The sequence below is a fragment of the Hevea brasiliensis genome, chromosome 10 (assembly GCF_030052815.1).
Source record: "Hevea brasiliensis isolate MT/VB/25A 57/8 chromosome 10, ASM3005281v1, whole genome shotgun sequence".
In the NCBI taxonomy this organism is placed as follows: Eukaryota; Viridiplantae; Streptophyta; class Magnoliopsida; order Malpighiales; family Euphorbiaceae; genus Hevea; species Hevea brasiliensis.
Window position 1 is genome coordinate 100,785,619 of NC_079502.1, and position 72,089 is coordinate 100,857,707.

Genomic DNA, 72,089 nt, shown 5'->3' on the forward strand with positions numbered 1-72,089 from the left:
TCCAAGATACAAAGGATTTTAAAACATTCACCTATGATAAACTCATTGGATCTCTCATTGTACATGAGATGGTATATAAGAAAGATGAAGTTGAAAATGAGCAAAAGAAGAAGAAAAGCATTGCTCTCAAGTCAAATAATGATGAAGATAAGAAGAAAGGAGTTGTACTTAAAGTTGACTCAAGTGACAACTCAAGTGCTTCAAGTGATGATGATGATTAAATGGCTATGCTTGCAAGGAAATTCAAAAGAGCTTTCAAGAAGGGAGGAAGTAAATACAAGAAATTCTTGAAAAAGTATACTCCCAAGGACAAACATTTCAAGAATTCAAAAGAAGAAATTATATGTTATGAGTGTCACAAACTATGACATATCAAGCCCAAATGTCCATTGCTCAAGAAGAAGAAAGGAAAAGAAGACAGGAGCAAGAAAGCTATGAAAGTAGTATGGAGCAACAGTGAAGAATTTTCAAATGATGAATCAAGTGACAAGGAGACTGCTCACCTTTGTATGATGGCATTTGAAGAGAAAGTCGAAAGTTCATAAAAGGAAGAAGAAAGTGATAATGAGGTAAACTCTCTTGAACCTCCTAATGTAGAGGAACTTGAACTTACATTTGCTAAAGTATATGATGAGTATAGAAATTATAAGAGAAAGTGCACTAAAATGAATTTAGAAATTGAATAATTGAGATCACAAAATAATGCCATGTCCAATGTGATTTGATTGAGTGCATTTGTGATTTTGCCTGTAAATTGGTGATTTTTAACTTGTAATTACGAATTATTTAAGCTTTTAATTTTATTTTTACATTTTATTTCAAATTATTGATTAAGAATTTTAATGTTTAAAGTTGCCATTATTATTATTATTATTATTATTATTATTATTATTATTATTATTATTATTATTATTGATGATGAAAATTCTTATCTAAACATGATTTATTATTAATTCAATATAAAAATATATGAGATCTATGTATTTAATAAATGAGTTTTATTATATATTATGTATTTTAGATTCATGATGGATGACAAGAAAAATCTTAGTTATGATATGGTAAAAAATGTTAAACGTTAAATCATTCGCTATAAATTGTTTGTATTTTGCCAGAAGAGAAAAAAACGGCTTCCATTTCGTGCAATAGTATTACAAAGATTACAAAAATAAATTTTTGGAGTTAGTTTTACTCCTAAAATAAAAATTTTCGTATTTAAATTAAAGCATTAAATTAATGAAAATTTATTTTTTGTAATTTATATGGTAATTGAGATTTGGTTAAATCTGATTTAAAATTGAACTATTTTATTGAGTGAATTAAATTGAGAGAAAAAAAATTAAATAACTCTTGAAATTGAGGGATGATTTTACTTGAGAAAGAGCTTTCAATTTTTCCTTTTGAAAGCTTCAAATATTTTTATTTGGGAAAATCTATAATTTAGTCATTGAATTTTATCTTATATTATACTTTAGTATCCAATTTTGGGAAATTAATTATTTAATCCTTAGATTTTATACTACATTACACTTTAATCCATAGATTTTGAAAAATGAATTATTTAATCCCTCTAATTTTTATATATAAAACAATTTAATCAGTGTAATTTTAATATTTATAATAATTTCATCTATCGACAAAAAGACTAAATTGTTATATATATTAAAATTATAAATATTAAAGTGTGATATAGTGCACAATTCAAGAACTAAAGTATAATAAATATAAAATTTAGATATTAAATAATTAATTTTTCAAAATTCAAAAATAAAGAGCAATATAAGCAAAACTTAGGGATCAAATTATAAAATTTCCTTTTATTTATTTAGTTTTCTCTCAACATCATCAATAAATTTATAATTTCTAAAAGTAGTAATTAATTTATAGATCCATAATCCAATTATAAACCAACAAAAATAATTATCGCAATTCAATATTTTGCTATCATATTATTCACAATATTTTAAATATAAATTTATAATTTAATAATCATATATGCTTATAATTAATAAAAAAAACACGGGTTAATATTTTCAAAAGCACATGCTATGAATGGCAGGACAACATTTGAATAAATAAATATTTATTATTTACAATAAAAAATATTATTTTACAAGAAAAATTAAAAAAAAAAACTAAAACGTATCTCCTAGTCAACTAGGTTAGGTTTAGTCCTATTAGCGCCTGAGAGGTTTATTATAGGGCAAAGCATTCCAGTGGGGTTGTAAATTATTATTTGATATTTATATATAGTTATAAATAAATAGTGAATAATTAAAATATCTATCAGATGATGTAAAAATTAATTAATTTTTAGTAAATAAATGTAACAAGGGGCTACAAGTCAATTACAAATAGAGAACCTCTCATAGAATTAGAATGTGTCACTCTCCTATTAATGGGAATATATTCAAGTTAATTGGAATGATAATTTTATTAGTAGCCGGCTGGACCAAGTCCATAGAGTTTAGAGGCATTTCTTTGTTCTAGCATGTTTGGTTTGGCTTAAAATATTGCAAGCCTAATGATTATTTGAAATTTTTTCCATCAATTCTTTCATATTTTTTCCATCAATTTGAAATTTTTGTGACTCTATTCTTATAATATTATTGTTATTATTGTAATTTAATCATACTCATAATAAAAAAAGTTTTTTTATAAGTTAAAATCATATTATTTATTTTATTTAATCTATAATTTTGATTAAAATTTTTTCACAATGATTTAAAAATAATAGATTTGAAATAAATTAGATAAATTTTTTAATTTTAAACCATTAATATATTCAAAATTCATAATACTACTAAACATTCATTATATATTTATTTTAACAGTAATTCTATTTAATTTTTAGCAAGTTAATTTTATTTAAAAAAATTTTATTGTCTAATTTTATTTATTTTATGTATATTATTTTTATAAATTATATTTTTTTAATCTCTTTAAATTGAATTTCTGCGTCCCTCAACGTTATTAAGGGGTTATCTATCTTTCAATAAAAAAAATTTATGAAGTTGTCTCTTGTCAACATTTGATTCTTTAAACAAATGAATGATATGCAATTCTAAGGTACCTACCCCATGTATTCTCAAAACTCGAAAATACTATTGAATTCAAATACGTATGGATGAAAATAATTTTAAGAATAATTTAAAACCAGAGCACTTGATCTCTCTATATATATTTTTACACAACGAAGGCTAGTAATCAAGTAGCTTGTGTGCAAAATTTAGCCTTTAATTCCTTAATAGTCATAGATGGCTTCAGCTCCCATCAGTTCCTTGAACCATAAAGAGTTTGATGAGCTTCCTAAAGAAAATTTTTGGGATGTCGCTGATATTTTCAAATGGGAAGGATTTTGGTATGGTTTTCATCAAATAGAAAGCATAAAAGCCTTCCAATCCCACTTCCAAGCATGTGATGATGATGTCATTTTGGCTTCCTTCCTGAAAACTGGCACAACTTGGCTCAAGGCCCTTTGTGTCTCCATTATAGGACGCCAATCCTCCCACCACCAGCAGCTAGGTGGTGACGAGGAAGAGGAGGAGAAGGACCTTCTTGTTAGAAATATTTCTCATTTTTATGTACCTTGGAGGTCCAGGTTTACGAAGATGCTTCACATCCTGATCTGTCTGGTAGAGGCCTAGGCATGCCATCACCCAGACTCTTTCATACTCATCTTCCTTATAATACCCTTCCTGATTCCATTAAAAATTCCAAGTGCAAGATTGTTTATATAACTAGGAACTCCAAGGACACTCTAGTGTCTTTTTGGCACTTCTTCAATAAAATACTGAGGCCTGGGCAGGACCCATTTCCCTTCGAGAAGGCATTTGAAAGTTTCTGCAATGGGGTTCACGTCTATGGACCTTTCTTTGACCATATTTTGTCTTACTGCACAGAGAACTTGAAAATGCCTCATAAGATACTCTTCATCAAGTATGAAGATCTCAAGAGTAATCCTATGCTGCAGGTGAAGAAGCTAGCTTCATTTCTTGGAAAACCATTTGAGGAAGGTGATGAGGAGGAGATTGAGAAGGTGATACGGAGATGCAGTTTCGAGAGGCTCAAGAACTTGGATGTCAACCAAAACGGTGCCATTTGCAGGGTGCCAAATAGTTTCCTTTTCAGGATGGGAACTGTTGGAGATTGGAAGAACCATTTCACCCCCGAGATGAGCCAGAGACTTGATCAAATTGCACTCATGAAACTACAAAATGCAGGCCTTGATCTTGAGATGAATGTTTAGTACTATATGTCATGCATATGTCCTTATTTTCTTCTCTTCATGCAATTACAATTTCTTCCTTAGTATTTAGTATTTTGAGATAAATACTTAGTTGAGTTGAGTAGTTATGTAGAACAATGCTATGGCACCCTGGCCATAATTAAATTTCTTTCGTGCAATTTGTTTAATCATTTCTAAATTCCAAGTAATAACACTAAACTTTTTATTAGAAGTTGTCTACGATAAGCATAAAATTTTCTAATTAACGGAATCTTATCCCTATCAATAAGAAAGAAAATTACCACAGTCAAAGATTACAATTTTTCTATCATAACTACTTAAATTGTTTTGGTCTATTGATTCATTTTGATTTCAAGGTATATTTGCCTATGAATTTGTACTTGGCACTCACTTCACTTTTCTAACTCTTTTGCTTCTTTTCTTCCTCTGATAATGCTGTTCTTCCTTGCTAATGGCTGAATGACAATTCTTAGCTCATGAAATGGTATTTTAGAACGATTATAGCTAATTATCTGAAGGTAACAATGCTTTTTTTTTTTTTAATCTTTGCATTGTTCTTACGGATTTTTCCTTGTTTTTGACTTCATAGGCTTTGGTTGAAGCTTTACAGTCACTGTTGTAGGAAAATTCTTATATGCGTCTGGGTGTATACATCCAATCAATAAAAAGTTAATAAATTATAAATTTAAGTAGGTCTTATTATAATTCTAATAATATAATCATAATTTCACATAATGTGGCATGTGTGAATTAGTTGAATATATATATCTAAGTATAGATAAGACTCATTCACCAATTGTAATTGATCTTCATTTAATTGATCTTGGTGTATTAGTCATCAATCATCATCTTAGAGACTAATTCATTGTTCAGAATGGGTTGACTATGTAGTATAGATTTAATATTCACCGACTATTTTTGGTTTGATTGAGATTGGTAAATGGTAAATGATGCCTAGCTACATGGGGTCCAATTTTCATCTTTGAAATAATCAATAGTAAGCAAATTTGCATTAATATTTGGTCATTTTATTCAAATTAAGGAAATTTGTTACACATTAATAGGACATTATATTTAGTAAATTTAAGGTCTATTCAGCAATATTAACTATTTTAATAGTCGTTAATTGTTAAATATTAACCGTTAGAAATTAATTATTTATATAATAATTTAAAATAAAAGCATTTGATAAAAATAATTATTGACTTAATTATTAAATATAAAAATATTAATATTATCTTTTTAATCCTGTTAAAATACTCTCTCAATCTCGTTAAGAGGAATAACCTTTTATAAATTATTTTTTTAATTTTTAAATATTAATATAAATAATATTTCACCCAATAATATAAATAAGCGGTAATATTTTCATACACCTTAATAACACTAAAAAAAAAATTTCTTTCATACAAAAATATAAATTATTCTTAAAAAATAAATTTTATATAATTATGGAAGATAATATTTATATATTAAGTGCACCTAATAATTTTTCGTTTGCCTTGTTCTCTCCTTAGTCACCTAATATACTGCCACCTAGCTTTGCTTAAGCTTAAGGCTTTACTAAATTAAATTGAGGATTTTTTTTTTTTATTTATATGTGATCTATCATTTATATATTAAATATATAAATTTTATATATTTATTTCTTTAATTCATAATGTATTAAATTTGGACAAAAATTCACTAAAATGGATTTGGTTCAAAATTTGATTAGTTGAGTATGATGAACAAATTAGAGATTAAGTATTTGTTTGACATTAGGATTGAAGGGTCAAAATTAATTTTCATTAAAAAATATAATTTTAAATACTGTTAAAAAAATAATTTAAAAAAACTATTTGAAAATGTTATTTTATTATTTTAGTATTATAACTAAAATTTATTAAATTTAAATTTAAATTATTTTTTAATATATTTAAAAATATTTTTTAATAATAAATCGGATAATATTACGAAACAAGCCTTAAAATATAAAATTTAAGTTGTGGAGTATTAAAGGTTAGTGTAGGCTGAAGACTGAATCAATTGGGTAGGTTGGATTTTTATTATATTAAAAACTGTTAATAAAATGAGAAAAATGGTAGATGATGTAATTAAGAAGTTGATCAAATCATCAAACCATTGGGTCTCCACACACATACATACATATTAGTTTTCTGAAATTCCATAATGCTTTGGCCTTTGGGACTGAAATTCCAATGTAGTTCTATTTTATTTATTTTATTTGGTAATCTCAATAAATTTTTTAGATAAAAATTTAGTTAAATTTGGTTGAATTTAATTATATATGTCTTATTCTATGGGCAATTCAAAAGTAACAAAAAATAATTTATTTATAACAAATTAAAAAAACATTTGGAATATGCTTTTATATTTTTAAGTCAAATATTTTAACACCATTCATTTATGTTAATCTAGCATGAGATAAATAATAAAAATAATATTTTTAATACATTAAAAAAATAAATTTATCAATTATTAAATTAAATATTTATATTTAAATATATAATATATTTAAATATAAATATTTAATTTAATAATTAATAAATTTATTTTCATATAAGAATTTAATTTAAAAAAATTCACCATCGACTTCTCCATTTTATGTAAAAAATATTCATAGTACGGAAAACCAACTGCGACAGTAACACATTCCTATCTATCTAAAGTTGAAAACATAAATGGACAAAGCTATAATTTGCCATTGAGTTTCAGAATTTGAAATTATTTTTTTTAAAAAAATATTATTTTAAATAATATTAAGAAAAGCAGTTTACAAAAAATTATTTTGTTATTTTAGTATTCTTGTAACTAAAATTGATCAAATTTAATTTTTAATACTCTCCAACTAATATATTTAAAAGAGTAATTTTTTCAATAAAAATTTTAACAGCAATGCCAAATAGACCTTATAACCCATAAAATAACGCGTTTTTCTCCAATTTATTCATTTAATTGCAAAGAAAACAAACCCTACTCCTTCAATTTCATAAATCAGTGTAACAATAAGGAAGCATTCAAATGCATACTACTAGTGGAGTTTTTAGTACACTTGGCCATAAATCGTTTATGGGTTGGAATCGCTAATTTGATGGTTCGATTCAATTTAAGTTTGAAATAATTTTGATTATAAAAGTTCTAATTTAAAAAGTTTGATACAATTCCAATCTGATTAATGATTCGATTCAAATATAATGTAAAAAATTAAAGGGACTTAATATAATTAAAATTAATAATATAGACTAACAATGTTAAGGTATTTGGTTTAAAATTAATAATAAGTCGACCACAAGGCACGTTTTTGATAAAATTTAACTCATAAATCTTAAAATGTCAAAGCAAAAAATCAGGTGATAATTTTTATATGTTCCTCGCTATGTTATTTGTATAAAACATTGTTTTTTTCAATCAATTTATAATTGTAATATTAAAAAATTTAGAATTTTTGGGCTCTCTGAACCCCAAAACAAAACAAAGTCTCCTTCTATGTGCTTATTGGGTTATTGTTAGCTTAATTAATAATGGCTTATTGTAATTAACAATTAAAGCTCATTTTATTTCGTGAAATATAAATTATTTTTTATGAAAAATAAAAAAATATTTTTTATTATTTGATTGTAATATCAAATTAATAGTATATATTTATATCATATATGTATAAGTGTTTTCACGTTTTTATAAATTATCAAAGTTTATAAAATGGAGGATGACTATTTTTTAAAAATAATAAGTCATTTTCTTTGAAAAATACTTAATTTTTCCTTTGACATATAAAATATTTTTCATTCACGTATTTTCTTGAGTATTCCAATTGTTAAAAAATATAAAAAAATATTTTCTATAAAACAAACAAAACTTGAAATGACCTAAGTTTTTCACCTCACTCTAAGTTTTTGGTCCTGCCTCGCTTCGTCCCGATTAATTTTTTATAGTTCCACTCTAATTCTAATATTATGCAAAATGAAAATATGTTCTCTCTACCTCGAATCCCCATAATTCACCTTGATAATCATATATTATTATTTTTTATTAAAAAATTTATTTTTACATATTTAAATATGAAAATTTTAATAAAAAATAATGAAAATTAGTAAAATCATGCTTATAATTTATTTTTTTAATGAATAATTTTATATTTTATATTGATATATTCATATAAAATATAATAAAAAAAATTCTCATAAGGAAGTTCTCACCTCGACCTCGACCTTGATCTTTTATAAGGTGAAGACAAGAAAGTTGTCCAGTTGCCATACCTATCAATATGAGTATTTTTTTTTATTAAAATAAGATAGTACCTTTCTTTAATGAATTCGATTGAATTAATATTTTTGTAAAAGAAGAGGATTGTATTAATATTTAAATAAATTTTGGTTGCTATAATACATAATTATATACTTATGATATTGACCATCAAAATAATTCTAAATCATTGCATAAGCAGCCGAGTTTTCAATGAAAATAAATTAGAAAAAAAAAAATTATTCAGAAGGTGGCCCTGTAAACATCATGATCTCATCTTCTAAATCAGGTGGATAAAGCATTTCATTTACCCTTATGCAAAATGAATACTATCAATTTAATGAGACAATAAAGAGATGGTAGAATGATTTAATTTTTATGTGGATATTATTAAAATCTGCTTTGAAACATTCCTTGTTGATGATTTGATGGATATATTAAATAAAATTACATATGATTTTTTATATATTTAATTATATATATATATATATATATATATATATATATATATATATATATATGAATTGGGTTTTATTTAATTGATCTTGGTGTATTAGTCATCAATTATCATCTTAAGAGACTAATTCATTGTTCAGAATGGGTTGACTATGTAGTATAGATTTAATATTCACCGACTATTTTTGGTTTGATTGAGATTGGTAAATAGTAAATGATGCCTAGCTACATGGGGTCCAATTTCCATCTTTGAAATAATCAATAGTAAGCAAATTTGCATTAATATTTGGTCATTTTATTCAAATTAAGGAAATTTGTTACAAATTAATAGGATATTATATTTAGTAAATTTAAGGTCTATTTAGCAATATTAATTATTTTAATAATCGTTAACCGTTAAATATTAACCTTTAGTGATTAATTATTTATATAATAATTTAAAATAAAAATATTTGATAAAAATAGTTATTCACTTAGTTATTAAATATAAAAATATTGATATTATCTTTTTAATTCTATTAAAACACTCTCTCAATCTCATTAAAAGAAATAATTTTTTATAAATTAATTTTTTAATTTTTAAATATTAATATAAATAATATATCAATAAATAATATAAATAAGTGATAATATTTTCATACACCTTAAAAGCTGTTTAGGAATAAATTCTTAAAATATCATGGAATGTCTTCCAATTTTACAGGACTCTTTAGGTGGATTAATTATCTTACCATTTCAAGGAAGAATTGAACAGAAAAGATATATAATAATAGTAATAAACTAATTGGCTTTTTGCAGTCAATGATAGGTAGCCAAGAATTGCGTTTCTTTTTTAAGATAATGGAGACTTGTTTGGTTTAGGTATTCCGCATAGAAATAATACAAAAATGAAAAAGTAATATAAATGTTTGAATTGTAATATTAAAAATTAATTATTTTATTGTATAAAGTAATTTAATTAATTAATAAATTTATATTAAAATAAATTAAAATATAATTTATTTAGCACTCTAAATTTAATATCATATTAGTTTTTTTATCAAAAATAAATAAAAATTTGATTTGCTTAGTAATCTGAATTCAACATAGTACCAGAATTTAGATAGGCTATATAATTGGACCCTTGGATTGAATTTTGTATTTAATTACCCATAAGAATGTATAAATGGATTCAAGATTGGACAAGTTGTATAATTGAGCCCTTGAATTGGGTTATAGGTTTTGACTTGCCATAAAGCTAGTTGTAAATATTAGTAGACTGTATAATTGAGTTTGTATTAAATTAATAATGATTAATTTTTTAACTACAAACATGTTATTTTGCTCAAAATTGAGCCCTTAAATTGGATTTTGTTGTGGTTTCAGTAACCTAAAAGGCTTATAAATAAGCACATATTGAATTAATACTAACTAATTATCTAGTAATAACTATATAATCACACTTAAGGGGAATATTGAGATCACGCATACCGTATAAAAAATGAAACAATATTGATCTCCTTAATAAATGTATATGTATGCATATATATTTTGAAACAATATTGGCAAGAATGGATAAATTTTCATAATTTATAATTTTCAACATCAAGCCATTGAAATAATAAGCTAATATATAATTATCACGAATTTAGTAAAGATTTTAAATATCTTAAATCAGAAAACTTTCAAAATTATTGAATTCATACAAGGGATATAATAAATGTTAAATGTTGGCAAAGAATGATGGAGGATTGATTTGATGTTGCGGTGTTAATTATTTTAAAGAGACATTAGTACAATTCAAGGAAGGGTTAATTGATGTGATGAATCATTTAAAAAATTTACCATATTAGTGAAATTACATGGTATGATTGAATAAGTTAAATTTCAGTCACTTTCTTGTTTAAAATTCATATAATTTATACTTCATTTGTCATTTTCTTACCTACATTAAGTGTAAGATGATTATTGATCCAAATTTTAATTATAACATAATATTTAATTTATTTTAATTAAAATATTTTTACTTAATTGCAAGTTTAAAATATTATTTATAAAGGTCAAATAACAATCTTATTTGAAAAAAAAAATCAAAACAAAACAACTTCATTGAATTACCAACTTAAGGTCTATTTAACATTGTCATTGAAATTATTATTGAGAAAAATATATTTTTTAAATATACTAGATAGAACGCATTAAAAATAATTTAAAATTAAATTTTATAAATTTTAGTTATAAGAACACTAAAATAATAAAATAATTTTTTCAATAGCATTTAAAACAATATTTTTTTTGCTAAAAAGCAGTTTTGTAACTCAAACTTCAATGCTAAATAGGCACTTATAATAAATATAAGTAATGTTATTCTCCTCTCTTGGTGGGTTATGAATGTTGGATATAGGGATTGGATTTGCAAAGAAGACGAGCTGATGGGTTAGATGACCACCACTTCAATACTTAAGTCAATAATGAGAACTAGATAATAGAATGAATGAAAAAGTAGGTATTATACATACTCAATGACCCTTATATAAGCCTTTCAAATGACCTCCTATTAAGATTAGGAGTTATGTGATTGAGTGGAGTTAAAAGTCTATTTCATTAATTGAGTCCTTAAACGAATGCGATTTTGATCGTAGCGAATATCTCGAGATTCTTATCATTGAAAGTGATCCAATATCGCTAATATAATTAGACGAATAACTTTCTTCTCTGAGTGTTTAAGTATTAGGATTGCCACCATTACTTGATTACTTGTTACTCGTCTCTTATTATTATTATTTTAGTTATTGTAGTATCAGTAAGTAAGTAATATCTGAAGCAGAAAAATACTATTTGTTACTCCTTTAATCATTTTCTATCAACTTTTTAATTTAATATTTTTGATATATAGTTATTTTTCAATTAATTTATACATTTTAAAAAATAATTTTAACCCTCAAACTATAATACAAAAAAGGCATTTAGAATAAATATAAATAAGCTCTAAAGAAGATAAGTATTATTTATTATCCTTTAATCACTTTCCATGAACTTTTATTTTTTAATATTTTTGATATATAGTTATTTATATCGGAAAATATTGCATTATTATATAATTTGCCCAACCATACTGCTTTAGAAATAGAAATTCAAATGTTTGCTTGTAGCAACCCAGTTGATGTCATTCATTTCAAATACAATGGATGATAACACAGACAGATTTCTATTGTCAAATCAGTTCTAAGCGCCAGCTGATTAACTAATTAAAAAAAAAGTAAAAAATAAATTTAAAAAATTATTATTAGAATTCGGCAATGCTCTGTCACTTGCATAGTTATATAATTTACTCTTCATCATTTATAAAATCACTTATATAAATATAAAAAATATTAAAATTTAATATTTTAAATATTTGAAAAGTGGAAGAAAGCATTGAAAACTTATTTGGGTCTTATTATTATCGATAATTTTGGAGTATAAAGAAGAGGCTGGTTCAAAATCGAGCCGACTAGACTGTTATTTGAGTAATTTTTTTTTTTAATTTTAAATTAAAATTAAATTAATGAAAATATATTTTATTCTTGGTAATCTTATAATTAAGAAAAATAAATTGGATTTTCTTCTGTCTTCTTCTTAATTTAATGTCCGGCCTTTACTTTGAAAAAGTCACCCACGCGGCCACGCCCATCCAATAACTCAGTCTCTATATGGTCCATTAGCCTCAATACAAAAGCAAATCTCATAGTCTCTTTTTATCTTTGCCTATCACTATCAAAAATACAATACTAAACCTTCCAAAAGGATACCAATCAACTTAAACATTATATATATATATATATATAATGAAATTGTTAATTGTGATGGGTCTTACATAAATCTTATTATAATCAACGATTATAATAAAATCATTATATATACATCGGTTTTACTTAATAAAAATTCATTTTATAGTGATAATTGAGAGAGTGAGAATTTGAAATTGATATATATTATATGAGTATTATATTTTAGACGAAACTGGGTATTTAACTTTATCTCAATTTTTTTAAAATTTTTTAAAGTATTATTAAATATGCCCACCTATTTCTATCATAATTATATGATATCCATATTACTCACAAGTTTCATTATCTAAATTTCTTCTAAAGCATCTTCTCCAATCTTCTGAGTCATTTTGCTGGTTTGACATTAGTATATCAAATAGGCAAAGTAAGAAAACTATCTATAGAATTTCTTATGGCCACCAAGAAGCCTAGCAAGCAAAGCAAACTACGCAAGTTCATTAAGGCTCCCATTAGGATATTGATCAAGGCCAGGGACATTTACATCAAGAGCATGACTGAATGCTCCGATCGCCTTGGCTATGGTACTGTCATGGGTTGTCCTACAGGGCAAGTAGTGAATCACCTGCCAAAGAGTTTTAGTGTCAATTCAACAAAATCAAGCAACCATGATGATGACTATAGACAGCTTTTAAGGGCTGCTTCCACCAGGGGTTTAAGCAATAGGGTTCAATTGGATGTTCTTCAAAGACAGCAATCTCAATCTCCAAAATCTCCAAATACTTGCAGAGGAGCAAACCATATGCCTAGGAGTCATAGTGTTGGTATTGGAAGAATCGACGAAGAAAAGCCTTGTGATTTTGATGAAGATGATATCAAGGTCATAACTGATGTCTTTCCAAGAAGCAGAAGCTACGCTGTTTCTAAAACAAGGGCTGGAGTCTTCTGATTAAGCCAAGAAAAGATTTACAAGGGCAAGTAATTAATTTCCTCTGTTTTCTTCATCCATTTCTCTTCTTCTCTTGTTTTCTGTGTATCATTCTTCAAGGTTTTGTTCAATCTTTTTGACAAGTTGTGTTCTTGTTGATATCATGTATGCTACTTGGTTTCTTTGGCATATGATGAAGAACATGTAGAACAAAGAATTCAGAGTATGATTTCTTGTTTTAATCAAGAATTTCTTGAGTTCTAATTGCATTGAATACTTCTGTTAAAACATTTATTTTATAATAAATAAGATTAAAAATTTTGTTTAGAGGCTCTAAAATTTGAAAGAACTGGTGAATTTGATTCAAAATTTTCTGATTTGAATCCATTCATAATTTATTTTAATTTATATAAAATTTAAAGTAATTTAACTTCAAATGATTAATCAAACGATTCATATCATTATGCTTTAGAATGCAATAATTTAAAAAAAAAAGTGTTATCTTAAAATTTAAAATTATTCATTAATAATTATTATGTTTATAATATCATATATTTGATAAATATAAAGTTAATGGCAAAAAAATATTTTCAATGAATATAATAAATATATATTACATATATAAATTATTTAAATTTTTAAATAAATAATTTAAATATTCTTAATAAAAAAATATTTTTTTATATTTTTATGCGAGTTCTTGGGTCTGGGGACCGCCAATAACTCAAAGCAAAAGGCTCACTGATAACATTTTTTTTGGTAATTTTTATAACTCAGTCCCCCAACTTTGCTCCGTATTTCTCTTATATCCCTTAATTTTAATTTATTGTTAAAAAATTTTTAAATTTTAATTTTATTTCATAAAAATTCTTCTAACATATTATAACAAGATTTTAGATTAAAAAAAAATTACATTTATACCTTATTTACTCTTACACTAAAAAAATAGACATTCCAACTACCATATAAATCTATCACAAAAATACTGATGCCATTATAATAATCTACTTTCTAAAAAGAGTAAAATTTACCCTTTATCAAAAATATTAAAGCTATATTTATAGATGTCACATTAATTTAAAGGAAGTTTTTAATTTAAAAACATGTTATTGTAGCTTAAAGAGATTTTTTGCAAGTAAAATTAAAGTTTAGAAATTTTTTTTGTAATAAATGAAAGTTGAGGGATTGAAGTGAAACACATAGTAAAATTTATAGATGAGTTATAAAAATTATCTTTTTATAGTAAAATAATATAATTTAGAAACTGAGTTAATTATTATTATTAATTATATGAAATTTTAATTTTATTAAAAAATAATCTTATTATAAATATCATATAAGCGATCATTTAAAAGCTTTTTAAAAAATATTAGAGTGCTTTCAGTAGAATTGAATCTGATCCACAAGAAAGAAGAACTCCTATCATAATCAAAGGAATTAACTTTGTTCATTAAAATTTTAATTAGCAAAAAAGGTTTTAATTATAAGCACATAATCAATGTTTATGTTCTAATAAATAAAAGGTAAATGCATAAAAGGGACCATAGGAAAAAAAAAGGAAGGAAAAAATAGACTTTAGTTTTTTTTTTAAATAATTTTTAATTACATGATATAATATATAAAATTATTAATAAATATTAATTTTGTGGGTTAATGACAAATTAAAAAAATATTAAAGTTGAGACAAAAGCCATTTCTTTGTTTAATATTAGAATGATAATCTGTTCCATCAAGTATCAAATTATGATGATAGATTAGATCATTGGAATAATCTTATAAATTAAGTTGTAATCATCAAAATGGGGATTCAGAGGATTGCTTTCCAGTTATGTAATATCTTTTAATAATTATTTGAAAATCAAAATGGCATAAAATAGATGGTAAACATCTAATTATGGGTACTTGAGTGCTGGTGGTTAATTGGCAAAAAATAATTGTGGGGTGGGGGGATAAGCATTATTGAGTTTAAATTAAATAAATTGAATTAAATTTTTTTAATTTTATTTAATTTTTAAAATAATTTATTTTGATTTAATTTAATTTTATATTATAAAAATTTTGATTATTTTTGTTCAGTTTGGTTTTGAAGAAAAAAAATCAATTAAATGAATCGAACTGAATAGTTTTATTGATTTTTGAATTGATTTATTTTTATAGAGAATTTATGAAGGGTTGAGTATTTTTGAGTTTAAATCGAATAAATCGAATCAAATTTTTTTAATTTTGTTTGATTTTTAAAATAATTTGTTTCGATTTAGTTTAATTTTATATTATAAAAATTTTGATTATTTTTGTTCGGTTCAATTTTGAAGAAAAAAAATCAATTAAACGAATCGAACTGAACTGAATAGTTTTATTAATTTTTAAATTGATTTATTTTTATGGAGAATTTATGAATTATATGTAGTTTTATATATATAAAAATTATTTAATTTCATTAATTAATGGTTATTAGGTTCAAATCAAAATTAAAAAATAATTAAAAATTAAAATCAATTTATTTAAACCGAATCGAACCGAAATAAAACGATTCAGTTCAATTTTTAAAATATGTAATTAAATTTTCATGATTTAATTCGATTCGATTCTATTTGAATCGAATACTTACTCTCAATTAGTGTAAACTCAAATTTTAATGTGAACGAATTTAATATCTATTAAATCAAATATTTATATTTAAATTTATATATTTAATTAGTGTAAACTCAAATTTTAATAAATAGTTTTTATTGATTTTTGAATTGATTTATTTTTATAGAGAATTTATGAATTTTATGTAATTATATATATATATATATAAATTATTTAATTTCATTAATTAATGGTTATTAGATTCAAATCAAGATCAAAATTAAATTAAATAACTTAAAAATTAAGTCTAAATTAAAAATTAATTAAAAATTAAAATTAATTTATTTAAATCAAATCGAACCAAAATAAAACAATTCGATTCAATTTTAAAAATATATAATTAAATTTTAATAATTTAATTCGATTCAATTCAATTTGAATCGAATAATCACCTTCGATTAGCATAAGCTCGAATTTTAATGTAAATAAATTTAATATCTATTAAATATAAATATATAAATATAAATATAAATATTTAATTTAATAATTATAAATTTTATTTTTATATTATTAAATATATTTGAAAAAAAAAAGAGAGAATTTAAACATATCTAAGATGATTAGGTGGTGTAATCCTCCAATTGGGTGATGTAAATGGTGATGTGATTGGGGGAATAGGCAATAGCAACTAATGATTCTCTTAGTCACATCAATGAATAATTACGCGATATGGCAGCGATTCCATTCTAGATGAAATGAAAAATAAATAAAAAAATAAATATATATAGATAAACAGGCTCTGTAAAATAATAATTATTAAATAATTATTAAATAATTTTTTAAAATTTAATAACTAAATTTATATATATATATTGAAAATTTATCATTTCACATAAGCCCACATAAAATAACAGTTTTATACAGGGCAATTATTACTCATTTTATTTTTCAAGAGCTTTAGAAAAATTTGTTGTGATGAAAGTTAGCAACATCATAAAAAGATTTTGAAAATTAAGTATTAATTGATTAAGTGATTATGGTCAATTATGGGTTATCATGTATCCCGTTATTTTTTTAAATAATTGATTATGGACTTAAATTTAAGACTTATAATTTTGAAAATAACTTTAAAATTACAAAATTAAAATTATTGATTAATTATGTCCCATTATTAAATATTTAAAAAATTTTCAAAATATTGAGTTGGCCTTATAAATATGAGTTGATAATTATTAGATGAATTGTATTCTGCTTGATCGGATTGAAAAATTATTACACATGTACACATTAAGCGTTTGTTTAATTGAGTGGTTAAAATTTTATTTTTAGCTTTAAAACTTTTAATTAAATCACCTTACTCAAATTCAATTAATATTTTCAAAATTTGAATTTATTTTAAATTTGATTAAAAATTATTCTTAACTATCATATCTTATTATTAAAAAAAAACTCATTGAATTTTATATATTTTAATTAATAATCTATATAAAAATTTATTTATTAATAATCTAAATTTTAAATTTAATAATTTCATAAAATATTTAAATTCATTTTATTTAAAATAAAATATAAAAAATTTATAAATATTATATAAAATATATATATTTTTTTATATAACATTAAGTATTTATATAAACGGTTAGGATAATGAATACCTAACATATAAAATCTGAACCCGATACAGGTATTATTCTTCAAATCTGTATGTCACATGGGTAAGGCATAACATGATCCCGTAGAATACCTAATGAACTACCGAACTTCACCTACCGATAACTCATTAAGTACCCTAAAAGAGATTTTAAAACAATTTTCTTACTTTCATAAGTGGTGAGCATTTTCTACTAGGTATTAAAACATTTAATTAGAGTTTGAAAACTAGTTAAAATTTTTATTCCATTTTATTTTTTCTCAAATTTTATAAAAATTTCGGCAGAGTGCCGTCTGTACTTTGAGAAAACAGTTCTTCAAATACCTATAAAAAGCACTTCCAATGATTTATCTCATCAACTTCATCAAATCAACCTCCATCACAACCAATTTTAACATCATTTCTCAAATTCCAAAAATTCAAATCAGTAATTTCCAATTCAAATAACATCCAAAATAATATTAAGTAATTTCATTCAAATTAAAACAAAATATTTTCATTCATACTTCATTAAAATTAAAACAAATTACATTCATCCAAAATTTACATTAAAAAAATCCAAACTAATATTATTACAAACTTTATACAATTGCTCATTACCATTTCCTACATTTAAATACATTACATACATCAAAATAATTTTTACAATCATGGTATAAAATATACCCGATAAACTTCAGAGTAGATAGCTCCTCAATCCTCAGCAGCTCACTCTGCTACTCCTCTAGTCTCTATATCTGCGACAGCAATAACAGCCATCGCTGAGTACTAAGATTCAGTGGTGCACAACATACTAAAATAACCTTTATGCAGAATTTAAATTATATTTATTCAAAATTTAAACTGAATATGAGAAATAAATACAAAATATGATTTATATGCATTTAATCCAAACAATTTCATTTCGAAAGTCTCAAAATAAATTTCATAAAAACACACAGTTATATCATGCCATTCAAAATAAATATAATTTCAATAGCCAGTAGCTAAGGAGAAGTCACAACACAAGGCTAGCTAGCTCAAATATATGGGAACCCATTTTTTTTCTTCTTCTACTGGCACACACCCCAACACTTCAGCCAGAGAATGAATCAAAATTCAAAATTGATTTCCCCCACTAGTCATGTTAGTGAGGTATTCAAATATATGGTCAGGACACTGTGGTTTCAAAACTATCTTAACAATTTATTAAACATTTATTGCCATTCCAAATATATATACAAATAAACTTTCAACAATTTAAATCAAAAGCATAATAAGTATTTCAATTCATTCAAAATAATTGCAGAAGAAAATTTACAAAAATTCTATGTTGTGCACAAACCTTATACGAGTCGCCTCTTGGCCTTGACTCGATCTCTCGGGTTCTTTCCCGGTATTCTTTTCCACTGAAACACACAATTTCACAGTGTTTCAGTATCATAACTTATCATAAATCCAAAAATAATTTCAAATTTACTTTTATCTAGCTTTAATATGCTAAACTTGACGTTCTTTAAAATTTGTGTTTCGGAGTTACTATTCACTACACTATTTAAGTCAATTTGTTTACTTTCTAATGCTTAATAGGTATGAGAATTTCAATTTCACCCACATACCACAGTTTGGTTACTAACTTTATTGGTTTTGGTTGTTTACTCAATTTTAAAGTCTTTTAGGCAAATTTGTAAATTTTTAGTTTTAATGTCTTATGTTGCACTATTCCATTAGTCATGTTGCTATTAGAATTTGGCTAAATTTTCTTCATTGAAATTGTTTCTTATTGTCTTAACTTTATTCTTCTTTTTGAAACACTCCAATTAGAGTTTTGTAACTCAAGTTATAGCCATTTAAGCCATGGCTGCCGGATTGGCCTAACCCAGATTTGCTGGGCACCAAAACTAGTTCTAGCAGTTTTAGGTCACCAATTTTGAGTGGCTAAATGACTTGGTTAATGGCATAATTTAGATTTGTGTTCTTCATGAAAGTTTTAGGTCTATATCTCAGCTTTCTACTGGTAAAATTTCAGGTCATTTAGACCTGCATAGCCCAAGTTATGATGAAATGAACAGACAGAACACTCACATCCGGATTTGGCCAATTTGTTCACTATGCTATGGTCACTTTTTGGGCATGATTCCTAAATGAAAAATGCGCCATTTTGTGTCTAGTTTCATCCTCAATTGGCCTCACACCAATTGGGTTAGTAAATTTTTAGTTTTGGTCCCTGAAAGGGACCTTGGTCCTGCTGCCTGCATAATAGACCTAAGCAATCCGAATTTCCATTCAATTCCAACACTTTCAACATATTCCAATTGGTCACAAATGACCATTTTTCAGCTCAAACAAGGTCAACCACACCATTTGACTATTTCTTCAATTTTTGTCTTCCAAAACCCTAGGTCCAAACCCTAATTCATCAATTTGTTACATTTAATTGATTCCAAGCATACCAACATCATTCCTCAACTCAATTAAGCTCCCTAACATATTTAATTCAATCAAAACACATGCATTTCTATCACAAACCCTAGCCAGCCAAATTTCCACCTAGACCTCCAAAGATGTTTTCATTTCATTTTAAGCATATTTCTAAGTTCTTTATGCTATAAATACATTAATTAAACTAAAAGTTTGAAGTTTAGCTACTAACCTTGAATGCAGAATTTTCAATCTCCCTTTCCTTAAATTTTTCCTTCTTGCTTTCCCTTGAATCTTCTTTTCTAGTTGCCCAAACAAACTTTAACCATGGCAAGACAATTTTCTATGGTGGGATTTTTGGTTCTTCAAGCTCAAAGATGAGCTTTAATGGAGTTTTGTGGAGAGGGAGAGGTGAGAGAGAGCTCACGGAAATTTTGAAGAAGATGAAGACTTTTTGCTCCTTTTTTTTTTTTTTTCTTTCTTTCTTTCATGCATTTATCCTTATGGAAGACCACAAATTAGATTAAATAAAATTGTTAATTATAATGTTTATTGCATCATGCATGATGTCATGCATGATGTCATCACTTTTCACTTTTTTCTTTTTTTTTTCTATTTATTTTTCTATTAGTTCTTTAATTTAATTCCCGATTCTGAAATTTTCTTTTCTCTGATTTTATTTGACAGTTAAGTCAGGAGTCAGCTCTAAGGGTCAATTGACCAAATTGGCCCTCGCCGATTCGATCCGGTTTGTAAATAATTCAATATTTCTTCCGGATCCCTGACCTAATTATTTGACAGGCTTAACAATTCTTTTTCATGATTTTCTCTTTCCCACTGTGTTCGCAATAGTCCTAGGGACCGCAGCGTCACATTTTACGATTCAAAATTTGAGTTTAAATCGACCTCGCAGTCCTTCCCGATAAGGTCACCCATCGCTGTGACTCTCGGTTTATTTAACTTCTTATGTTCTATTTTTCTTATTTATACTTAACTAATTGACAATTACTAATTATTTGTATTTAGTGATTATCTAGTTGTCTTAAGTGTGGTTATAATCCCCTTAATTATTTGGACCGACACCAGTCACCGGAATAGTGAAATATACCAAGCTATGCAAATAGGGGTGTTACACCGAATTCGTCGCAAACCTGATTATGTACTACCTAAACCCGTCATATTAAGATTCGATTAGATCGAACACTCATAAAAATTCAATCAATTGTCATCCCTATTAATCACTAATACTAGATGTTTAGTAAATAGTCTATTGAATTAAATATTTTAAAAATTACCAGTAAATGATTTAAATTATAATTGTGGGGAATTTATAATTTAGTTTATGAGTTTTACACTATATTATACTTTAATCTTTAAATTTTAAAAAATTAATTATTTAATTCCTAAATTTTATACTATATTATATTTTATTCAATAATAAAAGTATTTAATTTCTAAATTTTATACTATATTATACTTTATTTAATAATAAAAGTATTAAAATATTCTATATATTAAAATTATAAGGATTAGAGTATAATATAGTATAAATGTCACGACCCAACCTATGGGCCGGACCGGCACTAGGACCTGGGCCAGCCTAAAGCCCCCGAGGCCCGTAGTAAGCCTAACTGTTCATTTACCCAATTCTAAGGCCCATTGGACCCAAATTCAAGAAAACAAACGGACAGAGTCCGGCCATAAAATGGACTTTCCAACGGGGAGTTTTCGACTCACCCGACCTGTAAACACAATAAACAATCCATTGGGGAGCTCAGCTCACCCTCCACATACTCATCAACATAATAATAAATGGGAGCTCAGCTCCCTCATCCAATCCATCAAACAGACTTAAAATATTAAGTTTACAGTCCAACATGATAATAATATTACGCATCAAATTCAAATAATTATCGCTAACACATGCGGAAATTCTAGGAGTAAATAAAATTACACAAATATTAATAAACAACTCGCTAAGTAGAAAAGGTGTTAACCTGCAATAAAATATCCTCCTGTGGCTGTAAAAATTTTTGAACAGAGTGAGCTGCTCGACTCAGAGAGTAAAATATCAATTTTAACCATAATCTCTATAACTATCTCAGAACTAATGCACTCGTAGAGTGAAATGCAACATCAACATCATATTCACATCATAGCATCAAAAAGGTAATTTGGAGCACTCACACACCTGTAGCATCAATCATAATATATTGGGAGCCGATCCTATACACTCTCTCTTAAATCCAACTCGTGCCAAGAACTCAAGCCTGACTTTCGCTTAATAAACCAAATCGAGGGTCCCAAATAAGAACTCAAGCCGTGACTACCCTCAAGGAACGGTCCCAAACAAGAACTCAAGCCGTGACTACCCCGCCCCATCCATAGTCCACACCACATCACACGCACGCCAACGCACGCACACCGCCTCCAAATTACCACAACAACACTCATGGCACATTAACGCTATGAATGCAACATAATTCGTGCCTAGAGTTTAACTACATAAATATATGCATATAAGTGATGCATGGGCATGCCGAACATATAATAATATCGAAATTACAATTAAAATTAATATTTTACTCACAAACTTGACGACAAATTACCGTGGCGGCGGAGGAAGAAGGTCATTCCGCCACCGACAATTACATTACATCTATTTAATAAATTTGACTCAATACAAACAAAGAAAAAGATCAAGTACGCCCTAAGTCGTGCTAAAATCCGCAGAGTCTCCCTATACCTAGACCTACCCAACCCGCAAAAGGGCTAAAAACGCACTTCTATATTCACAATCCATATATCAACAGCTCAATCATATCACACAGCCCCTCCCGCCCATCAAATCAATCATCCATCACAATACGCAAAATTTCAATTTAGTCCTTATTATTGATCATTTTTGCAAAAACCGCCCAAACAAGCTCTAAAAATTATAAAACTTTGCCGCGGTCCTTAGCAATATTACTAAGCTATTGCAAAAGAATCGTAATTTTCTAAGCTACCACGAATATTTTATGGATTTTTAATCCTATTTAAGCACTAGAAAATTACGAAAAACAAGGTTCGGTTTACCTTTGCCGATTCGACTTCGAACGCGCCGACGCCCGACAATGGGGCTAGCCAAAACCTCGGTCCCAATCCGAGACTTTTCCAGAACGGTCCGTTCGCCCAAATTTGCGCATCTTGGCCAATCGCCGAATTTCCGCGAATCGAGGATACCTACACGGCCCATAACACGGGGTTAGTACATAAATTTTTCAGAATTTTCTAAGCTCATTTAATGGTCGAAAATACACCGCGGTTCCGTGGGACCCACCAAAAACGGTGTCGAAAAATTTGAAATTTATGTCGCTGCGAAGCTCTCGACGAATGGAGCGTGCTGGTGGCCTCGCTTTCCTCGTGGATTCACTTTTGAGAAATCTAGCCCAAAAGTCGAAATGGGCTAAAATCTTCCCGAGCAAAAATCTGACAATCCGCTCGATGGATTTCTGCGTTTGGTGTCTATGGAAAGCTCTCACGAGTAGATGATTTTGGACACAAGACCGGCCCAATCGGTGGCCGGACGGCCGGATTTGGCCGGAGAAGTCGAAGCGGCTGCCAGCAGGGCGTTTTCACGCTGCTTTCCGCCTGGGTCGGGCGGCCTACCGGCATTGGTCAAGGCCGGCCACACAATGAGGAGGAGAGAGAAACGAGAGAGAAAAGGAGAGAGCCATCGCGCGGGAGAAGAAAAAGGAAGAAGGAAAAGGCTGGTCCGATTCGACCGGCCCGATCCGTCCTGGCTCGATTCGGCTGGCTCGATTCGAATACAAAATTTTGAATTTTTACTCGCCTGACCGAAAACGAGGTCCAAAATTTCAAAAATTCCATAAAACTCAAAAATACGTAGACTCCAAATATATTTTTAGTTTTGCCACGTGGTCTTTAAATTAATTTTTAAAAATCATCAAAGTTTATATTTTCTAAAATCGAACCCGATTTTTAAAATCCAAAAATCTCAGAAAAATTCCTAAAATTCAAATAAAATTAAAATACCAAAAATACTCATAAATAATAAAATTTTTGGGGTGTTACATTCTTCCTCTTACGTAAAAATTCGCCCTCGAATTTTTACACAAGGCGTAATAAAGCACATGATTATACATTGAACAAATAAGGGTACTTGCTACGCATGTCCCGCTCGACTCCCAGTGCACTCTTCCACCGATCGACTCTCCACAAAACCTTAACCATAGGGATCTGCTTTGATCTCACTGCCTCACTTGGTAGTCCACTATGGCTACAGTCGCTCCTCAAATGTCAAGTTCTCTTTAGCTCTATCACATCCTATCATAGACATGAGAAGGATCGGAATGTATTTCCCGAGCATGGAGATGTGAAACACGGATGAACGTGAGAAAGGTTGGGTGGTAGCTCCAACCTGTAGGCAATCGCCCAACTCTATCCGTAACCTCAAAAGGTCCAATATACCGAGGTGCCAACTTGCCCTTCTTTCCAAATCTCATGACTCCTTCATTGGAGATACCTTCAGAATACATAGTCGCCATCGCAAACTCCACATCCTCCGTCTGGGTCCGTATAACTCTTCTGCTTCATCAAAGCCGCCCTCGCCGTTTCTCGATTAAAGGAACTACCTCAAGTGTACCGCACTAGGTCTACATCATGCACCTTCGCTTCCCCATTTCTCGCCCAACACAGAGGAGACCTACACTTTCTTCCATATAGTGCCTCATAGGGTGCCATCCCTATGCCGGAGTGATAATCGTTGTTGTAGGCAAACTCCACCAAAGCTAGTCGCCATCCCATTGACCTCCAAAATCCAAGACACTCATGCGAAGCATGTCTTCCAGTTGTTTGGATTGTCCTTTCTGATCGTCCGTCTGCCCGAGGGTGGAAGGTCGCATCAAGTTCAATCAGGTGCCAAGTGCCTCCTCGCAACTTTCTCCAAAACCGAGAAGTGAATCAGCCCTCTCGCCGATATTATGGAAGCCTAACTCCATGCAATCGACTATTTCTCGAATGTAGAGCCGCATACCGTGCCACGTAGTATGTAGTCTTTAAGGTAAGAAGTGAGCCGATTTGGTCAAGCGTCTACAATTACCCATATCGAATCATATCCTCGCGTGGTACGAGGCAACCTACCACAAAATCCATAGTGATCATTTCCCACTTCCATTCGGGATAGGGAGCTCTGCAGCCTTCCCCGACGGCCTCTCGTGTTCAAACTTCACCTTCTCGACAAGTCAAGCACTTGGACACAAAGTCCGCTATGTCTCTCTTCATGCCATTCCACCAATAGCTATCTTTCACATCATGGTACATCTTGGTGGAACTCGTGGACACTGCATGCTGTGTAGTGTGCCTCTCGCATGATTTCATTCCCGAAATTGTCCACATCGGGCACACATATCCTAGAGCCTTGCACTAAGGCGTCGTCATTGGCAAATCCAAACTCACCACCTTCACCTTGTTGTACTCTTTCTATGATCTTCATCAATTGTTGGTCTCGTGGCCGGGAAACTCTAACTCGCCCTCAAGTCCGGCCTCACCGAAAAGTGAGCCAACAATACCCCTCATCCGAAAGATCTAGGATTAAACCTTGATCCATCAACTCATGTACCTCCCGAATCAATGGTCTCTTCTCTATCAAATGTGCGCCAAATCGCTGTAAGATTTTCTCGCCAAGGCATCTGCTACAACATTGGCCTTCCTCAGGTGGTACCGATGGTGCAATCATAGTCTTCGTAAGCTCCATCCATCTCCTCTGCCTCAAGTTTAAGTCCTCTGTTGGAAGATGTACTTTAAACTCTTGTGGTCGGTGTATATCTCGCACACTTCACCATACAGTAGTGTCTCCGCATTTTCAGTGCAAAGATTACACCGCCATTTCCAAATCATGGGTGGGGTAGTTCGCCATGCCTCTTCACCGCCTTGAAGCATAAGCCACTACCTTTCCATTCTCGCATCAAAACACACCCTAGGCCAACTCGAGGCGCTACAATACACGGTGTATCCTTCACCACTCACAGTAGTGTCAACACAGGCAGTGGTTAGACACTCCTTAAGCTTCGAAACTCACCTCACAAATATCCGTCCAAATGAATGGAACATTCTTCCCGGTCAACTTAGTTAAGGGAGCCGCTATCCTCGAGAAATCTTGTACAAAACGCCTATAGTAGCTACTAAACCTGTAAAACTTCGCACCTCGCTGATCGTTGTAGGCCTAAGCCAATCGCCATACTTCAATTTTCTTGGGATCCACTTGAATACCGCCTCTAGAAACCACGTGTCCCAAGAATGAGATGCTTTCTAGCCAAAATTCACATTTGAAAATTTGGCATATAGCCGGTGCTCCTCAAAGTCCGCAACACCATCCTCCAGTGCCACACGTGTTCTTCCTCGGTCCGAGAGTATACCTGAATGTCATCTATGAATACGATGACAAACGGTCCAAAAATGGCTTGAACACCCTGTTCATCAAGTCCATGAAGGCTGCTGGTGCATTAGTGAGTCCAAAAGACATCACCAAGAACTCATAATGACCATATCTTGTCCTCGAAGCCGCTTTTGGACACGCCCTCATTCCTGATTCTCAACTGATGGTAGCCTGATCGCAGGTCTATCTTGGAAAAGAATCTATCTCCTTGAGATGATCAAACAAATCATCGATCCGAGGAAGTGGATACTTGTTCTTCACATTGACCTTGTTCAGCTGTCTGTAGTCGATACACAACCTCAATGACCCATCCTTCTTTCTCACAAATAGAACAGAGCACCCTGTGGTGAAGTGCTCTGACGTATGAAACCCTTGTCCAAAAGCTCCTGTAGTTGCTCCTTCACTCTTTCAATTCTCACTGGTGCCATCCTCGTAAGGTGGCATCGATATGGGGTTTGTACCCAGACAACATCAATGCAAAACTCTATTTCCCTTCCCGTGGCAACCCCGAAGCTCCTCAGGGAAGACATCCATGAATTCTCTGACAACAGGAACATTTTCCATGTTGGCACCTTCTACAGATGTATCTCTCACCAATGCCAAATACCCTTGGCATCCACGCCTCAACATTTTTCTAGCACTAATTGCTGACACCAAATTATATGGAGCCACGCCCCGTCACCATCAAAGCTAAACTCTTCCACACCTGTATGTGGAAATACACCTTTTGTTCCTCGCAGCCTAAGGTGGCATAATGAGTTGCCAACCAATCCATCCCCGTGATTACATCAAATCCATTATCGTAGAGGAACCAAGTCTGCTGGGAGGATCTTTCCATCCACTACTACTGGGCTACCCGGAAAAACCATATCTACATCTATGTTGTCACTAAGTGGGGTAGCTACCGACAAAGGGCACTCTAAAGTTGTAGGGTTTCTACCCAACCTCATGGCAAATACAGGGGAGACAAATGAGTGTGTAGCACCCGGATCTATCAAAACACGAGCCTCATAAGAATGTACTGAAGAATACCGCCACAACCGCATTTGAAGCTTGAGCATCCCGTGGGTCGTGGTGAAAACCCGAGCTTGACTTCTACCCCGAGTGGCGTAACTCGACATCGACTTCTACCTCCGACCGCCTCCAAATCCACGCCCCTTGTCCTCGCCTCATGGCCATCGAATCGATCGCCGCCATGTTGGAAGCGCCCGGATACAACTGTCGAGGAACATTCGCAACAGAACCCTGTGACCCCATCTGTGGCTCGCCAACATGGGGCATTCTCAGCAAAGTGACCCGTTGGCTACACTCAAGCATACTCGATCCCATCAAACAAGGTCCTCAATGTCCTCTTCCACACTGTGCACAAGGTGCCAAGGAGGATCTCGAGCTGCACTCCAATCGCTGCACTTCGAATCGTGACCACCGCCGATCCGCACTCGGTTCAATCTCGTGGTTTGTGTCTAAAACCACTTTTCTTGTTCCTACTCTTTCCTCTCGTAATTACTCGCCACCACTATCCGGAGTACCCATGGAAGGGACACCGAGGAACCTCTCGCCTGCTTTTCTTTGCTCTTCCGCTGCCATCTACAAAGATAATCGATCTCAATCTGCCTAGCTCGGCCAACCACCACATCAAAAGACCGACGTACATCATGGCCAGTTTGCATATCTCCGCCAAGCCCCTTTAGGAATCTTTTTCACCTTCATAGTCTCTCGAGATACCGTAGGGGCATATCTGCCAATTCCGTAAATTCAGAGCATATTCATCTACTGCACTGCCATTCTCGCCTTAAGGCCTCAAAGGCCCATCGCTTCGATCTCTCAAACTTTCTCGCACAAACCGCTGATAAAAAGTTCCACAACCGAGCCCATGTCAAACCCTCCATCCGGTAACACGTAGTCATTCATCCATTGCCTAGGCATGGGCCCCATGACGCGGCCGCATACACTCTATCAATCTTCTATCACCAATCAGACTCGCTCCCGCCGTCGCAGAATCCAAAACCGATATGCATCGCTCGACACATCATAGGTACCGTGCACCAACTTCTTGAAATTTATGATCTGCTTGTAAGATTCTCTCTTGGTGCGTGGATCGCCGTGGAGGGTGGACTATATACCGCGCCATCATGTCGATGGTTCTCTCGCATCACCTAGAGTAGCGCCATGGGGTCCATAGGACTCGTGCCATGAAAGATCGTTTCGAATCGTGGGTAGTCGCTCTTCTACTTGAGCAGCTCTAGGCCTCCTACCCGCCTCCTGGCAAAGCGCTCATCCCGTGGCCGACACCTCGTCAGCACATCCGCTCGTGCAAGTGGCGCCTCCGCTTCTACGCATTTTCCGAAATTCAGCAAAGATTAGCCCACAAAATTCAAAATCGCACATTACACACTCTATAGACTCATATTTATACATAACATATGGAGTGTAAACTAGAAGCAAAGATGACAATGCAAGACGAATGTGGACCCTATATTTCCGCATGTGACTCCTAGTAGACTCTTCCCAACACTTTAGACAACATTCCCTAAGAACTGGAGCCTAAGCTCGATACCACATTTGTCACGACCCAACCTATGGGCCGACTCAAGACTAGGACTCGGCCACCTAAAGCCCCCGAGGCCCGTAGTAAGCCTAACTGAACATTTACCCAACTCAAACGCCCATTTAGGCCCAATTTCAAGAAAACAAACTGACAGAGTCCGCCATAAATGGACTTACCAACGGGAGTTTTCACTCACCCGACCTGTAAACACAATAAACAATCCATTTGGGAGCTCACCACCCTCCACATACTCATCAACATAAAATAAATGAGAGCTCAGCTCCCTCATCCAATCCATCAAACATGACTTAAAATATTAAGTTTACAGGTCCAACATGATAATAATATTACAGACCAAATTCAAATAATTACTGCTAACACATGCGGAAATTCTAGGAGTAAATAAAATTACACAAATATTAATAAACAACTCGCTAAGTAGAAAAGCAAAGTTAACCTGCAACAAAATATCCTCCCGTGGCTCAGTAAAATTTTTGAACAGAGTGAGCTGCTCGACTCAGAGAGTAAAATATCAATTTTAACCATAATCTCTATAACTATCTCAGAACTAATGCACTCGTAGAGTGAAATGCAACATCAACATCATATTCACATCATAGCATCAAAAAGGTAATTTGGAGCACTCACACACCCTGTAGCATCAATCATAATATATTGGGAGCTGATCCCCAATACACCTCTCTTAAATCCAACCAGGTGCCAGCTAATAACTCAAGCAGGACTTAAGCTTAATAAACCAAATCGAGGATCCCAATAAGAACTCAAGCCGTGACTACCTCAAGGAACGGGTCCCATAAGAACTCAAGCCGTGACTACCCCGCCCCATCCATAGTCCACACCACATCACACGCACGCCAACGCACGCACACCGCCTCCAAATTACCACAACAACACTCATGGCACATTAATGCTTATGAATGCAACATAATTCGTGCCTAGAGTTTAACTACATAAATATATGCATATAAGTGATGCATGGGCATGATGAACATATAATAATATCGAAATTACAATTAAAATTAATATTTTACTCACAAACTTGACGACAAATTACTGTTGCGGCCGGGCGGAGGAAGAAGGTCATTCCGCCACCCGACAATTACATTACATCTATTTAATAAATTTGACTCAATACAAACAAAGAAAAGATCAAGCACGCCCTAAGTCGTACTAAAATCCTGCAGAGTCTCCCTATACCTAGACCTACCCAACCCGCAAAAGGGCTAAAAACGCACTTCTATATTCACAATCCATATATCAACAGCTCAATCATATCACACAGCCCCTCCCGCCCATCAAATCAATCATCCATCTCAATACGCTTAATTTCAATTTAGTCCTTCTTTTTGATCATTTTTGCTATAACTGCCCAACCAAGCTCTAAAAATTATAAAACTTTGCCCTGCGGTCGTTAGAAATCTTACTAAGCTATTGCAACAAGAATCGTAATTTTCTAAGCTACCACGAATATTTTATGGATTTTTAATCCTATTTAAGCACTAGAAAATTACGAAAAACAAGGTTCGGTTTACCTTTGCCGATTCCGACTTCGAACGCGCCGAGACGCCCGACAATGGGGCTAGCCAAAACCTCGGTCCAATTCGAGACTTTTCCAGAACGGTCCGTTCGCCCAAATTTGCGCATCGGCCAATCGCCGAATTTCCGCGAATCGAGGATACCTACACGTAGCCCATAACACGGGGTTAGTACATAAATTTTTCAGAATTTTCTAAGCTCATTTAATGGTCGAAAATACACCGCGGTTCCGTGGGACCCACCGAAAACGGTGTCTAAAAATTCAAATTTATGTCGCTGCGGCTCTCGACGAATGGAGCGTGCCGGTGGCCTCGCTTTCCTCGTGGATTCACTGCCGAGAAATCTAGCCCAAAAGTCGAAATGGGCTAAAATCTTCCCGAGCAAAAATCTGACAATCCGCCGATGGATTTCGCGTTCTTGGTGTCTATGGAAAGCTCTCGCCGAGTAGATGATTTTGGACACAAGACCGGTCCAAATCGGTGGACGGCCGGATCGGCGAGCTGGCGGCTGCGCCGCGCGTTTCACGCGCACGCCGGCGCGGGCGCGCGGCCTGGTCACGCGCGCGCCGGGCCGGCTGGTTGCGTACCGGCCGGCACAAGCGAGGAGAGAGAAACGAGAGAGAAAAGGGAGAGAGCCATCGCGCGCGGGAGAAGAAAAAGGAAGAAGGAAAAGGGCCGGTCCGATTCGATCGGTCCGATCCGGTCCGGTCTGGTTCGATTCAGCCGGTTCGATTCAAAATACAAAATTTTGAATTTTTACTCTGCCTCAGGACCGAAAACGAGGTCCAAAAATTCCGAAAAAATTTCATAAAACTCAGAAAAATACGTAGACTCCAAATATATTTTTAGTTTTTCCACGTGGTCTTTAAATTAATTTTTAAAAATTATCAAAGTTTATATTTTCGGAAAATCGAACCCGATTTTTAAAATCCGAAAAATCTCAAAAAAATTCCTAAAATTCAAATAAAATTAAAATACCAAAAATACTCATAAATTTAAAATTTTTGGGGTGTTACAATAAAATTCAGAAATTATATAATTAATTTTTTAAAATTCAAGAATTAATATATAATATAGTGTAAAATTAAAAATAAATAAATAAATATTAAATTTAAAAATTAAAATATAATATATAATAAAATTTAAAAATAAAATTATAAATTTTTATCGTTGTGTTTTATAAAAGTTATAATTTATTTATTTATTCATGATGATCGTCATCTGAACGTTAAGCATTGATTGCCAAATGCCAATAGCTAATCACAATGCCAAAAGCATTTAGGTACAGAAAAAGGACAAAATAATACTTAATATTCATTATCATAATTAGTCTATCGTAAATAAATTAATGTGAATTATAAAATAAAATAAATTAATACAAATTTTATTAAAATTATCATAATTTTATTAGATATATTTTTATCAATAATTTGTATACTTGTGTCCTATCTGTTGAAAAAAAAAAAAAGGCCAATAGCTTATATTACATGTGCGTGTATGATGCCCAGAGTTCTACAGGGTATCACCTGAATCTCAACTCCAGATGTTATCAAGCTCTGACATACAGGTCTTGCAACCGTAATTACCTGTGTGTGTTGTATACTTGCATAGATTGCCTGCTAAGACATCATAATTAGGCCCCGTTTTGCAGTGCGGATGGAAACTGAAAATACTTCATTTTTCAAGTGTATTTAAAGAGTAATATATATTAGCAATGGCGATCATAACGTGATTGTTCCCTGCATATCAAGACTCTGAATCTCTCCATTGTTGAACGCTGGCTGCCATGGCTGGTTGATGGTCAAGTTGCAAGGTACATGCTTATGACTACATATATCAACTTCAGTTTGTTCTTGTGTTCAATTATGCCTTTGTTCATGCAAATACGCGATGGAATTTTCCAATCAACTGACATTTGAAACAGTGAAGGCAAGAGTTCTATGTAGTTCTTTTAGTGATTTGATAAAATTTTACAGGACCAAAATTCCCTGATACATAATAATTAGAATGCTGAAACGACAAGTCGTTGCTTTTGAACAATAGTGTTCAGTGACGGACAACAAAACCAGCAAGATGGGTTGATCTATAGAGAGCTCAAGGAGTCAAAACCATTCATCTAAGTGGCAATTATCACAATCCACAAGCCATAGTATATGCCCTTTCTCGCTAATGCGCCGCGAAGAGAAACGTCGTAAGTTCCATGAAGCCCTGCTCAACACTCTTTATCCACCAAAGCCAGAGCCCCAGGCGGAAGATGAAAAAGAAAAAGAGCCTTTGAGCACTCCTGGGGAAGACTTTGATGTGAATCTGATTCCAGGTATATCATTTATCAATTGATCCTACCCAATTTATATTCATATTTACTTTAGATTTTAAACGCAGATGATTATGGGCTGCGGCAAAGTAGTTCCTCAACTAGTGAGGATGATGGTGAGATTGACTGCGGGCAGCAGAAGTTAACCAGGGCTCAGAGGAAGAGGCTTCGTAAGAAGAAGCTTAAGGAAGAAAATTCTCGTCGAAGAGAAATTATTGGGCCATTGTTACCTCCATCAAACAACGATAGCGGTGGGGATGGTAGTGGAGCAGTCGATGAAGACACTCCAGGTGCTCGAGAAAATGCTGATGACAGTCGTGGTAACCAAAGCAGCGGAAGCAAGGTAAAGCAGAGGAGGATGGCGAAGAGGTTGGGAAGGGAAAGGTTGAAGTCTCAACGTGGTGATGTGTAGAGGGATTTTAGGATCATCAAATGCTGGAGAAAGCGATTGAATCTTATGTAACTCAACTGCTGGGAGATTCATTGGTTCCATGAAAGGAAAAGCTACATTGAGAGGGTGCTTTGTTTTTGTAAGTGCAGCAGATGGTTGGTAAACAGTTGATTGTCGATTTGATTTTATTTTTTATTTTAATTAAATTATTATTTTTTATTTAATTTAAAAATTAATATTTTTATATTTTTATTTATAATTTTAATATCTTTAATTAGTGTATTTTAATTTTTTTAAAATAATTTTTATTAATAATGTAAAGTATAAAATATTTATTTATATTTAAAAATTTAAAATTAATTATAATTTTTTTCTTTATCAATATTAATAATTATTTTATCTATATTTTTAATATTATTTAATTAATTTTAAAAAATTTAATTATATATTTATTTTAATAATATAATAAAATAACAACTAAATATAATTTTATTAAATACTTAATATAAATCAATTATTATCAGTTATCAATTGAATTTAACAATTAATTCCAATAAATCCTCAACAAATTTATTTTTTATATTTAAATATCTCGTTCTAATATCTAATCATTCATTTTGCCTGCATATTAAGTTACTTACTTATTTTTTTATTTTAATATTTATTTTTATAAAATTTTATATTTTAAAATTATACTATAAAATTTTATTTTTAATTAATTATATTTCATGCAATTAAAACTTTAAAGAATTATATTTCTATTAAAATTCATAAAACTGTAACAATGCAATATTTTTACAATATAATTATATTAAAAAAAGGTAATATATTATTAGAAATAGTTTATAAAATAAATATATTAAAAATAAAATCTTAAATACTATGATAATATTTAAATAATAATAATAAAATTATATCAAATAATTTCTGAATTTATGATTTATATTTTATTTTTTCTTTTTTTAAGTATTAAATTTATTCTTCTAAATTTAATTTTTTTATACTTCTAAACAATTGTAAATTTTTATTATTTTAATTTTCCTATAACATATTTTATATATTTTTTTAAGATTACATTTATTTTTTATATAAATCACTTAAAAGTTGGATATCTCTTTATTCTAGTCATTTAATTTTTAAACTCTATAGCTTTTATAAGAATATTTATTTTTTAAAGTATAGTCTATAATCATGCACACAATTACAAAAAATTAAAAAAACAATTTATTATTATAAACACAATAAATTTAAAAAATAAAATATAATAAATAATTAAAAAATAATTATACAAATTAAAAAATATAAAATAATTAAATTATTACTATAAATAAGTAAAAGGTGAGTATTTTAATAAGTTATACACTTAATATTTCAGATAAATAAGAAATAATTTATTTTTTAATATTAATAAATAAAATATTTAACAGAAATTGATATAAATATGATTTAATTTTAAATTTTGATAAATAATTTATATTATTTTTAAATTAATTCATAAATACCAATTAAAGGTTAAAAAAGTAAAAATAAAAATATTGTAACTTTAAAAGAAGTAAAAAAATAAAAAAAGAAAATAAAGATTTAAATTTTAAAATTAAAGAGGGTAAATTAAATTTTAGAGCAATTAATATTTATATAAAGTAAATATTCTTGATAAATTATTAAGTCTAATGGTTATAAAATGTGACATATATGATAATTTTATGAATCTATTTTTATGTTTTGACTTATATATATATATATATATATATATATATATATATATATATATATATATGTTTTAATAATAAATTTATAATTTTTTTTACTAACTTACCGTTTCTAATATAAATTATATTATCTTCTAAAAATTTATATTAAATTATATATAATTAAATTTACAAAATAAAAAAACATCTTACAGATACAAGAGATTTTAGATGACATGCATTATAATAAATTACCAAATGGTAATTCCGAACGATGACCGAATATCCTTAATAAAAATGATACTTTTTTTCCCTTAAAAAACAATTCTTTTGGCCTTCTCACAAAAGTTTTCAATCCTTAAGCCGCGCTCTAGCTTGTAGAAACCCTGACAAAACCTTAAACCCTAATTATCTCCGACTCGAAGGTCCCCTCCCCGATAACCATTAACATGGCGGAACTCAAGCTCTCCGAAAGCCGAGACTTGACCCGAATTGAGCGCATAGGCGCCCACTCCCACATACGTGGACTTGGTCTCGACTCCGCTCTGGAACCCCGCGCCGTCTCTGAGGGCATGGTAGGCCAGACTGCAGCCCGAAAGGCCGCCGGCGTCATCCTCCAAATGATAAAGGATGGGAAAATCGCTGGTCGAGCCGTACTTCTGGCGGGACAGCCGGGTACTGGAAAAACCGCAATTGCAATGGGCATGGCGAAATCGCTAGGACTCGAAACCCCATTTGCTATGGTCTCTGGCAGCGAAATCTTCTCGCTGGAGATGTCTAAAACCGAAGCCCTAATGCAAGCTTTTCGAAAAGCAATCGGCGTAAGAATTAAAGAAGAAACCGAGATAATCGAAGGTGAAGTCGTTGAAGTTCAAATCGATAGGCCAGCGGTAAGTGGTGCGGCCTCGAAGACAGGGAAATTGACACTAAAAACGACGGAAATGGAGACGGTTTATGATTTGGGGGCGAAGATGATAGAAGCACTGGGAAAGGAAAAAGTGCAAAGTGGGGATGTAATTGCGATAGATAAGGCGTCCGGAAAAATTACAAAGCTCGGGAGGTCATTTTCACGGTCAAGGGACTACGATGCCATGGGGCCACAGGTGAAGTTTGTTCAATGCCCCGACGGTGAGCTGCAGAAGAGGAAAGAGGTGGTGCATTGTGTGACGCTTCACGAGATTGATGTCATTAATAGCAGGTAATTTTGTGTTTGTTTGATGCTATTTTGATGATTTTGAAATGTAGTATGTAGATTATGAAGAATTAGACTTTAGAACCGTTTCAAGTGCACCAGAAAGAATAATCTGCATTTTGCACTGTTTATAGCTTTATACACATGATAATGTGATTCCTACAGCCGTATTCCATATGGGTGCTAATATTGATCTGTCGTATCGCATGAAGCAACATATCACTATTCTGACCCCTTCTTAAAAGAAATTTGTATGACAGAATAATAGACCCTTTTGGTGTTTTTAAAGTAGCGATGGCAATTTTAGACACCATCCGCGAACACGACACGAACACTGACATGAAAATAAATATAGGGTTTGTGTCAAGCTTATTGGTGTTCGTGTCAAATTCTTTTCGACGTGTCAAACCATGTTAAATGTGTTATTTCGTGTTAAATTGGTTCTGTAACCTGTATAATAGAATGTTTGTGTTCGTGTTTAAATTTTTGACACGATTTGTTAATCGTATCGTGTTCGTGTAAATCTTAATTGTATTTGTGTCGCGTGTTTACACTACACGAACACGACCTATCAACTCGAATTGTCACTCCTACATTAAAATGCAAGTATTGTTGAATTTCATCTTGATTACAATGCAAGAATTAAACCAATAAAAAAAATTCAAAGAATTAAAGCGATTCAACCTAGCAGTAGTACCAAATTGTTTATTGAGGCGTTTTCATTATGTCATAGGATTAGATTTAACTCAAGAATTTCCTCTATTGCGAGTTAATAAGATATTGACAGAAGTGCTGGCTGCTATTGAAAGTTCTGCACAAGAACAACTTATGCTTGCATTTGGTTTGGCCTTTGTCTTTTTGATATTCTTTCCTGTCAGTCTAAGCTTTTGTTGCTCAGGCTCTGCAATTTCCCCTGGAGTACCTATGTAAAACGACAACATGGGTGTGAGTATGGAATCTGGGTCTGAGACAGCAAAAGAAATTGGGTACAAGATATTTTTGGAAGACACCATTTTTCTTTCAATATGAAGGTTTGGGGTAATGGGTGGGTGAGGGACAGAGAGGTTCCAGATGGACAGAGGATTTCACTCGGCTGGATAGAGAAGCTGGTGGGAGAAGGTGGGAGAAGGGGCGAGAAGGAGCTTGCTTCTCGTCTTTTCTGCTTATAGACTCATCCATGTTTGCTGGCTCTTGTTTTGTCACCCCCAACCTTCAATTGAACTCTGCCAATGGAAATAATGTTTATAGTGTTAGCATTGACTAGAGACAGAAAGCTAATGTGTTTGGGTCTCTCTTTATAATCAATCGTCTTGAATGACTAGATCTTACCATTCTTCAAATTTCAAAGCTTAAGGAGATAATCATCACATTTTCATTATTTACAATTTCACACCTAACTGCAAATCAAGAATCACACATTCACACTCAGGTTATGTCTTAAGATTTCAAAATTAATTTTCACCCTTGAGACTCTAAGGCTAAACATTTTATGCCAGTCAACTTTTGAAGTATGTATTCAGTCAGTACATTTGCTATGTTATTTAACACATCTTACACTAGTTTAACATATGATGTTTCAGTACGCCCATGTTCAATTTTTGGACATGTTTTTGTTAAGTCTCCATAGATAACGTAGCAAATAGATTTGAGCTTGTAACAGCTGTTATAACTATAATTTTTTTTTCCTGTTCTTTGTACCAACTTTATCTTTCATTTTCTAGAACACAAGGGTTTCTGGCTCTCTTCACTGGTGATACTGGTGAAATCCGTGCAGAAGTGAGGGAACAAATTGACACCAAGGTGGCAGAATGGAGGGAGGAAGGCAAGGCAGATATTGTGCCAGGTGTTCTCTTCATTGATGAGGTGCACATGCTTGACATTGAATGCTTCTCTTTCCTGAATCGTGCTCTTGAGAATGAAATGGCTCCAATATTAGTTGTAGCAACCAACAGAGGGATCACCACAATTCGAGGCACAAATTACAAATCTCCACATGGGATTCCCATAGATCTGCTTGATCGCCTACTAATTATAACAACTCAGCCTTATACGAAGGATGAAATTCGCAAGATTGTGGACATTCGGTGTCAAGAAGAAGAGGTGGAAACGTCTGAAGAGGCAAAGGCTTTATTGACGCACATTGGGGTAGAAACATCCTTGAGATATGCCATTAATCTCATTACTGCTGCTGCATTGGCATGCCAGAGGCGCAAGGGAAAACTTGTAGAGAGCGAGGACATCACTCGAGCTTATAATCTGTTTTTGGATGTGAAGAGATCAACACAGTACTTGATCGAGTATCAGAACCAGTACATGTTTAATGAAGCACCATTAGGGGACGGTGACGAAGATGATGCCAGTGCTATGCTTTCTTGAAGGTAACTTTAGGAGATTGTGTTATTGTACTTGTTACCTTAGCGTCAACACATTGATCATGTTACCATGATTTCAGGTTTATTAAGAAGTGTGTCGATTGTTATTAGCTCTGTGATTTCATTGTGCAGTAACGAATTTTTGTATCTTTTCTTATCTGCTGTATCAATCATATATTTGTATGACAATTCTGCCGAAGTAGGAATCGTGTTATCGGCATTTTGGTTTCTAAGAACAAAGATGAACACTGACAAATCAAGCGCTCGTGCAAATGAAAGCATATCGCTCGTTTAACGTGTCCATGTTTAAGTCTACACTACTCTAATCTTCCACTTAAAAAGAAAATGCTATCATTTTCAATCAACAAATTAACTAGGTAAACCCTAAGGAAATTTCTATGTAGGAATAGTGGAAATCACTCTTTTTAAATCCGATTAATATTACTCAAAACATACTCGAATTTATTTAATTTTATATATTATAATTAATAATTTACATAAAAATTAATTTTTATTAATATTTTATATTTTAAAATTTAATAATTTTAAAAAATATTTAAATTTTATTTTATTTAAAATAAAATATATAAAATTTATAAATATTATTATAAAAAAAATATATATTATATTTAATTGAGTATTTATAAAAATAAATTTGAGTAATAAATATCTAATATACAAAATTTAAATCCAATTTGTATCTGTTACGACTATTATTATCTAAACCTAAATTCATCTGAATTTCAATTATATATTATTCAAATTTATCCTATTAAAATTTGATTAGATTAGATACTCATAGAAACCTGATTCATTGCCACCTTACGTCGTGGTATGATATAGAATAGTCATAAGCTTAGTCAAATGTGAATCACAAGTAGAAAACATAGTAATATGGAGTTTGATATAAAAATGTGGAATTCATCACGGAGTCATACGGTACATATAAAATGTCAAGGATACAATATGAAAATTTAATAATATAAATAAACAGTAAATTCATCAAATTATCTTCAATTGATTTTTTTATTATTATTAGCAGTTATTAAATAGTAACATTTTTTTACCTCTTTAATTATTAATTTAACATTTTGCAATTTTTCTTATTTAGAATATGGGTTGAAGAATTTAGGAAACTATAGGTTTAAAAGAATCAATCAATACATTAATTTTTTTTTCTTTTAAGAACTAAACAATTTCTTTTACTGCATAATAATCGGATTTTTTTTTTCATCAAAGCATTCATTAGCCTATAAAACAAAACACTATTTTTTTTATTTGCTTATGAAAATTTTCTAATTTGTCATTTTAAAGAAAATTTCAATTTTCGTTTTTCATGAAAAATAAGGAAAAAAAATATATATGAAAAACGAGCTTATCTATTAACAATAAACATTTTTAATGTGTTATTTATTTTATAATAATATTATTATTTTTATTATTTTAAATAAAATTATTCATAAATAATTATTCAATTTTATTATGAAACTTTCACGGTATAATTATGATTATAAAGAAAAATAATGAAAAATAACTTTAAGTTGTTTTTTAAATATTAGTTGAATTTTAAAAATTAAAAAAATTAATATTGAAAAATTGATACATATAAATATAAAATTCTTGTTTATTTGTTTTTCAAAAATTATTTTTTTCATAAGTAAAATTATCTTTTTCAAGACTTATATTTCTATTAAGACATATTCTATATCGAGATTTTTTTTTTATTCATTTAAATACAGTTTCCATTTTATTACTTATTATAAAAATTTGAGTTGGAGACATCCTAAATAAACTATATGTTATCATTATATATCTAATATTTTTTTTTTCATTTCTATTTAAACTTTGCAAAATTATGCACTACCATTTTTCTTTCACTAGTTTTTTTAGAACGTTCGTTATACGTCGTTTATATTTTTTGTTTATACTAATTATATATATTCGTGATTTAATTTTTTTATAAATAATTTTTATTATATATAATATAATAATATTATTGATATATTAATTTTTAATAACTAATTAAATTTATTTATTTATTGTCATAATACCAAATTATATTATTATATTTTATTATTAATTAAATTTATTTGTATTTTAAATTTTTTTATTTATTTAGTTTATTAGTCCTAAATATATTAGACTGTATATATATTTTTAAACTAGCCTATTTAGTTCTATTATTTATATAGTCTATGATTTATTTGGATCTATTATTTATATATATTTATATAGTAATTTAGGGTTAAACATTTTTTTATACTATTATTAGCAGCACACGTACTATGTTATTTTTATAAATAGCATTAATAATCTATTATTTATAGCAAATTAACTATAATAAAACTCTAACAACTTTATATATTTTCATATTTAAAAAAAAAAACACTAACATAATTTATTAAAGGATCAATACCAATTAATTTTTAATTTAAAAAAAAAAAAAAAAAAAAAAAAACACTAACATTAACACTAACAACTGCTAAATGGTATTGGCAGTGAAAATTTTCAAACTTAAATAATTGAAAGAGTTTAGCAATTCCAAATAAGAACAGAATTGAAATCCACTGTTTTGGATACCAACAATAATGGCAGTCTCATATCTTAATGATTTTAGTAGCTATCAAAAAGCACCCGAATTTATTCAGCAAAACAAGTCAATTGCCTAAAATTCCAATTCTTCGTAAGCTTTACCCACCCAAGGTCATCATTTTTCCATCATAAACAATCACTCAGATGTTGAGCATTATTCTTCAATCATGCATTTGTATGAAGCCCTAAAAGCCAAAAATATCAGGGCACTTGTTCACTATCATATACATTAAGTAAAGCATCTTTACTATCTTTACCTTGAACCACTTTATACATTGGCTTTTACCATGGTCCGTCGTCGGGGTAATCAAACGGCGTCTCCTGCACCGTTTTGGAATCGAGCAAATCAGGGTGCACAAACCCATACTTCCTCAGCACCTGATTATCAGCGAAATTCAAGGCTCTCACCATTCCCTTCCAGCAACTGTCTCCTTCGTACATCTTGTTGTGGTCTCCATTGCAGGGCTGGCACCCTGTGAAATGAGTGATAAATGGTCTCCTCCAGCTCCCTTTCCCGTTCCCTGCTTCCTTCAAGTGAACCTCCCTAAACGCACCGTATTGCTCGCTCACTTTCTCCGCGTGTCTCCTCTTCAATTTCTTGTCCCCTCTCTCTATCTCTGTGTACCTCTCGGTGATGTTATCGTATGTCGGCACTATCTCCAACCAATACCCTTCGAAGTAATACTCTCCCTCTAGATAAATCTTGTCCATTAAACTCTTATCTTCGTACAGCAGATAAATCAGAGCCGATTGATCGTCCGATTCTGGGAACAACTTGTCTTTGAATAAGGAACGTTGAATCTGGCCCCATCTCTCGTACTCTGGGCTCATAGGACCCATCTTGGCCCACTTATCTATGAAGTCCATGGACCATTGACAGTTTCTGATCAGGAAAACACCGGCGTTTAGCGCAGTCCAGCTCTTCTCCTCGTATATCAACTTCGGCCAGCCGTGGACAACCAGGTTGTGGTTCTTGTAATCGTAACGGCGTAATGGAAGTTTGTATTCCATGTCGGTGAACATCGCGTCTGAGTCCACCCACCAGATCCACTCCGCCTCTGGGTAAGCTAGCATCGCGGCCTTCACCATCGGCAGTTTCGCCCAGAAAGTGTGCATTTTGGGGTGGAGCAGCACGTTGTTGTAGAAGATATCGTAGCCGTGGACTCTGCAGTAGTCCACTTTATTCTTAAAGAATCTCAAGAGAAAATGGTCGCCAATTGGGTTCTTACACGGAGTCGACTGCGATCCAGTGACCATCACCACTCGATCACGAGCGCCGGGTGCGAAAGACGGGTGATGCCTCAGCCACTCATTTCTCTTCTGATCCCAATCTTTGACAGGCTGCTCGATGGAATATCTGAGCTCCGGATCGTCGTAGAAGGTTGTATCAGGAGGGTCATAGAGGAGGTTAATCGCCGGGTCTTCCTTTACGCAAGTTTTTGAATTAGAACCAACCTTGAGGTTGGAATCAGTGACCTTGGGTTCCGAAGTACCGGATATGTCAGGACCGGCATAAGACCAAAGAGACCATACGAGTAAAAAAGCAAACAAAGCACCACCAAGATAGAGAAAGACATCACTGAAACAGGAAGAAGCTTTATTATTTCTAAAAGTCGATTTGGCCATTGTAGAGTAGTGAGAGTTGGAGAGCTCAGCAGCGAGCATTTTAGGGAAGAGGATACAGGTAAGAGAGATATTTATATAAATTCGTTAATTTTAGTTATTTTATTGACTAGATTTAACCATGGAGATTGGAGTGTCGACTGGGCAAGAAAAATGTAATTCAGTCGCAAGAAATTTGGTGTTTTATTACAGAGCTCGCTCTGACAGGAGAGTGCTGTGGTGCTGTTTAATTTCTAAAACGACGAGAGTGAGGCCATGAGTAAATATTCTTTTTAGATGTCGTTTTAGGAGATTGACTCGTTGACTGTACATTTGAGAGAGTGTACCGACATAGACACTTTTCAATAAAAACTCGGTTATTTACGTTAATTATGTGGGATTTACTTGAAATTAACTTAAACTCCATGAGACTCTGTGAGTAGTCAATTTTTAATCATAGGACGAAAGCCAACTGTAGACGCTGTCATGGCTCAGAACAACGTTGGGCCCATCTCATGTGATCGTCTGACATTGCTCTGGGCCAGTTCATGATACTTGTTTTCATTTGACATTTACTATCGAAGCTTTCATAGCTCAGTTGGTTAGAGCACCCGTTTAGTAAGCGGGAGGTCTTGAGTTCGACTCTCAATGAAAGCAAATGTATATTTTTAATCTTGTTCACAGATTTCTGGGTACCATTTTGACCCTTTTAGAAGTTGAAAAGCTTCATCGATGAACCATTCTCATGATTCATGGGTTTTTCCTTTTCATTTTTCATAGGCTAGTCAAATTTACAACTGAGAATGTAGCACAACCAAACAAAAAGTTATCACCATAGACATGAAAAGACAATCTGAAAATGAATACAGCCCTTTTCCATGCTATGGAATCATACTGTGTTGCTCCAAATTTATCAGTGCAATCGTACTCATACAAAGAATTGAGGAAATGGCATACTGCTTTCCCACAGCGTTCTTACATCTAGATTCTAGATTTGCTTGACCTATTTATTTATACAGTGCAATTGCCTAGGATTTCATTCACTAAATTATTTTAAGATTCAGAGTATATTCTCTCTAGCAGCCTTCCAGGTCTCTCCACTTGAGGTAAACCAGCCCCGCATGATAATGAGTGTAAGCCCCAGCCACTACAAATATATGGAAAAGTTGGTGGCTGTGCCCTGCAATGTCAAATTTTCCAGGCATCCATCGTTCTGGAATCCTTGTAGCATAAACCAACGCTCCAATTCCATACAGAACACCCATCAAAACTTCATAGCCTGTTGTATGGAGTGCCTCAGGCTGGTTCCAGAACAAGATAAGCTTGTGCAGGATTGGTGCTATTCCAGACAAGCCCATGCCAGAGAAGAGAGCTGCTCGTATGGTGCGAAACTCTGGCGTTTGAAACATTGGCAGGAGAGAAACCAAGATTGTGGCAATTCCCAATATGGTTATGAATCCCAAATAGAGATTGCAGAAGAAAGGGTTACACATGAAGGAGTAATAAACAGGAGGGTAAAAGGAGGTACATATAAGGGCTGCAATTCCAGCATAGTCAAGTCTAAGCATAATGTATGACAAGCGTTCAGAATGGCAGGAGAGAAGGTGGCATGTGCTGCTAGCTAGCAAGCAAAACATGGCCCCGCCGAGGAAAGCAAAAAATGGCCATCGTGTGATTGGCCTCACCATCAGGGGGGCTATCATGTTTGCCACATCCTCCTTCACGCTAAGCTGCATTTAATAAGAGAACAGATCATTAGCTGCAAAAAATTTAAAGATGAAAGAAATTAGCCAACTGTTACCTACAAAATCAGAAAAGAGACCATCACCGCTAGGGGAGAGCAGTTTTCTGTTTAAACAAAAAAACTGAACTGAACCGATTCAATTCGGTTCAATCAGTTCGGTTTTAAAATTTAATTGGTTCGATTCGGTTTATAATTTTGATAATTTCGGTTAAATGGTTCGGTTTGGTTATTTTCATAAAAAATAAAATAAAATAAAATAAAAGAACCGAAATTATTAATATATATAGGAAATCAAAGAAAATCAAACCAAACCAAACCAAATCGAACCGAATCGACCTGAACCGAAATCAAAGAAAACCGAACCTAACCTTAAGATTTTTTAGTTTTGATTTCTAATTTTTTTTTTTGTTTTTATATTTTATTATTTAAATTTAATGTTAAAAATATGAAATTTTATAAATTTCAGTTTGATTGGTTTAAAACTGAACCGAACCGATATTTATCGGTTCGATTCGGTTCGATTTTCTCTTATTAATTGATTTGGTTTGGTTTTTAAAATTTTTATTTTTGATTTTCGGTTTTATCGGTTCGATTCAGTTCGAAACTGAACCGACCGTTTGCACACCCCTAATCACGGCATCACCCCACCAAGGCACCACTCTCACACAGAAGTAATCAACTCAAATTTTTGTAGTTACAGAATCATTAGAAATATTTTTCTCGCAGAATGTTCAAGAAGGGTAAAAATTTTCTGTACTGACACATCACAGCCATACATACATGAATCATGAACTATAGGATGCAGCAAATTAACATCAGCAAATAGCAGCCACAATAGATAATAACCATCTCACACCTTTATATTCAAACAAGTTTTCTTTCGCATTCTCGTCCTTTGAATCTACCTCATTAGAAAAAATCTATTATAAATACCAGATAACCATATCAAATTTAAAACCTTTCATTTTGAATCCCTATATATTCAAATGCAATTTCAGTGCTTTTCTCAACATTCAAATCTGCCATCTATTTTCAACTAGTATCAAATCAAATTATATGCATAACCAAATAACCCAAATATAAGCTCTCTAATTCTGACCATTAATTAACTCATGCATCTTAGCATCCCCATAATATCTGCATTCCAATAAATTTAGGTGCAAATGACTTGAATGCCCACCATCTTCCTTGAAAATGAAGATCTGACTTGAATGCACATTTATTTTCAACATGTCATTTTTCTCATTACTACATGTTTTATTCAACCCCCCACCAGAAAGACACAGACACGTGCATGCAACATAAGAATTGTTTTGAAAACTAATTAATCTTAATGGATAATGAATTTAGGATAAAGAGATAAACAATAAGAAAAGGGTCAAGGGAAACAGGAAACAAACAAGAATATAAACAATAATTCAGTAGAAAATACACATTAGCATTAGAAAATACAACCCTACAAAAGTTGAGCTAAAATATCTGTGGCATAGACAAATTTGGAAGTCATCCACAAGATAGCACCACCAACCACTTTGAACTTTTAAAATAATGAGTGAAATGACATACTAACAAAAATAAGGAATAGAAATTTCATAATCATATGGTAAGATACAAAATTACCAACAGCTCAAAAGCATTAAAGAAAAAGAGCATTACCAGAACACAGACATCTGTGTGGTTGCCACTGAAGAATCTCTCAGGCAAGCAATTGTATAGAAGTTCCATAATGTGCCATCCTGAGAGAGATGGGAGCAAATCCATTGAGGGCAATGTAGTCTTTATTTCCTCCCTAAGTTTGTGAATATTAGGCATGGTGGGTAAAGAAGGAAGGCATTCATGCAATTTGTGCAAATCAGCTTTCAACACATCTGGAAGTTGTAGAGAGTGAAGATCAACAACCTTTGGAACCTTCATGGCAGTGTATATGGTCAGGGAAAGGAAAAGGAAGAACCCAATCAAATGCCTGCAACGAACAACATTTTGCCATTAAAGATAGGTCATATGGGAGCAGAATGTTTATTTTTTGAAACAAGAATAAGGAAAAAAATTTCAAAAAATTGCATTACCAAATTGTAACCACTTATACCTATGCATGGAATTGATAGCCAAAATAAGGCAAATTTTCTAAAGAAATAACAGCTTGGAGGGGCTATGTAACATATTCTTACATGATTAGTCAGCAAAGACCCATACAAAAAGGTTAAGAAGGGAGAGCAAACAAATAAGCCATTAAATCTGCCAAAAAAGCTAGGGATGGTGGGGCGGGGGGAAGGGGGGATGCTAGGTTCAGTGATTGGGAGCAGCAATAAACTGCTCAAGCCCTGATAATTAAACAAGAGTATTTGGTTATAAAATGTAATCAATAGCTACTAATTTCAGAAGTTCTTTTTAAAGCTTTTTCTTACAAGCTAATAGCTGCATAGAATTTTTAAATAGTTAAACTAAATTGTTCCAGCCGATATTTACTAATTACAAGCTTACCATAAATATATTAAATTATCAAATTATTTATAACTGATGGAAACAATATATTATTATCAAAACATTAGGTATAATATAACACTTGATTTAACAATCCCATTTACTTTTTCATATAAAAATAACAATGAAGATCTATAGACAACTAATTTTGATTTCATTAATCAATACACACAAATGGTCAAATTTACTATGTGTAAGTTCAATAGTTTTTGCATGGTCCCATAACTTTTAATGGTTGGATGTACAACCCTGGCAATACAGATCAGAGCATGCAAAATTTCAAGTAAATCAAATAATTAAATATTGTCACAATGCATCTTAAAAATGTTAAATATAATTATAATTCAAAACCAAATTGTTGTATCATAGAAAAAATAATTTTCACATTTGATTGACTAGAAACTTGACATAAATGATCTACATGTGTAAAATACTAAATCCAACCATCAATTTGTAAATCAGACAACAAGCAATGGAGCCATCATATAAAAACACTATCAAATTGTGTTGCACAAAATAAAAATTAAAAAAAAAAAGAAACTTACGTCCAAACATTTAAAGTCTCATTGTGGATGCTGAAGATGCTTAGCAGAACCTGCTTCATAGGCCATTCAGATCGATAATGGCCCACGATGTATTCATTGTCCCTTAAATAACCAGGCAAAGAATGATATTCTACTAGCTGGTACTTCACTTTCTTCCACAATCTCTTCCCTTTCCCTTCCACTGAAGAGCTCACTTGGTGCTTCTCCATTGTTTCAGATATAACCTTTGATACCTCACTGCTTTGCTTTCCAATATCCATTATCTAAAAAAATATCAATACAAGTAACAAAGCAATTAGCAACAAGCAGAATATAAGTCTCTTCAATAGCTTCAAAAAAAAAAGGGCAAAGAAATGAAAACCCAAATTGTAGAATCATCCAAGGAATTCTAGAATTCAATTAGAAAATTAAAAAAAAAAAAAAAAAAAAAGTTCCGCACTTGACATGATACTGCCTTTTTTAACCTTGACATTTCCAATTGTTCTTGAATTTTCTTGTCCTTTCTTTTTTCCCCCAATTTTAGCCAACCAACAACTTCAATAAATGCTTAGCTGTAATTTTCCACGCATTCTAATCTCATGATTTGTAATAATGGGTCGAAAAGAAAGAAAAAGAAGGAAAGGCGACGGATAGACACCCAGAAGAGAAGAACAGAGAAACAATACCTGAAATTGAAGAAGCACCCACTGAGAGAGAAAAACCAGATGGGGGTTCTTCGGATAGAAAGATTTATATATAATATTCTGAGGCGGGTATAAACAGTGCTGATGTCAAACGCGACAAAAAGGCACCAAGTGAAACCAAGACGATTAAATTATATAAGAAACCAAGAAATGGGAAAAAAAAGAAAGGAGCATAAATCTAACCGCCAGACGATAAGAGATTCAATGTTTGAAATTCTTGTAGATTGCAAGAAAAAGAAGACAGAAACACACGAGAAAAACTTAGACCTCAACGTGAGGCATGAGACATCATCTTCTCGTTTTAAAGAAAGAGATAGAGATGCTTTGGGCTTTGAGGAGATGCGGAGAGAGAGAAGCAGGAGCAAGAGATGCCCTGAGGATGCGGAGATGCCGAAGATGGATTCGGCGAGCACTAAACTCTAATGGTTGCGGATTTGGCACGACTTTCATGAAGACAAAGTCCTTTATATATGATATTATGGGCGATATTTTATGTTGTAGTTAGGCATATTTTTCCCTTGTATTATATTTTTTATTTTTATATATAAATATACAAATATAAAAATGTACTATTTAGTTTATTTTCAGTTTAGAAACTATTTAATATTTTTTATTATTTTTTTTATTAATCAAATTAATTAAAATAGAAAATAATGATAGATAGAGATTGAATATTTGATAAATTTAAAATTATAAAAATTATATAATTATATTTTTTAAATTATAAATATTAAATAATTAAATTGAAAAAAAATTTATTTTAAAATAATGAAAAATATTAAATAATTTATATATTGAATATTTTTTTCAAAATGAAATTTAAGTAATTGATTTCGTTAAAATGTATTGATTAAATAATAATATTTTTTAAATAAATAATTATGATAATAATTTATTAAAAATTTATGTATTTTTATATTACATATATTATTCTTTCATTTATAAAAAAAAAAAAATCTCTAGTCTAACAATAAAGTGAAACCACTTCAAGAATTGACTTCAAAATTCAAAATCTCATCAATATAACTCATTTTCACAGTTAAAAAAAATCCATGATTATTAATACAAAGAAAAGTTTGTATTTAAGCATAACAAAGGAGTGATCTTAGTAACATTCTTCATTTCTTAGGATTTTTATGATTTTGTTTCTTAAGATTTTAATGCAAAATATGCATGAGATTCAATCCACAAATTAGTAATTTTATTATAAATAAATAAAATTTTTATTTTGTTTATATAAATGAAATGTAATTTAGGATGGAAAAAGTTATTTATATGTAGGAATGATTAACCCTTGTTTGAGAATTAAACAAGGTAAATAAAGAGAAAAGACAAGAAAAAGAAGCAAGTTGAATTTACTTCGTATTGTTGGGATAAATTATTAGAATATAATAGAAATATAATTTCTCCTTTTAAAGAAAAAAGGAAAAATAATAATAATTATTATATATATATATATATATATATATATATATATATATATATTTTATATCTATTATATAATAGGATATTTAAGTATTTAAATACCCATTTCTTTCTGTTTTCACCAATTTTAGTAAAAGATTTTGGATTAAATATAATTTCTTCTTTTTTCCCCTCATTTCTCTTTCTTTCCTCTATTTGATGTTTAAATAAGAAAATTTAAAAAAATAATAAATTTATTTTCTTTTCTCTTCTCTCCATTTCTTTTAATCCAAACAAAAGGCAAGTGTGTCAATTTTTTTAAATATTCCATATATGTATTATATTAATTACTCCTATAATTTCACTAAAATAATTTATTTTATTTTATGAAAATCTTTAAAATATTATTGTCATGATTCAACCTATGGATCGGACCGACGCTAGGACTTGGGCCAGCCTAAAGGTCTCGAGGCCCGTAATAAGCCTAACTATTCCTCAACCCAACTCTAAGGCCCATTTGGGCCCAATTTCAAGAATTCAACCGGACAGAGTCCGGCCATAAAATGAACTTTTTAACGGAGAGTTTTTGACTCGCCCGACCTGTAAACACAATATATAATAAATTGGGGAGCTCAGCTCACCCTCCTCATAATCAAATTATCATAAAAATAAATGGAAGCTCGGCTCCCACATCCAATCCAACCATACATGCATTTAATAAGTTTACAGGTCTAACATTACAACTATATTACAGACCCAATCAAATAAATATTTCTAACACATGCGAAAATTCTAGGAGTTAACAGAATTATATAAACATTAATAAACGACCTGCGAAGAAGAAAAGTACGTTAACCACAACAATAATCCTCCTATAGCCTGAAAAAATAATGAATAAGAGTGAGCGTTCGACTCAAAGAGTAAAATATCAATTTTAACCATAATCTCTATAGCTATCTAAAGCTAATGCACCCTGTAGAGTGAAATGCAACATCGTCATAAATTTCATACAAATCACATCAAAAAGGCAATTTGGAGCACTCACACACCCGAGAATGTCAAACAATACATATACATGGACTTTCGCTTAATCCAACATCTGTTGGGCTTTCACTTAATAAACCAAATATGGGGTCCCAGCGAAGAACTCAAGCCATGTCTACCCCAAAGGACCGAATCCCAGCAAAGATCTCAAGCCGTGTCTACCCATATCCAACACTATACCACACGCATGCCAACGCACGCATACTGCTCTAAATTACTACAACAACATTCATAGCACTTCAAAATTTGTGAATGCAATGTAAAACGTGCCTATTGCTTAACTACATAGATACATACATATAAGTAATGTATGGACATGCTTGAATATATAATAATATCGAAATTACAATTAAAATTAATATTTTACTCACAGACTCAACTGAAGTCACTGTGGCGTCTAGGAGGAGGAGGAAGGCTGTCCCGGCTCACCTAACAATTTTATTATAATTATTTAATACAATTGACTCAATACAAATCAAGAAAAGACCAAAGATGTCCTAAGTCGTGCCGAAAATCCAGTAGAATCTCTCATATACCTAAAACCTATCCAACCTGCAAAAGGGCTTAAAACGCACTTCTATATACACAAACTAAACACTCACAATTCAATCACATCACACAGCCCCTCCTGGGCCTATCCAAACAGTTATCAATCACAATAAGTAAAATTAAAGTTTAGTCCTTATAATTGATCATTTTTGCAAAAACAACCCAAATAAGCTCTAAAAATTCTAAAACTTTGCCTCGCTGTCCTTAGCAATATTACTAAGCTAATGCCAAATGAATCATAATTTTCTGAGCTACCATGAATATTTTACGGATTTCTAATCTAATTTAAGCACTAAACAATTAAGAAAAAGTAAGGTTCGGATTTACCTATGCCAATTCTGACCTTGGGAACGGGCTCGAAACGTCTGACAACGGTGGGGTAGCTAAAATCTTGACCCAATTCTGATACTTTTTCGGTAGCCTGTCTGTCTGGTGGGAAATTCACAGACCTGGGCAACTGTCGAATTTCCGTGAATTGAAGGTACCTACACGAAGCCTACAACACGAGGGTTAGTACAAAATTTTTACAAAAATTTTCTAAGCTCATTTAATGCTGGGAAAAACACTACGAAATTTCATGGGAACCACTCAAAAAACAGTGTCGAAAAATTTTGAAATTTATATTGTCGCGAAGCTCTCGACGAGTAGAGCACTCTGGTACTCTCAGTTTTCTCGTGGGATTCACAGTTTGTGAAAAATCTAGTTCAAAAGTTGAAATGGGCTAAAACTTTCCGGACAAAAATTAGACAAACCGCTCGATGGATTTTGGTGTTCTTGGCGTCTATAGAAAGCTCTCGAGGTGTAGATAGTGTTTGATACAAGACCCGGCCCAATCGGTGGCCGGATCGGCAGGATTTTGGCGGGGAAGCCAAAACGGCACGTTGCGCTGTGCGTCACGTCTCTTCGCACGTCGTTTTTGGCTGCATGGAAGGCCAGCCGACAGTGGGGGAAGGTTGCGGAGGTGCACCGGCGAGGTGGGGAGGGCTGGGTGGCGGCGGCGCGGCATGGGGAGGAGGGAGGAGAGAGAAAATGAGAGAGAGAGGAAAAGGGGTCGGGGACGCGCGCAGAGGAAGAAGAAAATGAGCTGGCCAGTTCGATTCAAAATGCAAAATTTTGAATTTTTACTCTGCCTTGGGATCGAAAACGAGGTCCAAAAATTTTGAAAAAATTCTAAAAAATTCAGAAAAATTCGTAGAGTCCAAATATATTTTTATTTTTACCACGTGGTCTTTAAATTAATTTTTAAAAATTATCAAAGTTTTATATTTTTAGAAAATCGAACCCGATTTCTAAAATCCCAAAAATTTCAAATAATTTCTTAAATTTTAAATAAAATAAAATATTAATATTTACCCACAAAATAATAAATTTAAAAATTAGGGTCGTTACAATTATTATATTTAATAATTTTTTATTTAATTTTAAAGAATATTATACCTATATAATTGGTATTTATATTAATAACTTATTGTTTGATCATTGACATGCAATATATGAAAAATTTGTTGTACCCTTTCGTTTGTTTGCTTGTGATTATTTATTATAATTGCAAGTGTTGAAATAATATTTTCTGCAATAAAATTATGAAGACTCAATTTTGGAGACAAATTAGAGATCAGTTGAATGACTATTTAATTGCATACATTAAACATATCTTTGATAACATTGATAATGAAGTGATAAAAACAAATGCTTTCACAAAATCAAAATTCATCAAGAAAAATTGTAAATTTAAGATTATATGGAGAATTTATTATTTTATGAAATTATTTTCTCTTTCTATTAAATTTTCCTTATATGTTAAAAATGTACATGTATTATTATTTTTGCTCTTATTAAATAATTTTTTATTGTGTATAATATTTTCTTTCCCTATAAATAAAATAAAATAATTTTTTAATCTCACTAACTCAATTTTTTGGCTCAGCCTCTGATAAAGGCTTAATGTGTTTTTTTTTTTATATATAATTAATTCTGATTGAAATTTGAATTTAAAATCTCATAATTCTTAAGATTACTCAATATTAATTTAAATCTCAATGATTAAAAGAGTAATAACTAGTTTGGCTAGCCAATCTAAAGTCATATTGCCCATGTTTAATACACATGCCTATTAAAAACATCATGAGATATAGCAATCATATAATGAGTCAAAAATGAAAATGAAACACAAAGACAAAAGGAAAACAAGCATCGTTGCCTCTAAATAATAGGCTACAATTATTTCAAAACGCTTAATCATGCCTATATTGTTAAGAAATATTAATTTTTTTAGTAGATCACATATGGGTAAGTGATTGTAATAGACCATTGTTAAAATCACGATGATTTTAATAAAATTTTTATTCTCATATAACCCATTTATATTCAGCTCCAAAGGAAGAAGAAAACCACGTCAAAGATGTCAAAGAAGCGGATAAAAGTTTAAGAAGTGAACTGAAAAGGGAAAGAAAAATTAAGTGCTAGGGAGGACTAATTTATAGGCAATTATGCTATGAGATTAAAATCAATCAATGGGCAAATTAATTTAAGTAGTTATGAAAACACACATTTCCAACCCAAAATAATTACGATCATGTTTCGTATGGCGTAATCAATATTATAATGTAACTATAATTATATTACATGTTTGATTACTTTATTTATTAAAATAAAAAAAATTAATGTAATAAAATGATAATCACATAACATAATCAATTATATTTAAAATAAGATAATGGTAATTATATACAAAAATAAAGGTAATCTTCATTACTTGTTTTTAAATTTTTTTTATTTATTGTCAATACTACTACCAACCATTACTACAATTACCACTACTCCTATTTTGTCACCACCACCATTACCATCCTGTTACAACTATCGCTATCACTACCGCTTAACTACAACTATCACCACTAAATCATTGTCACCTCTTATACTACCCTGCTGCTATCGACACCATTATCTCACATGGCCACCGCCATCACCATTTAACTATCTATGTCACCACCACTACTACTATTTAAATATCTATGTCACCGTCACCACCACCACTTTGCTGTCATTACTTTTCAACTATAAATCACTATAACTATTACTATTTATTATTAACATTATAAATAAATTAAATATTAAAATAAAAATTATCATTATATTACACTACTCATATTTTTATTTTGTAATCAAGTATAGAAATATAATAATAATTATATTAAAATTTTGATTACATTTTATAATCGCGATTACATTATAATTTTAATTACACCATATCAAACATGGCAGAAAGTAATAAGATTAATAATTATTTATTTTAATAAAAATAATTTTTTATTTATAAATGAGGAGAAAAAGCTCATATTTAAACTTTTATTATTAAATTAAAAGATACACTTATTATCAGATTATATAAAGGGTTAGGGTGCTATTTGAAAATTTTTGAAATATTAAAACAAATAAAGAATATACTTATTATCAAATTATGCTATGGGTGTATGCAGCATCCAAAAAACTGGAAGTCCAGAGTAACAATTATGGGAAAGAGTTGAATTGAGATATTGGAAATAATATAATTACTTAATAAGCAATTGAAAATAATATAATTTCTTAATAAGTAAAGATGAAGATGTAACGTGGCAGTTATGTTTAGTTTAACTGTTTAATATAGTTGATAACTGGTAGTTGATAGTTGTTATTATTACTGTTAGTTAATAGCTGATAGCTGGTAGTCGATGATAACTGATTTACGTTAAGTATTTGATAAAATTATATTTAGCTGTTATTATTGATATGTGAAATGATCAATAAGGATATGTATTATATAATTTATTTTATTATTGAAATAAATATAAAATTATAAATTTATTATATTATATTATTTATTTTATTATTAAAATAAGAAAATAATTAAATTTTTTAAAAAATAATTAAATAATTTAAAAAATATTAATTATACAATTATCAAATTAATATATTATATCATTTGTTATATTATTAAAATAAAAAAATAATTATTAATCTATTATGTTATATTATTTATTTTATTATTGAAATAAGAAAATAATTAAATTTTTTTAAAAATAATTAAATAATTTAAAAAATATAGATAAAATAATAAAATAATTATTATTGTTAATAAAGAAAAAACATGTAATTAATTTTAAGTTTTTAGATATAAATAAATATTTTACATTTTATGTTATTAATAAAAAAAATTTTAATATAGTTTGAAATGTATTAATTAAAATGTTAAAATTATAAATGAAAAATATAAAAGTATTAATAATATTAATTTTCCAGTTAAATAAAAAAGAATAATATGATCAAAATAAAAAATAAAATCAAATCAGTTATCAGATGAGAAACAACTTTAAAAATAAAGCTGATACAAATTGCAGCTGATGGGTACCATATCAGTTATCCATTAGTTATCAGCTTTATTTTTTAAAACTTACCAAACACTCTAGTTCACTTATTTGAGTGTCTATCAGCTATCAGCTGCACCCAACAAGTGAATCAAACACTCTCTAAATAAATCCTTTTACTTTTAATAGAGTTAAATAAATTTAAAATTAAATTTTTAGTTAAATAAATTTATATATATTTTTAATAATATCAAATAAGTTCACATCTAATAAAATATTTTTTAATAATAAAAAATATATATTTTTAATTTTAAATATTAAAAATTATTTATTAATTTTAATTATAATAAAATTTAAAAAATGAAAAAATTGAAAAACATGGTGAATAAAAATTTTTCATATTAAAATTATTATTTTAAATATATTATTATATTATTATGTAATATATCAGAAAAATAATATTTTATCATTAAAAAAATATTTTATTAGATATAAACTTATTTGACCTTAATTAAAAAATACAAAAATTTATTTGACATGAAAGTTAAATTTTAATTTATTTGAAATATAGGGACTTATTTGATCTTTTATCCAAAAATTGAAGCCTAAAAAAATTATCCAAGACCTAACAATATCTTTGAACAAAGCCTCATAGAGAAATAAATGAACTATTTTTTTTTTTAATAATTGATTTAGATTAAAATCCAAATTCGAGACATAAGATGATTTTAATACAATTGAATTAAAGCTCATAATAAGATTTTTATTACTAGTTAATAATTTTTCAATAATTAAATTATATTATAGTCAAAGATCATTTTTTTTAAATGATTGATGATCAAGTTAAAATATATTTCTAAAAAAGTAAAATAATAATTTAATAAATAATTAAAATATATTTTACTTCACGAATCGTTTTGTTTAATATTGGAATAGTATTTCTTAAGTAGTTGAATACTTATCTTATACTGCAAGAAATGAAGATTATATATAATCTTCATTTTCTTTAACATTTTTATGAAGGAATTGAAAAATGGAGGCAGGTTATGCATATCTGTAAACAAGGACATTGACAGCTGCATTACATGATCTACTTGTACAACTTACATTAAATTCTCATGAATGCAAGTTATTGCGAGCCCCAGAGGATAATTAATCTAGTTAGCTAATAGTTGATAAAAAAAATAATTTTTTTAATCTTCTCTTTTTCATCCAATATCTCTTCACTGGTGGATATCATAGCATGATGACAGAGGGCTGGTAATTATATGCAATATGTCATTATAGTTAACTATAATTACAATTTATTAAAGATAATTTAAAAATAAATTTGATATATTTTAATTAAAAAATCTTTAAAAATACTTAAATAGAGTTTAAATTATTTTTTCAATAATATTTAGAATAATATTTAATACTTTTCATGAATTATATATTTATTATTAGGTTGACAAACTACACGTTATTTTAGAGTGACATTGTATCAATATTTTTTTTAAAAAAAATTGAAGAAATTAGAAAGAAAAATGAGATTATTTTCGTTGCCTTAAAAAAATAAGAAAAAGGAAAAGATTATGTATAGAGAATATAAGAAAATTGTTTTTCAATAAAAATATAAAAATAATGCATAGAGAATTAAATAAAAATATTTAAATAATTTAAAATTAGAAATCAAAATCCACTTGGCCTTTTTCTGTTATTGTATAATCCAGGCTGCGCGTGAAAAACAATTTGGAGTTGGATGGTCCGCAACGTCACGTGTTCTATATTTTCTATGGTTCTAATGTCATGATCGGGGATTAATTATTAAGATAATTTTATTTAAAAAATTATTTATAAATATAATGTAATTTTGAAATTATTTATTAAAATAATATTTATTTAAAAAAATATTATTTAAAAAAATAATTTTAAATAACGTCATATCAATACTTAAGGAAATATTACATTATATTAAAAAATATAAAAATTATTTAAGAAAATTTCATTTGAAATAGCGTTTGTAAAATTATTAAAAAAATATCATTTTCAAATAGCTTTTGTTGAAATATTTAGGTAAGTTTATTTAGAATTTTGAAAATCGATGAAGATCAAAGAATTTATTTACTATCTATTATATTATTTACTTTATAATTTAATTTAATTTTTTTATTATTTGAGAAAAAATTTTAATTAGAATTTATTGTGTTATATTTATTAATTTAATAATTATTTATCATATTAAATAAACATAAAAATATTTTTTATGTTGTTATTCCTTAAAATGGAAATTAAAAAATAAAAGGAATAAATCCAAATAAATTTGTTTTATGTAAATTTTAGTTATGTTAAATTATATTTTAATAATAAAAATACTAATTATGTTAAAAGAAATACTAGGAAGTATTTTTGAAAGAAATCCACCACATAAAAATTATATATAAAAAATATTAGGTATATGTAAAATACATATATTAAAGTCTAAATTTTAACCTAACTAAAATTTACATAAAATGAATTTATTTAGAATTATTCCTTTATTTTTAATTTTCATTATAAGGAATAAAAAATATTTTCAAGCTTATTTAACAGGATAAATAATTATTAAATTAATAAATATAAAGTTATAATAAAAATATTTTCTTAAATAATTAAAAAAACATTTTATATTAACAATAAAATAAAAATTATTATTTTTATTTATATTATTAACATTTTTATCAAATACTAAAGAGATTATTACCTATAGTAAGTTTATTACAAAAATTAAATTGAATTGTAAAGTAGACAACACAATGAGTAGACAATAAATTCTTTGAATTTCACTCATTTCAAAAGCTATTTTCTTAGTTATTTTTATATTATTTAATGTGATGTGATACCGCTTCAGAAAATACCATTTCAAATAGCATTATCGTTTTTTAAAGTAATTTATGCATTCTCTGATATAATATTACACTGCTTTAGAAAATATCATTTGAAATGATATTTTTTTAACATGATATGACACCGCTTTAGAAAGAGAAGAGGCATAGCATGAGTGCATTATACGTATGATAAGGGGCTCCCAGCTTATCTTAGGTGATATAATTTAAAAATAATTATTTAAGTGACATTTTATTAAGAAAATATTATTTTAGTAAATAGTTTCATAATTACATTATGTTTGTAAATAATTTTTAAATTATATTATTTTAAAAATTAATCCCATTATCGGACTAGAATGGGTGGGTGAGTAAAAAAAAACAGAGTAATTTTTACATATGATAAAATATATTCGCTCAATCAATTAATAATTTTATGTTAATTAAAATTGCTTTAAATTTTATATGATATGTAATTTTTTATTAATTGAATAGTATTACACCTCATTATAAATAATTTTTTTTTAAATAAATACAAATAGAATACAAAGAAATTGATATAATTAAGCTAGTATTTATTCAATGCATAAAGTCACATCACTCAATCCGTAGGCGTTAGGTTTCAGTTTTCACTCAGTCTAATAAAAGCTTGCAAGAAGCAAATATTTTGGTCATGACCAAATTAAGCTGTAAGCAAATAGGTAATTACCATTAATTGTGAACACCATTTAATCCAAAGAAAATCTAGGCAAACGAGCCAAAGAGAAAGTTCATTTTTCACATCAATCCTTGTGAACTGATAATGCACTAGACCTTTGCACGATTGACTTTAATCAATCTGACAATAACAAAAGTGGCTTTTTGGTAGCTTTTTTGTGAGATTGATGGCCCCCCTTGCTAGCATTTCCAATCCTTCTTTATTTATTTCTGTCTTCTATGCATGTATGCAAAAGCATTTGTTTAAGTCAAACAATTCTGGAATCCCATTTCGAATTAGTCATTGGACGTATCTGACTACACTTGTAGGAAATTATTTTCAGAGAAAACAGCACAACATGGAAATCCCTTGCAATGGCCACAAATACACTCACGCACACGCACACACGCATAAAACCCTATATTACAAATTTTTGAGGAAAGAATTGGCCAATGTAAAAGCAAACTTTACCTTCTGATAGATATTGCAGCTAACAATTTCTAGCACTTGTTTGGAGGCGAGCTGTGGCTTGACTTAAATCTCTTGTTACAGAACTTCCTTGCATGGCATCTTGCAGGGATTGTTCCATTAAGCATTCCAATGTGTGACAATTTAGACATGTTCTTCTTAATAAGGTTGTAGCATCTTTTCACCAGATCCTGCACCCAATTTTTATTATTAAAAGGGCAGTCTTGTTATTTCTTATAGACTTTGCAAGAGCAATTCATTTTAGGTTCTTATTTGGAGCTAGCTCACATTGTTATTAACAAGCCCCATTGCTTCATATAGACTGAAGAACTTGGCACATTCTGAGTCAGACCTACAATAAAGAATTAAAAAGTCTATTCAAGTTTCCTTTTTTGCCATGAGAAGACAAAAGTAGTGCTTTATGATGCTTCCATTTTTCTGTCCTTTATCTCCACAATAAAATAGCAAAGAAGTGACAAGCATTGGAAGATAGCTAGCTGGTTTTTTCTTATTAGAACATAACAGTAATGACAAAACATCAGTTTGCTTAGGTTTCTATTAGTACAGTTCATTGTCTTGCATACATTGTTGGATGAAGATATAAATTTAAACAGGAAGCACTTGAGAAGACTTACTTTGTTCACCCTCTTGTGAAAGCACCCCAATTTTGGGTCATCAATAGTTTGATTAGTCACCCATAGCATCACAGCTGCTGCTATTGCAGATGGGGTATAATCCAAGAAATTGATCACTGTTGAAGAAGTCACAAAAGCTTTAAATTTTCCAGTCATGAAATGTAGATAATTAAAGAGAGTTATTCTGGGAATTATTACCTCTAGCTATGCTGATAATAAGATAAGAGGAGAGTGAAAGAACATAATTGATACTATTATTACAATTAGGACTGACACATGAAAGTTTCTTGATGAAATAATGCAGAAAATGGAAAGGTGTTATGATGTGTAATCGCCACTTGAGTCTGGCCATGACCAAGATTTCCATCTTTTGAACTGTGCTTGGCTTGAATAAAAATCTGGGTTCTAATATTTATAAGTCTAAAAGGAGCGGGACACTCGTTTCTTCTAATTTTGCTGCTACTGATAGGCATGCTACTGCTAACAGTTGCAGGGGCCATCCTTTCTCTTCCTGCATAAAGCAACATTAGAATTAAATTCTGTGTATGGACATCATAAGATACTTTAAACATTACAAGGCAATAGCAAATTAAGAAAACAGTACTGGAAGAATATGAAATGAGAGGAAACGATCCATATAGTTGACAGAGAGATATGCAGTTTCAGGTCTAAACTGGTAGTGAGCCTGCACCTGCAAGATAGATACTAGCATTAACCAAGAAAGAAACCAAAAAAATTGACATTAGAAACTATAGTTACCACCTTCAACATCCAATACACTGCATCTTCAGTACCAGTGACAATCTCTGGAAGCTCAAGAAATCGTGTGACTAAATGGGTTTCCGCATCCGATCAATCTCGAATAAAAATATTATCAATGAAGCTCTTGTTAGTAGTATGCCCTAGAGCATTTCATTTAGTATGTATCATGTACATCTTTTATTAATAAAAGGCATTTTCACTTTTCCGTTTACATAATATATTTATGTATAATAGAAAAAGTACATTGATATTTTGTTAGAAATTCTATTCTTAAGTTGTTAAGAATATGAGTGACAGTATTTCTAGTACAAAGTATCATAAATAGGTTCACAATCGAGAATACTTCACAACAAGGACATGACTTATCCAGAAAGATTGTATTCATGTTTGTTCCCAAGTTATTTATATGAGATATAAATAAGATAGAATGGTGAGTCTCATGCTATATGACAAACATGATAGGCACTTATACATGATAAGTGGGACGAATCAGTGACACTTATGACAAGCACATGGAGTTTACTCTTGTCAATGTATTGTCATAAATCATATAAGTGCATATAATCTTCAGACCTGAGATCGTACAGTTATCTTGTATATAAGTGGTTTGAGATTGATACTGCTTTCATACTTGTACTGTGTATGGGTATATGGGCATGTGTTGGCTCCTACTGGTTATATATGGAGGTAGGTGTTGATCAAGATGGAATCTGTTCCTCTAAGTAAATAGGGATAAAATCCTATGTTCATTTAATTGTTCTTGATGTTTCAAGTTCCTGGTCAGGACAGATAGATTTAATCAGAAAAGAGTTTCTGATGAGAAAATCTTTTAATAAAAAGCTGGAATTAAAAGAGAACATAATATTCATAGCAAATGGGGTTTGACATAAACCATGACTCCAGCTTGAATTGAGATTTTGTAACAGAGAGATTCTAGTGCATGGTAACATATGATTATAGATTCATTTAAGGTAAATCTTATTACTGATTGGGTGGCCATGGCATGCTATGCTAGGTGTTAACCATAGTCTCTGAGGTGCATATAATGGTTTAGAGAAATCATTTATGGTAAGAAAGAGTTCTGATGATATTAAGAGTTGATATCATGTCTCATTGCCAATTAGTGATGAGCCTAGTAAGTCACACACATACACAAGTAATCACCAAAATTAAATATGATTTAATTGATTAATTAAAGAGTTTAATTGATTAATTAAATAGGTTTGGTTTGTAATTAGATTGCAAAATCCCTAGCATGGCTTGAAACCAAATCTAGGTTATTGGATGTATAGTATAAGTTAAATTTATATTTAAAGTGTTTAAATATGAATTTAATTAATGAGAAATTAATTAATAGAGATTAATTAATTAATTTATATTTAATATAAATTGATTAGAAGAAGAGAAATAATTATTTTGGGTTGAGAACTCAAAATTAAGACACAGGGACATTTTAGTCATTTCACAGAGTGACATGTGGCACCATGAGATGGTGACACATAACACTACATATAAACTTGCCAAATGTCTTTTAATCATGTAAGATGATTAAAATTAAGATTAAATATAGGTTTGACACTTGGCACAATGTGATTGGGTCGATTAAACCTAGAGCCAATCAGAAGGTGACATGTGGCAAGGGTTTTAAGTGGTGACCTAGCTATATAAGTATAAGGATGAAAGAACAAAATACAACCAGCTGCTGCCTCCCTTTGTGCCGCCACCCTTGAGGCTGCCATTCTCTCTTTTTCTTCGTCTCTCATCAATTCCAAAAGATTAGCAAACAATCTGTTGAATTAAAAAGACTAGAAATTGTTTCTAGTATCCTGTTTACATCTTTAATCTCTTAAAAGGAAAAACTTGATTTTCTAATTAATAGAAAAAGCTTTAGAAGATCTTGGTGTGGACAAGTTAGAGGGACAACATCTGGTATCCTAAAGACGCATCCCAAAGGCGCCAAACACACTGCAGTGCATCAAGAGGTTAGTGTACTTGTTCTTGATCTAATCTAGGGTTTTAAAATTAATCTGATTAATTCTAAAATCTTAAATAGAAAATACAGATCCAAAAACATATTAAAAGAGTTTTAATATGTTGTTTATCATTGAAATCAAATAGATAAAAATAAATCTTGCATGATGCATGTGACCCTAGGTGAAAATTTTTTGAATTCAATGAATGATGCATGTGACCCTAGGTGAAAAATTTTTGAATTCAATGATATAAACTTGTGTTTTTCATGCTTCCGCTCCTTCAATTGGTATCAGAGCCACTATATTTGCTATTTAGATTATTCAATATGAGATTTGATTGTGTGATTTGATCAAAAGTTGATCATTCATTGCTGGTTGGAATGAACAAGGTGGAGGCACGGTGGAGTGCACCATGGGTGCGCATGGTTTGACTCCTCCTGTGGTGTGCACAAGGTTTGACTTTTTAATTTGCAATTGTTGTATGATCTAAAAGCTCATCCTATGTCTAATTAAATTATTTAATTAGAGTTTTAATCATACAATTAAATTTTGATTCAAACCATAATTTTAAAAATTATTTAAATGTGATTCAAATTCGAATTTTAAAAGTTGTTTGAATGTGTTTCAAATATGAATTTTTAAAGTTGTTTGAATCATATTCAAATCTGAATTTTTAAAAATTATTTGAATGTGATTCAAATCTGATTTTTAAAAATTGTTTGAATATGATTCAAATCTGAATTTTTAAATTTGTTTGAATGTGATTCAAATCTGAATTTTTAAATTTGTTTGAATCATATTCAAATCTGAATTTTTAAATTTGTTTGAATCATATTCAAATCTGGATTTTTAAGTTGAATATGAGATATTCAATTTAATTTAAGTATGTATGTTTTATTTAATTGTTAAATAGTAATATGCATGATGGATGATCATGGACTATAAAAGACCAATGTAATTGGATTTATTTCTTTTATGTTTCTTTGAGATTGTAAATTAATTAATTTATTTTAATTTATTTTGGGCATGTATTATTAAGGTTGTAATAATTTTGGGTTGTAATTTCATTTATTTAAGTTCTTGTAAATTCGTCTTGGTATGCCAAGGATTACTATGTAATTGGATTGCATGAAGATCAAGGAGGTCAAGAGCATTGGTGGGACCAGTAGGAGGAATTCAAGATCAAGTGTTGATTATGTACTCCTTCAGCTACTCTTGTAAAATGAATGAATGAAATGTACCTAGTAATGCCCTGATTCAATTCTTGGTGGCTCAATTGAATCCCTTAGAAAATCCATGATCATACCATATTTATCGCTTATCCATGAATGCATGAGATGTATGTGAATGTATGCAAGTATATGGTATATGCATGCTAAATGGATAATGTACAAAGTGAGACATTAATAGTAATTAGGATGATCATAAAATCTTTCAAACAAATGATTAAGTTGGAAATGCTATAATTAAAGTAATTATAACATGGGCCCTCCATTGAGGCAATTATTTTAAGAAATTTTAAATACTTGCATAAGATGCAATTAATTTAAGAGATTTTCTTAAGAATAATTGTTAAGCATGAGATGTTGTAAATATTTAAATGGTTTGGTGGCCAATATTAGATGTACCTGAGGACATTAAAATTATTTGCATAATTACTGACTCAATGGGATCAACTAAATTAATGCAAGATAAGTCAATAATGGATGTACTTGAGATTTTGAGCATTAGGGGCTAGGTAAATGTTTGAACCTCACACGAGATGTGATGGGCAAGGAGTTGCTTGCTTATAGTTTATTGTAATTCCAATAATGGATGTACCTGAGGATGATCAATAGAATTATAAAAATTGAATCACCCACTAGAAATCCATCCAACTAGGATTTCCATTTTCTACTTTGGAAGTATAGGATTCGCTAAGTTAATGGGAGAACCACTTTGATTAAAAGACCATAATCATTTTGGTTAATTACATGATACATTTACTAATTAATCTGGTTGTTTTCTGCAGTTAATTTTCTGATAATAATGAGCACAGAAGAACCACCACCATCCAATATTCTTGCAAGCATACTTGATCGCAATAGGTTGACAGGACCTAATTTATCTGATTGGCTAAGAAATTTGAAACTTGTCCTAAACCTTGAATATATTGGATATGTTCTAGACTCAAATGTTCCTAGTCCCTTGCCTCCAGAGGCCACTCAAGAGGAACATGAAACTTTGGACAAGTGGAAGGAGCATGATATGAGAGCTAAGTGTTACATGCTTGCTTCCATGAGTAATAAGTTATAGAAGCAGCATGAGAACATGCAGAGTGCGAGTGAGATCCTCCTTCACCTATAAGAGTTGTATGATGAGCACAGCAGGAATGCTAGGTATGAGATATCTAGGCAGCTGTTCCGCATGAGGATGTCTGAGGGACAGAATGTTGGGGATTATGTCCACAAGATGATTCGGCTAATTGAGCAGATGGAACATCTTAACTTTAACATGGATTTCCAACTGCAGACGGATTTAATCCTTCAGTCCCTTCCTGAGTCTATTGGAAATTTTGTAACAAATTTTCATATGACTAAACAGGAATGCACCTTGGCTAGTTTACTCAACATGCTAGTTATTGCTCAAAAGAATATGTCGGGCAATAAAAGAAAAGAGGTAGCTTCGATTGTATCTTCTTCTGCTGGAAAGTCCAACAAAAAAAAGGGCAATAAGAAAAAGAAACCTCAAATTCCTGGTCCTTCCAAGAAAATAGCTACACAGAAAGGGAAGACTAAAGCTGATGGAGGCAAAGGAAAGTGTTTCCACTACCAGAAGGATGGGCACTGGAAAAGGAACTGCCTAGAGTATCTTGCTTCTCTGAAGGACAAGAAGGATAGACCTTCAGAAGGTATGTCCATATCTTGTTATTTAGATTCTGATGATACTCATAGTTCATCTACAGCTTGGGTTTTAGATACTGGTGCCAGGTCTCACATTTCTTATGATATGCAGGAACTAGCTAATAGTAGCAGCTATGCCTCGAGATGTTAGAGTCCTGATTGGCAATGGCTCACCTGTTGAAGCTTTAGCCATAGGATTTAAATCTTTTTACATGTTTGGACATATTTTGTGTTTGGATAATATTTTATTTGTACTTGATGCTTTTAAGAACATCATTTCTATATCTAGTTTGACTAGAAATGGCTATGAATTTCAGTTTACAGATGATGTTTACAATATTTATTTTGAAAATAAATATGTTGGTTCGGGTTATATGAATGATGGTCTTTATTATTTGGATAATAATGACAAACACAAAATAAATGCAAGTAATCTAAATGAATGCAATGCCATGGTGAAAATCAATTCAAGTTCAAAATATATTTGGCACTTAAGGTTATGCCATGTTGCAGAAGATAGGATTGCAAAACTGGAGAAAATGGGGATTCTATCCTCATTGGGCTCTGAGCTTACTCCAACTTGTGAATCTTGCCTTCAGGGAAAAATGACTAGATCACCCTTTATTGGACAAGGGCTAAGGGCTGAAAATATTTTGGAACTAATACATAGTGATGTATGTGGTCCATTTAAGGAAATGGCTAGAGGCAGTTTTCATTACTTTATTACCTTTACTGATGATAAATTAAGGTTTGGGTATTTGTATTTAATGAAATACAAACATGAATCCTTTGAAAAGTTCAAAGAATTTAAATCTGAATTAAAAAATCAAACAGGAAAGAATATTAAAGCTCTTCGATCAGATCGTAGAGGTGAATATTTGAGTACTGAATTTGAAGAATACTTGAGAGAGCACAACATTGTTTCCCAACTGACTCTCCAGAACACCACAATGAATGGTGTATCTGAAGGAGAAATCGCATCTATTAGATATGGTACGTAGTATGATGAGATATACTGATATGTCAATCTCCTTTTGGGGATTTGCATTAGAATCAGCTTTGTATATTCTGAATAGGATTCCATCAAAATCAGTTTCTTCCATACCTTATGAGATATGGCATGGAAGAAAACTAAGTCTTAAGCATGTTAAGATTTGGGGTTGTCCAGCTTATATTAAAAAGCTGAACACTGATAAATTGGAAATCAGATCAGAAAAGGGTTGATTTGTTGGATATCCAAAAGATAGTTTTGGATATTATTTTTATTTGCCTACTTCACAAAAGGTTGTGATAAGTAGAGATACCACATTTCTTGAACAAATACTTGTTCAAGAAGGAGGCAAAGGAAGGCAAATAGAGTTAGAATTGGAGAATTCTGACCAACCAATAGATCAGATGGATATAGATCCATCTAGTCAACCTACACCCATTGATAAAACATCTACAGCTGGTCCTCGTAGAATAATCAGGGTATCTCACCCACCAGTGAGATATAGTTTCCTTCATAAAGAAGAATAAGAGTTGTCTACTCATGAAGAAGTAGATCATGGAGATGATCCACTTACCTATGAAGAAGCTATATCAGATATAGACTCTTCAAAATAGATTGATGCTATGAAATCCGAGATTGATTCCATGTATAAGAATCAAGTTTGAGATCTTGTTGACCCACCTGAAGGTATTGTACCTATAGGGAACAAATGGGTTTTTAAGAAGAAAATTGATTCTGATAGAAAGGTAGAGACCTATAAGGCAAGGCTAGTAGCGAAAGGATTTTACCAAAGGCAAGGAATCGACTATGAGGAGACTTTCTCACCTGTTGCCATGCTTAAATCAATTAGGATTCTATTAGTAATAACTGCATACTATGATTATGAGATTTGGCAGATGGATGTCAAAACAGCTTTTCTCAATGGATACATTGAAGAAAACATTTTCATGGAACAACCTAGGAGTTTTGAATCCCAAGATGGTTCCAAGGTATGCAAGTTAAAACGATCCATTTATGGGTTGAACAAGCTTCGAGGAGTTAGAATATCTGTTTTGATGAAGCCATTAAATCATTTGGTTTTCTCAAAAATGAGGATAAGCCATGTGTATATAAGAAGGTTAGTGACAGTGCTATCACTTTCCTTGTCTTATATGTGGATGACATACTATTGATGGGTAATGACACAGGTATGTTGACAATCAGAAGGTATGGTTGTCAAATACATTCTCCATCAAAGACTTAGGGTAGTCAACCTATATACATGGCATAAGAATCTATAGAGATAGAGCTAAAAGAATAATTGTTTTATCCCAAAGTCTATACTTGGAAAATGTGTTAAAGAGGTTTAACATGCTTGATTCCAAGAGAGGATTGTTGCCAGTGAGACATGGTATCCACCTTTCTAAAGAGATGTCTCCAAAGACACCTGAAGAAAGAGATAAAATGGTCAGGATTCCATATGCTTTGGCTATTGAAAGTTTAATGTATGTAAGATTGTGTACTAGGCCTGATATCGCATATGCTATTAGTTTGACTAGGTGTCAATCCAATCCAGTTTGGAACATCGATAGCTATCAAGAATATCTTTAAGTACTTGAGAAGAACTAAGGATTTATTCTTGATCTATGGAGGTGGAGACTTGCAATTGGATGGTTATACGATTCGATTTCCAATCGATATTGATGATAGAAAGTCTACCTGGTATGTGTTCATTTGTAATGGAGGTGCAATCATTGGAAGAGTTTCAAACAGAGCACGATCAGAGATTCCACTATCAAGGCCGAGTATAATGCCGCATCGATGTTGCAAAGGAAGTTGTTTGGATAAAGAAGTTCGTGATGTAACTTGCAATAGTTCCTTCCATTGAGTCAGCAGTTCCACTTCACTGTGACAACAATGGAGCAGTCATACAGGCTAAGGAACCCCGGTCTCACTAGAAATCTAAATACATAGAAAGACGCTACCACATTATCAGAGAAATAGTTGGACGAGGCGATGTAGCCATGCAGAAAATAGCATCAGCTAAAAATCCAGCTGATCCATTCACTAAGCTTATGTCACAGACTCAGCTAGACCAACATCTTGAGAAGGTGGGTCTAAGATATTGTAATGAATGGCTCTAGTGCTAGTGGGAGATTGTTAGTAGTATGCTCTAGAGCATATCATTTAGTATGTATCTTGTACATCTTTTATTAATAAAAGGCATTTTCACTTTTCTGTTTACATAATATATTTATGTGTAATAGAAAAGGTCCATTGATATTTTGTTAGAAATTCTATTCTTAAGTTATTAAGAATATGAGTGACAGTATTTCTAGTACAAAGTATCATAAATAGGTTCACAATCGAGAATACTTCACAATAAGGACATGACTTATCCAGAAAGATTGTATTCATGTTTGTTCTCAAGTTATTTATATGAGATATAAATAAGATGGAATGGTGAATCTCATGCCATATGACAAACATGATAGGCACTTATACATGATAAGTTGGTCGAACCAGTGACACTTATGACAAGCACATGGAGTTTACCCTTCTCAATGTATTATCATAAATCATATCAGTGCATATAATCTTTAGACCTAAGATAGCACAGTTATCTTGTATATAGGTTGTTTGAGTTTGATACTACTTTCATACTTGTACTGTGTATGGGTATATGGGCATGTGTTGGCTCCTACTAGTTATATATGGAGATAGGTGTTGATCAAGATGGAATCTGTTCCTCTAAGTAAATTGGGAAAAAAATTCTATGTTCATCTAATTGTTCTTGATGTTTCAAGTTCCCGACTGTGACAGATAGATTTAATCGTAAAAGAGTTTCGATGAGAAAATCTTTTAATCAAGAACAAATTAAAAGAGAACATAATATTCATAGCAAATGGGGTTTGACATAAACCATGACTCAAATTTTAAATTGGGATTTTGTAACAGAGAAATTCTATTGCATTGTAACATATGATTATAGGTTCATTTAAGGTAAACCTTATTACTGATTGGGTGGCCATGGTATGCTATGCTAGGTGTTAACCATGGTCTATAAGGTGCATAAAATGGTTTAGAGAAATCATTTATGTTAAAAAGAGTTCGATAATATTAAGAGTTGATATCATGTCTCATTGCCAATTAGTGATGAGTTTAGTAAGTCACACACATACACAAGTAATCACCAATTAAATATGATTTAATTAATTAATTAAAGAGTTTAATTGATTAATTAAATAGGTTTGGTTTGCAATTAGATTACAAAGTCCCTAGCATGGCTTAAAACCAAATCTAGTTTATTGGATGTATAGCATAAGTTAAATTTATATTTAAAGTATTTAAATATGAATTTAATTAATGATAAATTAATTAATAGAGATTTATTAATTAATTTATTTTTGATATAAATTGATTAGAAGAAGAAAATAATTATTTTGGGTTGAGAACTCAAAATTAAAACATAGGAGCATTTTGGTCATTTCACAGGTGACATATGATACCATGAGATAGTGACATATGGCACTACACATAAGCTTGTTAAATGTCTTTTAATCATATAAGATGATTAAAATTAAGATTAAATATAGGTTTGACACTTAGCACAATGTGATTGGGTCAATTAAACCTAGAGCCAATCTGGTAAGGGTTTTAAGTTGTGACCTAGCTATATAAGTGTAAGGATGAAAGAACAAAATACAACTAGCTGTTGCCTCCCTTTGTACCGCCACCCTCGAGGCTCCCATTCTCTCTTCTTCTTCATCTCTCAAGAATTCCAAGAGATTAGCAAACAATCTCTTGAATTAAAAATACTAGAAATTATTTCTAGTGTCCTGTTTACATCTTTAATCTCTTAAAAGGTAAAACTTGATTTTCTAATTAATAGAAAAAGCTTTAGAAGCTGTTCAAGGGCTGTCATAGGTGATCTTGGTGTGGACCAGCTAGAGAGACAATATCCGTGTCCTAAAGACGTATCCCAAAGGCGCCAAACACGCTGCAGTGCATCAAGAGGTTAGTGCACTTGTTCTTGATCTAATATAGGGTTCTAAAATTAATCTGATTAATTCTAAAATCTTAAATGGCAAATACAGATCCAAAAACATATTAAAAGAGTTTTAATATATTGTTTATCATTGAAATCAAATAGATAAAAATAAATCTTGCATGATGCATGTGACCCTAGGTGAAAAATTTTTTAATTCAATAATATAAACTTGTGCTTTTCATGCTTTTGCTCCTTCAGCTCTCGTCATCAATTTGGAAACTAGAAGAAAGGGTTTCAACTGGGCTAATGTCAGCTCCCGAGGAAACAAATTCACTGGCTGCTTCATTGCAGAACAAGTTAGGACAACCAGAATAGTTCTTAGACATAGACATTGTAGATGACTATTTACAATGGAAATGAAAAAATCATGGTTAAATCTATTCAGTTTTAACATTAGCAAATTCCTAGTTGCTAGGTCTAAATATACTTTGATACTGACATAACATTACTGTTATGCATGCCTCTTACCTTAGCTGAAAGTGCATGAAACTTCCTTAGGGACAAGCCAACTTTTCTCAGAGGATCGCTCGTGATAGATTTAATGACTAAAACATCCGCTTTCCGATCAAAATTAGTTCCTTCCCTGCAAGATCCTTGTGCTTCCAATATACCTAAGTTGTTTACCTCAATTATTGTACGTCTCCTAGCTATAGTCCTCTTTAAAAATATTTTCATGCTTATAAAAAAAAATTATTGTACTTCTTCTGTCTAAAAGTCCTTTGAGGATATTCTTGCTTTTCTGAGACACACACATATGTGATTTTAGATTACATTAAGAATTTCCCTTAGGGGAAATTACCTATTACAAGAAGCACAACATGTGCTCCCTCAAGGCAGCCTTCAATAGAAATGAAAGGAGTGATTGAAGACATTCTTCTCTTAGCAGTCGGATTACAAGAGTGCAATTCATTTTTTGTCAAGCGGGCATGCAATGACACAGCCCACAATTTAGCTGCCATAACATTGCATGATCTTTCCTTTTATTGTAATCCCATGTCTCAAATCAACTTTAGAAATGGCAACAGAGCGGGTCGAGCAGGGATCGCTCCTTCCGTCCCCACTCCACAGGAGTTCG

At 30.9% G+C, this 72,089-nt stretch overlaps 5 protein-coding genes, 1 non-coding gene and 1 pseudogene across 6 annotated transcripts; 5 read left to right on the forward strand and 2 right to left on the reverse strand.

Moving 5' to 3' along the window:
• Positions 1–3,257: 3,257 nt before the first annotated feature.
• Positions 3,258–4,249, forward strand: LOC131169455 (cytosolic sulfotransferase 5-like; annotated as a pseudogene).
• An 8,901-nt stretch (positions 4,250–13,150) lies between these two features.
• LOC131169456 (uncharacterized) lies at positions 13,151–13,645 on the forward strand. Its single transcript, XM_058128682.1, has one exon. The coding sequence runs from the start codon at positions 13,151–13,153 to the stop codon at positions 13,643–13,645; it is 495 nt and encodes a 164-aa protein (XP_057984665.1).
• Positions 13,646–32,852: 19,207 nt separating this feature from the next.
• LOC131169574 (uncharacterized) lies at positions 32,853–33,609 on the forward strand. The gene is made up of 2 exons (XM_058128759.1): positions 32,853–33,106; positions 33,172–33,609. Exons 1-2 carry the CDS (start codon positions 32,959–32,961, stop codon positions 33,513–33,515), a joined length of 492 nt encoding a protein of 163 aa, XP_057984742.1. The 5' UTR covers positions 32,853–32,958; the 3' UTR covers positions 33,516–33,609.
• Positions 33,610–35,503: 1,894 nt separating this feature from the next.
• On the forward strand, positions 35,504–38,935 carry LOC110650641 (uncharacterized). The gene is made up of 2 exons (XM_021805706.2): positions 35,504–36,380; positions 38,096–38,935. The coding sequence occupies exons 1-2, from the start codon at positions 35,632–35,634 to the stop codon at positions 38,748–38,750; spliced, it is 1,404 nt and encodes a 467-aa protein (XP_021661398.2). The 5' UTR covers positions 35,504–35,631; the 3' UTR covers positions 38,751–38,935.
• Positions 38,936–41,238: 2,303 nt separating this feature from the next.
• On the reverse strand, positions 41,239–43,320 carry LOC110650638 (putative glycosyltransferase 7). Its single transcript, XM_021805703.2, has 2 exons — positions 41,596–43,320; positions 41,239–41,523 (listed from the first exon to the last, which is right to left on the reverse strand). Exon 1 carries the CDS (start codon positions 43,001–43,003, stop codon positions 41,621–41,623), a length of 1,383 nt encoding a protein of 460 aa, XP_021661395.2. The 5' UTR covers positions 43,004–43,320; the 3' UTR covers positions 41,239–41,523; positions 41,596–41,620.
• A 203-nt stretch (positions 43,321–43,523) lies between these two features.
• On the forward strand, positions 43,524–43,597 carry TRNAT-AGU (transfer RNA threonine (anticodon AGU)). Its single transcript has one exon. It is a non-coding gene; the product is annotated as a tRNA-Thr (tRNA).
• A 149-nt stretch (positions 43,598–43,746) lies between these two features.
• Positions 43,747–47,973, reverse strand: LOC131168717 (heptahelical transmembrane protein 4-like). The gene is made up of 3 exons (XM_058128515.1): positions 47,711–47,973; positions 46,341–46,647; positions 43,747–44,670 (listed from the first exon to the last, which is right to left on the reverse strand). The coding sequence occupies exons 1-3, from the start codon at positions 47,968–47,970 to the stop codon at positions 44,017–44,019; spliced, it is 1,221 nt and encodes a 406-aa protein (XP_057984498.1). The 5' UTR covers positions 47,971–47,973; the 3' UTR covers positions 43,747–44,016.
• Positions 47,974–72,089: the final 24,116 nt, after the last annotated feature.

Coding starts and splice junctions, on each gene's coding strand:
- LOC131169456 (XM_058128682.1), top strand. CDS start 13,151: ATGGCCACCAAGAAGCCTAGCAAGCAAAGCAAACTACGCAAGTTCATT.
- LOC131169574 (XM_058128759.1), top strand. CDS start 32,959: ATGCGCCGCGAAGAGAAACGTCGTAAGTTCCATGAAGCCCTGCTCAAC. Junction 33,107..33,171: donor TGATGTGAATCTGATTCCAG/GTATATCATTTA, acceptor TTTTAAACGCAG/ATGATTATGGGCTGCGGCAA.
- LOC110650641 (XM_021805706.2), top strand. CDS start 35,632: ATGGCGGAACTCAAGCTCTCCGAAAGCCGAGACTTGACCCGAATTGAG. Junction 36,381..38,095: donor ATTGATGTCATTAATAGCAG/GTAATTTTGTGT, acceptor TTCATTTTCTAG/AACACAAGGGTTTCTGGCTC.
- LOC110650638 (XM_021805703.2), bottom strand. CDS start 43,003: ATGCTCGCTGCTGAGCTCTCCAACTCTCACTACTCTACAATGGCCAAA.
- LOC131168717 (XM_058128515.1), bottom strand. CDS start 47,970: ATGGATATTGGAAAGCAAAGCAGTGAGGTATCAAAGGTTATATCTGAA. Junction 46,648..47,710: donor GAGACTTTAAATGTTTGGAC/GTAAGTTTCTTT, acceptor TGTTCGTTGCAG/GCATTTGATTGGGTTCTTCC. Junction 44,671..46,340: donor ACACAGATGTCTGTGTTCTG/GTAATGCTCTTT, acceptor TATTAAATGCAG/CTTAGCGTGAAGGAGGATGT.